The 70,028-nt window shown below is 41.6% G+C and overlaps 1 protein-coding gene and 1 long non-coding RNA gene across 3 annotated transcripts; one reads left to right on the top strand and one right to left on the bottom strand.

Annotated features, from left to right (window-relative positions):
• Window positions 1-28,934: 28,934 nt before the first annotated feature.
• On the bottom strand, window positions 28,935-33,934 carry LOC148686236 (uncharacterized). Its single transcript, XR_015949305.1, has 3 exons — window positions 33,683-33,934; window positions 33,071-33,165; window positions 28,935-29,057 (listed from the first exon to the last, which is right to left on the bottom strand). It is a non-coding gene; the product is annotated as an uncharacterized LOC148686236 (long non-coding RNA).
• Window positions 33,935-34,242: 308 nt separating this feature from the next.
• Window positions 34,243-67,675, top strand: ATG5 (autophagy related 5). 2 transcript variants are annotated; one of them, XM_035109305.3, is made up of 8 exons: window positions 34,243-34,306; window positions 36,937-37,099; window positions 38,013-38,140; window positions 49,048-49,126; window positions 50,501-50,663; window positions 53,468-53,562; window positions 61,100-61,217; window positions 64,098-67,675. In XM_035109305.3, the coding sequence occupies exons 2-8, from the start codon at window positions 36,992-36,994 to the stop codon at window positions 64,232-64,234; spliced, it is 828 nt and encodes a 275-aa protein (XP_034965196.1). In that variant the 5' UTR covers window positions 34,243-34,306; window positions 36,937-36,991; the 3' UTR covers window positions 64,235-67,675. The 2 variants fall into 2 exon arrangements, with proteins under 2 accessions (XP_034965196.1, XP_034965197.1); XM_035109306.3 differs by having other exon boundaries at window positions 34,243-34,567.
• The last annotated feature ends 2,353 nt before the right edge of the window (window positions 67,676-70,028 follow it).

Here is a 70,028-nt window from a genome sequence, read left to right as displayed (position 1 = left end):
AGTAAACTCAATTACACTATGTACACTATGGCTTGATCCTGAGTTGCTCTTCTATAAACTGTTCCAGTGGAGGCTCCATTGGGTGGGGCAGGGCAGGAAAAAGTGGTAAATTTCACTTATTATTCCGTTTTCACTTATTCCATGTAAAGGAGTAATTTGTGTGGGGAGAGGGACAAAGGGGCAATTGGAGAATTCACAGTATTTCAGTAATTATTGGTTTAATAGTATATCTCTACTTGACAAAAAGATCAAACCTATCCATTCTGAAGGAAATCAGCCCTGAGTGCTCACTGGAAGGACAGATCGTGAAGCTGAGGCTCCGAGTCCAATACTTTGGCCACCTCATGAGAAGAGAAGACTCCCTGGAAAGACCCTGATGTTGGGAAAGATTGAGGGCACAAGGAGAAGGGGATGACAGAGGATGAGATGGTTGGACAGTGTTCTCGAAGCTACCAACCTGAGTCTGACCAAACTGTGGGAGGCAGTGGAAGACAGGAGTGCCTGGCGTGCTATGGTCCATGGGGTCACGAAGAGTCAGACACGACTAAATGACTAAACAACAACAACAACAATAACAACAACTTGACATATCAGCCTTCAGGTACTTCCTAACAGGGCAAGTCTGCAAATCATTTAAGGCAGCTTGACTGAAGTGAAATGAAGCTTGTTGTGAGTGTTATAAGAGTTAAAAGGGGTCCTTCTCCAGCCCTTACTGGCTAGTAAAATGACAGAGACTAGACCAGAATTCTAGTGAAAAGCAAGGCGGCTAGTTAAGCCTGATCTTTATAAAAGCTGTTGCAACAGGGTGCTCCCCACACATACACAGGAAGGGGGGAGAGAGAGACCCAGAACAAAAGTGTGCAAGCTCTTATATAGAAATTTTTAATTGCCCACCCTGGAGTCCAAGACCGCCCCCAGAAACATCATAGATACATCACAGAAAAGGCAGTCTACAACAGAAATCTGAGTGTGTTGTTTTTATCCTGCCTGGCAAGTTACCTGTTAATGGTCATTTGACTGGATTACCAGGGGAGCCTGGCCAGTCTTTTGTAATGATAAATACTTAGTTCCCGAGCCAGGTCACAGGTTCACACCCTATTCATATCTTAAATGTGCCCTTAAGACAGGATTTGTGAGGAAAGAGACAACGGGGAGGTTTCCCACTTTGACCTTGCAGAGAAATATTTGAGGTCAATTTGGTCAGGATTTTTTTTCTGTGAAGTTTCAGACATGTGGTTTATATATACCCTGTTTCTCCGAAAATAAGACATAGCCATAAAATAAGCCGTAACAGGATTTTTAAGCATTCAAGGAATATAAGCCATACCCGAAAAATAAGACATAGTGATAGGCGCAGCAGCAATGCTGGCTGCAGCAGCAGGAGGAGGGGGGAAAATAAGACATCCCCTGAAAATAAGTCATAGTGTGTTTTTTTGAGGAAAAATAAATATAAGACGGTGTCTTATTTTCGGAGAAACAGGTACAGTTATGAACATTTATCTTTTACAGGTATATATAATATGATCTTTAAATTCTTATAACACGAGTCACCTTGAGGAAGCTCTGGCTGGAAAGGCCTCAAAATAAATATTAATCTGAGAGGTCGCGACCTTGGTGCCCTCCAGATGTTGTGGACTAAAATCCCATCAGCCCCAGCCAACATGACCGATGATCAGGGATGATTGACACCATGTTGACTATCCTTGGTCAGACTGAACACACATAGCCCTAAGTATTTGGGGGAGTTGAAACATGACACTACACTTCTCAATATGCACTGACGTAAACTTGGAGCATAGTGATTGTCATTTCTGATGTTGCACTTGAAATGACAGTCAGTAATCACCACCCTTGGCATCAATTTCCTAGTACAGCAAGTCTTGGGATTAACTATGATGGTAAGGCTCTACCAACTTTTTGTTCTGAAACTGTCAGAACAATGAAGAAACTAGATGAATAATCCAAAATAAGCAATTTGAAATTGTATTCTTCCTGTGATGGATGCCTTTTTAAAGCAGTGGTCCTCAAAACATTTTGAGCTCAGAGCCCCCCTTCTGAGCTTAACACTTTCTTCTCATGCCTCTCCAAATATTATCATTACAGGAAGAATCAAACAGAAGAGTTCTCCTTAAGACCATCTCTTTAAGTGGTCTTAACTTTAGAAAGTTAGGTGTGCTATGGTCCATGGGGTCACAAAGAGTCGGACACGACTAAATGACTAAACAACAACAAAACTTTAGAAAAACAAAGAGCAAAGCAGCAGCTTGTTCTAAATTCTTTTCTTCCCAAATTATATTAGGATGATTGGGCAAAAAAGATGAGCAAGGGTCCATTGTCAGAGGGCAGTCAATGTATCCTGGTCTTAAATGATGAGAGATGAAGACTATGCCAGTCCCAGGATCCTATTCCACCCTGGAACTTCATGCCTCAGAAGAAGGGTGTCCTAACTGTTTGAGAAATGTTGTAAACCCCATGTTAATCTTGCTTCCATTGCTTTATCCAGTCCACTCTACACAGTATTCTCCTCAGTCCACAATCCTCTTTCTATAGTGTAGTAGTTGACTGTAACAATATGTTCTGGATTATAGGGTTGCCATATTTCAAAAAGTAAAAACCAGGACACCCCAAAAGTGAGCTTTTTTAAAAAAAGTAAAACCCCAAAGTTCTCGAGCTTTCCGCAAGTATGGCAGCCCTAGGACTGCAGCTTTGCTGTCTTTATGGTATTTATTGCTCAGCAGGAAAGTCTGCACAGCCTTCTAGGTGTGGCTGGAAGCACTAGCTACTGTAGCTTCCTTTCAAAATAAAAATCCTGTTATGCTACTAAAAATTTAGCATACTAGATTGTTCTGGCTAACTGTCAAGCAAGCTGGTTAATCTAGACATATTGCATAAGTTAAAGTATTTATCATTTTTACAAGGTGAAAAACCTAGCATATTGAGATTCTTACACAAGAGGGAGAAGTACAGATAGATCCAAATTAATACATAGATTTGACTTAAGAAACTGGTCACACCTTTTCAATGAGTTTTATGAGCCTATATAATCTGTGTGACTGCATTTGTGGGTATCCAGCGGTAATGTCTGTGAGTAACATTTGAATCTGTTGGGTTAGTAATTCATTTCAGGGTTGCACTAGCACTATATACCTTTACTGCTGTGTGATATCCATGATAATCATTGGAAGCATTCAGTATTTCAATTGCTTGTTAATACTAGTTCTGCCAAAAAAATTAGTAAGCGTTATCTGGAGAACCAGGGAATGATTCAGTGTCTTCGTCAAATAGAAAACAGTTTCAGTCAGATAGCACTTTATTCCGTTTTTCTGATGTTTCCCGACCTATTTCCATGTTTTAAATGGTCTTCTTGTTGTTGTTTAGTCGTTTAGTCGTGTCTGACTCTTCGTGACCCCATGGACCATAGCACGCCAGGCACTCCTGTCTTCCACTGCCTCCCGCAGTTTGGTCAAACTCATGTTGGTAGCTTCGCGAACACTGCCCAACCATCTCGTCCTCTGTTGTCCCCTTCTCCTTGTGCCCTCAATCTTTCCCAACATCAGGGTCTTTCCAGGGAGTCTTCTCATGAGGTGGCCAAAGTATTGGAGCCTCAGCTTTAGGATCTGCCCTTCTAGTGAGCACTCAGGACTGATTTCCTTCAGAATGGATAGGTTTTATCTTCTTGCAGTCTCCTCCAGCACCACAATTCAAAAGCATCAATTATTTGGAGATCAGCCTTCTTTATGGTCCATCTCTCACTTCCATACATCACTACTGGGAAAACCATAGCTTTAACTATACAGACCTTTGGCGGCAAGGTGATGTCTCTGTTTTTAAGATACTGTCTAAGTTTGTCATTGCTTTTCTCCCAAAAAGCAGGCGTCTTTTAATTTCGTGACTGCTGTCACCATCTGCAGTAATCATGGAACCCAAGAAAGTAAAATCTCTCACTGCCTCCATTTCTTCCCCTTCTATTTGCCAGGAGGTGATGGGACCAGTGGCCATGATCTTAGGTTTTTTGATGTTGTGCTTCAGACCATATTTTGCGTTCTCCTCTTTCACTCTCATTAAAAGGTTCTTTAATTCCTCCTCACTCTCTGCCATCAAGGTTGTGTCATCTGCATATCTGAGGTTGTTGATATTTCTTCCGGCAATCTTAATTCTGTCTTGGGATTCATCCAGTACAGCCTTTCACATGAGGAATTCTGCATATAAGTTAAATAAGCAGGGAGGCAATATACAGCCTTGTCGTAGTCCTTTCCCAATTTTGAACCAATTAGTTCCATATCCAGTTCTAACTGTAGCTTCTTGTCCCACATAGAGATTTCTCAGGAGACAGATGAGGTGATCAGGCACTCCCATTTCTTTAAGAACTTGCCATAGTTTGCTGTGATCGACACAGTCAAATGCTTTTGCGTAGTCAATGAAGCAGATGTTTTTCTGGAACTCTCTAGCTTTCTCCATAATCCAGCACATGTTTGCAATTTGGTCTCTGGTTCCTCTGCCCCTTCAAAATCCAGCTTGCACTTCTGGGAGTTCTTGGTCCACATATTGTTTAAGCCTGCCTTGTAGCCTTGCTAGCGTGTGAAATGAGAGCAATTGTGGGTTGGTTGGAGCATTCTTTGGCACTGCCCCTCTTTGGGATTGGGTGTAGACTGATATTCAATCCTCTGGCCACAGCTGAGTCTTCCAAACTTGCTGGCATATTGAATGTAGCACCTTAACAGCATCATCTTTTAAAATTTTAAATGATCTAACACAACATAAAAGCCACTTCTGGAAATCTAGTGGAAGCTTAGCACTCGTTTCTGTGTTAATTGCTCCCAGAAAAAAAAATCCATTTGCAACCCCATTTACCCAAAAATCCACAGGAGGTTTGTGCTGTAACTTCCCCACCTGGAACTTCATGCCTCAGAAATTCCAGGTGGGGAAATTACATGGATCATGCCATGTGATTAAGTTTGGGGTGGCATTCCAGCATATTTCTTTTCCACCGGTTTCATGGTGAATAGTGGGGAAACAGAAGCATGCATGCACATTAAGGGTGGTGATGTCCATTGATTCCTGCTGTTGTGCCACACTTGAGCTATTGGTGTGAATGAAATTTAGTGTAACAGAATGGTATATCAATCAAACAGCCACAGATTCGTAATGCAAAAGGTAATGCAGTGAAAAGGAAACTGAGACAGAAGTGCTTTCATTATAACCTGGAAAATAATTCAATAATCCCCACATCTGAATGTACCCAGAATCTGGCAAACTGTCATTTTGACATGCAGCATTTCCTATGTTGCTTTACTCATGGAAACATGGTGAAGGATTTTTCACTTTCATGAGTACAGTGGAAATCGGGTGGACCAGAAGTAGTAAAATAACAGCAGAACTCGTATTTGGATATTGCAAAAGTAAGGTACTCAACCCAGAGAAACTATGAAGAGAATCAGCATGCAATGTCTGTCAAAACACTAGCAATACCTTCAAAAAATGTATGGATAGTCAAGAGAGACATATCTTCACTCAAGCTATGTGCAATCATATACTGACTTCTGAACATTCTTCAAATAGTTAACAGGGCCTAAGATCCACCAGAAAATACCGCTGAGCTCACAATACTGAGTGGGGGTATAGTAATAGAGGAAGTATTCTCCTTTATATAGTTTTGTTGCAAATAAATCATTATAGAAGTTATGGTTCAGAATATTCCATTCCATTTTCCCCACCCACAATAGATAAATAACAACTTGTGGCCATTGAGCATGCTCAGTCCTTATTGGACTATTTTTGAGAGGATTTTTCTTAAATACAGTGGTACCTTGGTTTATGAACACAATTGGTTCCGGAAGTCTGTTCATAAACTGAAGCGTTCATAAACTGAAGCGAATTTTCCCATTGAAAGTAATGGAAAGTGGATTAATCTGTTCCAGACGGTCCACGGAGTACTTAAACTGAAGCGTTCATAAACTGAAGCGAACTTTCCCATTGAAAGTAATGGAAAGTGAATTAATCCGTTCCAGACGGGTCCGCGGAGTACTTAAACTGAAGCGTTCATAAACTGAAGCGAACTTTCCCATTGAAAGTAATGGAAAGTGAATTAATCCGTTCCAGACGGGTCCGTGGAGTACTCAACCTGATGCGTACTTAACCCGAAGCATGGGTGTAATTGGTTCCGGAAGTCTGTTCATAAACTGAAGCGTTCATAAACTGAAGCAAACTTTCCCATTGAAAGTAATCCGTTCCAGATGGGTCCACGGCGTTCGTAAACCGAAAATTCGTAAACCGAGGTGTTCGTAAACCGAGGTTCCACTGTAGATGTGTAGACATGTGGACACCCCCTCCTTGTTTCTCAGTAGCCCTGTTTTAATTATATAGCCATCACAACTCAGCACCGTTGATTGCCATTAGCATGTTCAAGTGGTACTTGCAACAAAATGTTGCAGAGTGGAATTCTCCCTGTTCAGAATTCCAGCCACACCATTCCTTTCCCCCTCTCACCTAGTTTTTTGTCCTCCAACAGTCACTTTTTGAGATTCCTCCTTAAAATTTTGCTGTTCTCTCAAATCTTCTTACACTTCCTCCTTGTACATACCGTGTTTCTCATATTATAAGTCATGTCTTATATTAATTTTTTCCTCAAAAAACACGACATGGCTTATTTTTGAGGGATGTCTTATTTTTTAAAAAGTGCACGCGGGCGCTGTTTGCCGGGCTTGTCAAGCCCAGCAAACAGCGCCCGCCGATCTTCGGTGACAGGCGGGGGTGGGCGGAGAGCGGAGAGCGGAGAACGATCTCCGCTTCCCCCCCACCCCCGCCTGTCACACAGCACAGGTCGGCGGGCGCTGTTTGCCGGGCTTGTCAAGCCCAGCTAGGAGCGCCCGCCGATCTTCGGTGACAGGCGGGGATGGGGGGAGAGCGGAGAACGATCTCCGCTTCTCCCCCACCCCCGCCTGTCACACAGCACAGGGCCGAAGATCGGCGGGCGCTGTTTGCCGGGCTTGTCAAGCCCAGCAAACAGCGCCCGCCGATCTTCGGTGACAGGCGGGGGTGGGGGGAGAGCGGAGCACGATCTCCGCTTCCCCCCCACCCCCGCCCGTCACACAGCACAGGGCCGAAGATCGGCGGGCGCTGTTTGCCGGGCTTGTCAAGCCCAGCAAGGAGCGCCCGCCGATCTTTGGTGACAGGCGGGGGTGGGGGGAGAGCGGAGAACGATCTCCGCTTCCCCCCCACCCCCGCTTGTCACACAGCACAGGGCCGAAGATCGGCGGGCGCTGTTTGCCGGGCTTGTCAAGCCCAGCAAGGAGCGCCCGCCGATCTTCGGTGACAGGCGGGGGTGGGGGGGAGAGCGGAGCACGATCTCCGCTTCCCCCCCACCCCCGCCTGTCACACAGCACAGGTCGGCGGGCGCTGTTTGCCGGGCTTGTCAAGCCCAGCTAGGAGCGCCCGCCGATCTTCGGTGACAGGCGGGGATGGGGGGAGAGCGGAGAACGATCTCCGCTTCTCCCCCACCCCCGCCTGTCACACAGCACAGGGCCGAAGATCGGCGGGCGCTGTTTGCCGGGCTTGTCAAGCCCAGCAAACAGCGCCCGCCGATCTTCGGTGACAGGCGGGGGTGGGGGGAGAGCGGAGCACGATCTCCGCTTCCCCCCCACCCCCGCCCGTCACACAGCACAGGGCCGAAGATCGGCGGGCGCTGTTTGCCGGGCTTGTCAAGCCCAGCAAGGAGCGCCCGCCGATCTTTGGTGACAGGCGGGGGTGGGGGGAGAGCGGAGAACGATCTCCGCTTCCCCCCCACCCCCGCTTGTCACACAGCACAGGGCCGAAGATCGGCGGGCGCTGTTTGCCGGGCTTGTCAAGCCCAGCAAGGAGCGCCCGCCGATCTTCGGTGACAGGCGGGGGTGGGGGGGAGAGCGGAGCACGATCTCCGCTTCCCCCCCACCCCCGCCTGTCACACAGCACAGGGCCGAAGATCGGCGGGCGCTGTTTGCCGGGCTTGTCAAGCCCAGCAAGGAGCGCCCGCCGATCTTCGGTGACAGGCGGGGGTGGGGGGAGAGCGGAGAACGATCTCCGCTTCCCCCCCCCACCCCCGCCTGTCACACAGCACAGGGTCGAAGATCGGCGGGCGCTGTTTGCCGGGCTTGTCAAGCCCAGGAAACAGCGCCCGCTGATCTTCGGTGACAGGCGGGGGTGGGGGGAGAGCGGAGCACGATCTCTGCTTCCCCCCCACCCCCGCCCGTCATACAGCACAGGGCCGAAGATCGGCGGGCGCTGTTTGCCGGGCTTGTCAAGCCCAGCAAGGAGCGCCCGCCGATCTTTGGTGACAGGCGGGGGTGGGGGGAGAGCGGAGAACGATCTCCGCTTCCCCCCCGCCTGTCACACAGGACAGGTCCGAAGATCGGCGGGCGCTGTTTGCCGGGCTTGTCAAGCCCAGCAAACAGCGCCCGCCGATCTTCGGTGACAGGCGGGGGTGGGGGGAGAGCGGAGCTTCCCCCCCACCCCCGCCTGTCACACAGGACAGGTCCAAAGATCGGCGGGCGCTGTTTGCCGGGCTTGTCAAGCCCAGCAAACAGCGCCCGCCGATCTTCGGTGACAGGCGGGGGTGGGGGGAGAGCGGAGCACGATCTCCGCTTCTCCCCCACCCCCGCCTGTCACACAGCACAGGGCCGAAGATCGGCGGGCGCTGTTTGCCGGGCTTGTCAAGCCCAGCAAGGAGCGCCCGCCGATCTTTGGTGACAGGCGGGGGTGGGGGGAGAGCGGAGAACGATCTCCGCTTCCCCCCACCCCTGCCTGTCACACAGCACAGGTCCGAAGATCGGCGGGCGCTGTTTCCCGGGCTTGTCAAGCCCAGCAAGGAGCGCCCGCCGATCTTCGGCTCTGTCCCCCGATGCGCTACGGCTCGGGGAAGCAGGCAGGGAGCTCCTGCTGGGTCCCGCGCCTTCGCCTCTCGCTCGGTCGGGGCTTTGCGATAGTGCTTATTTTCGGGGTATGTCTTATTTTTCACCAACCCTTAGAAATCCTGTCATGGCTTATTTTTTGGGGATGCCTTAAAATATGAGAAACACGGTACACATTTGGCTAAATGGGCATCAGCACTTACCTCATAAAGATTGGGATAAGTATGGTGTTTGTGGAGGGCTGGATCCTCCTAAATTCCTTGCTTTAGTAAATTTAGTATATTTAGTATTAAGGGAAGATGCCAGACACTGAATCTAGCACACCAAACCAGTTTTCTATGCTCAGTAAGTCACTTGAGACAAGGTGGGCCATTAACAAGAGGCAAAGAGAGCATAGTACTGGGCCATTAAGAATTATTGGCAATGCAAATATTGCCAGCCAGCAGAGGGGAGGAGCTCCCCCCCTCCCAGTGAGTAGCAGGGACAAAGGCCAATGGCAGCAGACAAAGGCCAGGTTTACAGTTTCGACTTTGAATGACATAGGCTGAGGGAGGTCCTTGGAGTCGGTTAGCAGTGAGAAGGATAAGGAGGGGCAGAACTGGGAATGTGAGCTGGCAATAACAGGCTTTGCAATCTCACCATCTAGGTGCAGGTTGTATATACATATGTGTATATTAAACCATATATCATAAAGACACCACGGTCTCCACTGTGCCTGATTTCTGAAGGAAACACGAATCCTAGGTAAGCACCTGGAACCCCTGGAATCTCACATCGCTTGGAGCTAGGGGTGGTGTGTAACAACATATATTCTAGAGGCCATGTGTTCCGAAACAGCACCTTCTGATGTGGAGCTCTTTCCTTTATTCCATGATTCTTTTATCACAGGTGGGGAAATGTACTCTGAACCCATTCTGCGGTTATATTAATCTGTTCATATATAGCAAGGGTGGGGGAAACTCCAGCCAGTGGGTGAATCATGGACTGCCAGGCTTTCCTATTTGGCCCATGAGGCCATTTTTGGCAAACAATGTCTATCCGCCCTACACCTAACAACATATAGGTAATGTCGGGGCTTGGCTCAAAGGGCGAGATTTTGTCAAGTGTGCTTGAGCAGCCAACTCACTCTCAGGTACATTTGAAGTGCTGCACAAATCAAGGAGCTGGCAGAATCCCCTCCCCTCGCATCAGCTGATGTGAGAGAAGAGTGATCCTACTTGGTCCGGGTGCGTGAGAAAATTCCCTGCAGGGAGCTCTCTTGTGCACCCAAAGCCAGCACTAAGGAGGATCACCCTGCAATGGCTGGTGCAAGGGGAGAGAGACCCTGCTAGGTCCAGAGCTCCTTAAAGGAAGGCCTCTCACATGCTTGAACCCAATGGTAAGGAGAATCACTAACCCAATGCCTCCAGCATTGGCTGATGTGAAGGAAGAGTGATGCTCCTTGGTTCAGGTATGTTTTTTCCACTTTGTTTCAGGGATTTGAAGTGAAGCAGCTCCTGAAACAAGGGGGGAAATCCTTGCTTTTAACATCACCTTGCTGCCTGTTTTTGTTGACACATTTCTTGAGTTGCACACATGAATGAAGCAATAGTTATCTGAGTATTAAGAAGGTAATTATTAATTGTCATTAGACAAATAATGCGGAGCTCTAGAACTGTTGCAGGAACTAAGCCACTTAAATGTACAGTAGCATGCATCACTCATTATTTTTTACAGCATTCCTAGTATTGTTTCCTATTATGATTACCATAACATCTCCTATAATGCCTTTAAAAGTAATCGTAATGGAATTCACCTGGAAAAACTAGACTGTAAGAAGGTTGATCACAAAATGTAAGTGATAGATTTTTGGAACTGACATACAGAAGGAAAGAGAAAAAAGGAAGAGGCAAAGAGCTGAAGGTTGGGAGGCATCTTGAAATGCTGTGGCTCATCAAGTGCTAATTGTAGTGTGGGAATGGCATGGCAAGGAAAGGATGCCGTGCGCCAGATGGGGAGGTCTCCAGGACTGCAATTAGCTCATGGGCCAGCAGTTGCCCACCTCTGATTTGCTATCTATAGTTGGAAGGGACCACATCAGTCATCTAGTCCAAACCCCTGCAATTCAGGATTCTTTTGCCCAATGTGGGGCTCAAACCCATGACCTTGAGATTAAGAGTCTCATGCTCTACTGCCTGAGCTACCCCAGTATCAATTACTGTAATGGCAAATGAAGTGAAGCAGGTAATAGTGACATGTAAACTGAGGAAATCACCTTTTGTACCTTGCTGGGCTTAAATTAATGGGCATTTTCCAATAAAACCAGATGTTTTAAAGGAGACCATAAGGTTTGAAGACTTTTAATCCATAATTCTAATTTTTGTTTTTGTTTTGTATTTTGATGCCGTGAGATCTTCAGATAAAGGGCGGTATACAAATTTAATTAAATAATAACAATACTGATGATGTAAGAATTTGTTCTGTTGTGGAGCATGATATGAGACAGGATAAATTACAAATAGAAATCACATGTAGTTATTATTTGTAGTGGGTGGGTTACAAAAATAAAACAAAGTAAGTACAGTACATTTTATTACAATCATAAAATAAACCACAAAGACACCCCTTTAAAGGACTCATACATGCTGTCGTCCTTACAGGCAAAACTTTCAATTCCACCCTCATGTCATTTATATTGCTACATTCAGAACAGTAGCAATACAGGTGCACTGTGTTTTTCTAAGCTAATGCCAGGGTAGAGTAGTGAGAACTGAAGCATTGTGCTGGCATAAAAATTATATTGGATCAAGAAAATTAAAATGAAGCCTTCCCATAAACACCTGCCTCTTCACCCACAGATCCCTTGTTTCACTCCTTAGAATTAGTGTAATCCACCCCTCCTACACTTCATTCATAATTATTCTTTTTCTGACACCTCAAAACCACCATAATCCTACTATGGCTTTTCCTAGACCTGAAATATTTCTTCTCTATTACACAGTACAGTGGTGCCTCGCTAGACGAAAATAATTCGTTCCATGGGTCTTTTCTTATAGCGAAAAATTCGTCTAGCGAATCCCATAGGAATGCATTGAATTTTTTTTGAAATTTTTGCCCATAGGAACGCATTAATTGAATTTCAATGCATTCCTATGGGAAACCGCGATTTGCTAGACGAATTTTTCGTTAAATGCATTCGTCTAGCGAGGTAACCTCCGCTCGAAAATTCCTTTCGTTAAGCGGAAATTTCGTTAAGCAGGGCATTTGTTAAGCGAGGCACCACTGTACTTGCATTCCTCCCCCCCCACCCGAATTCTTGACCCACAGAATTAGGCCCTGTACATTTATTTATTGGGTGCAGTTGTCTGTCAGGGGTGCCATTTGGCAAAGGAGACACTTATTTGTGCCCTTTGTGTTTTAAGACCATTGTAATGCTCCGAAAAAGCATCTATAATCCTGACCAACTCAGAGGCTCTTCATGGTGAATTACTATTGTGTCATATAATTAAAAGGACTTATGTACAAAGTATACCTTCTCCACCGAATGAGCTATCCCTCGTGGACATGATTATCAAAGCCACAAACCTCCCTGCTTTTTTAAAAGAATGGAGTGACTCTGACCTATTTTGCTCACACTGTTGTATTTATTGCGAGGTATAAACAAATAGATTTAAAGTTCCCTTAAAAACACATGGGTGGCACTGTGGGTTAAACCACAGAGCCTAGGGCTTGCCGATCAGAAGGTTGGCGGTTCGAATCCCTGCGACAGGGTGAGCTCCCATTGCTCGGTCCCTGCTCCTGCCAACCTAGCAGTTTGAAAGCACGTCAAAGTGCAAGTAGATAAATAGGTACCGCTACAGCGGGAAGGTAAACAGCAGTTCCGTGTGCTGCTCTGGTTTGCCAGAAGCGGCTTTGTCATGCTGGCCACATGACCTGGAAGCTGCACGCCAGCTCCCTTGGCCAATAACGCAAGATGATCGCCACAACCCCAGAGTCGGTCACGATGGACCTAATGGTCAGGGGTCCCTTTACCTTTACCTAAAAACATACAACTTATTTTCAGTTTCTCTTAAATATATATGACTAGACCTTTAAACCAAGCTGTGAATTTTGCTAACCACCAATTTTCCAACAGCATGTAGGAATTGGAAAATCTGTTCATTTTGATTTCTTTTGATTTCCCTGCAAATCTCAAGTTCTCCACATTTTAGCAACAGTTTGTGACTTTTTTAAAAAGAAAAATTGGCATGAAAATTCCTCAGCATTTTACTGTGTACTTCTTCAAATACAGACATGTTTAATGCACTTTTGCCTAATACTGTATACATATTTTGCAAGCAACAATAGTTTTGTATGTTATTTTCACAAACATATACTGTACCTTGTAATGCACACTTTCCCTTAATAGATGCATTTTTGTACACATTTGGTTGGAGAACTGCATCACAAAATTTGGAGACGTGGATCATTGCATTTCTGTCTGTGTATTGTTTCTCTCCCATCCCTTAGTCAGCATAGCAGGAATGACCAATTACTCATAGAATGGCATCTTCTGTCTGATACCAGAAGGAATGGGACAGTCTCTGGTCCAAATTCTCCAGGCAAAAATCTGCCATACTAATACAAATTTATTCCTTGTACAAATCCAGTGATTTTTTCATTAATTAATCAATCAACCAACCAACCAACCAATCAATTAATACACATATGGAGTGTAAATTTAACCTATGAAGTAGAAGCAAAGTAGCCAAGATTTCAATTCATCCCATTTTTTCTAGAGATAGAAAGTGTACAAATCCAAAAGACACTTACTATGTTGGTGTCGTTAACACATTGTTAATGCATTGAAAGACTGGAAGGAGCTTTGTAGAAATAAGTGGCACTTTAAGAGTGCTAGATATAATGAACATTTAATTGTTCATAATGTAAGCTAATAAGCTTGAAGCCTGATAATAAAGAAAATTGCTTTGAATCAGGATATTATTAGGTGGGATAGATGAGAAAAGAGCTTTGCAAATTGATCCTGAAATGACTAACCAACATGGATGTGTAAGGTATGACATCCTGTAATTAAAAAGGAACTTAATAATTACCATTGACAAGGCCCTTCTATGGAATACTGGCTCCAAGTTCAGTGAGGCACATTGTATCCAATGGGGAACAGATCAATTGTAGAATTGGAAGGAACCTGAAGGGTCATCTAGTCCAGTGTTTCCCAACCCTGGATCTCCAGCTCTTTTTGGACTACAACTCCCATGATCCCTAGCTAGCAAGATCAGTGGTCAGGGATGATGGGAATTGTAGTCTTGAAACAGCTGGAGACCAAAGGTTGGGAAGCACTGATCTAGTCCAATCCCCTGCAATGCAGGAATAATTAGAAAGAAGAATAGAATTACTGTATTGGATAAAATGATTTTTCTTTTCAGCAAAGAGCTTTACTTTTGGATGGCTCTAAAACTGAAGAGGAGGGTTAAAGTTTAAAAGATCAGTTTAGGGCTTATCCACACTTACCTTTTGCCCTGTACTTTCCAGGCACACACCTGCACTTTAAAGCTCTGTGTCTGACTTGGCCCAGAGCTTTCCCCATGAAAACTCACACTTTAAAGCTCAAGTGCAACAAACAGCAATTTGGGTTTTCTGCTCCAATTCAGTGGTAAAGAGCAGGTTATCGCAGGGAAAGCTCAGGAGCAAAAGAGCTTTAAAGCATGGACCATGCATGGAGGAAATGAAGTGTGGATAAGCCCTTAATAACAATTCAGAACTGATTAAATAGTTTAAAACGGGGTGGCCAACTCCCAAGAGACTGTGATCTACTCGGAGAGTTAAAAACTGGCAGTGACCCCTTTTGGGGGGTTCAGGTCAAAGTTGTTGAGCTTTTCTTAGGAAGAAAAAGCCCTGTTTTGGGGGTTCAGGTTAAATTGTTGAGCTTTTTTAGGGAGGAGTCAAGCCCTGTTTTGGGGGGTTGCAGGGCTTTTTTATAGGGGAACCAAAGTTGTTTAGCTTCTTTGGGGGGAGCCAGTGATCTACCACAGATGTCCAGTGATCTACCGGTAGATCATGATCTACCTGTTGGACGTGCCTGGAACGTTAAAATATAAGTTTATGGATGTGTAGCCTCAGTACAAGTAGCCTACAAATGGTGAACTTAGGTTGGCTCTCAAGAGTTGTAAATGCCCTTGTTCTACTGTTGTCAGCAGGGACAAATAGCAGACACTCCTATAAGACACCAGAAACACTGTCCCATGTCAGATCCCAAGGTGCAAGTCTCCTCCAAGACTGTTTGCAAGCACACCATATTGCTCTGTCACACACTCCTACCTTACACCAGCCTCTTCCTTGGCTCTCTATATGGCCATGTCACCTCTTCTAACCTTTGATTATCTCTCATACACTCAGTAAAGGTTTCCTGGTACCCAAGGGGGGAGGGTTAGGGTGAGAAGATGTTGCAAACAGGATGGGGAGTATCCATGGGTCACATCCAGTCAACAGGCTACCAGTATCACAGCCCTGCAGTACAATATCTGATTCTGTTACTTTTCCACTTATATCCTATTACTATTCCAACCTGTATTATCCAAATAGATCTAGCAATTTTGACATCAGAACACAGTATAATTTGTTAGGCTTTATCTTATTACTTTTATATGGAAAGATAGTTGTGGTTCATATGAATCCAGGAATTTTATTTCCTGCTCTAAGTTCTCACAGCCGAGGTGAGCTTCTTTCATTTCTTATACGGTAAGTAATTCAACTCTGCCTGTTCAGAATTTTAAAGACTCCCTGCTAACACTCAACCTTCCATCCCACCACAAACCTGGAATGAATTGAAGCCATACACACAAGGAAGAGTTGCTTTATTTATTTTGTAAGCTCGGGCCACTCACTCACATCAATTTATCTTTTCCACCTGCCCTTCCTCAAAGACTTCAACGTAGCATATACGGGCTAATCCCATTTCATCCTCACAAAATCTCTGAATCTCTCTTGACAAGTAGATTACCTTCCCTATCGGGGAAGAAGGGGAGGAGACAAATTAGTCATGATAGAAATATAATGAGATAAAAATAATAGAAGGAAAAAGCCAACCAACAAGTTCCTCCTTCCCCAGGTGTGTGACTTCAATCCACTTTAGTTTTGTTTTTTAGCTGTTGACATGGAGCCTTCAGAATTCTAAACCAGTAGAGCTGGTAAAAATAATAATATACAGCCCAGATCATAAGAGTTCTTCCTTCTTTCTACAACAATGAAAATGGTGAATAGAGAGGGCAATTTCCCAATGGCATTTGCTCATGATGAGACTTTAGGTTTCCGTCCTATACCCAAGTTACCTACTAAGTTTCATTGAACTCAGTGGGACTTTCTTCTGAGTCAGCACTTATAGAATAGTGCTGCTACTGGCTGGAAAGGACTCATTTACTCAGGTTGGAAATCAAACATCTGCTGGCAGAATGAGGCTTTATTGCCTCTTGCTGCAATTTTCTTCACCTTCAAAAAGCCGTTTCTGAAAAGTGGAAAACCCTCCAGCCAGAATAATATGTGATTTGCAGCTGAGAAGAAATCCACAGAAATCAGGGGGACACCCTCCACACCTTACAAAGTAGGCCTTTTGGACCCAACGCTGTATTTGAGGATCAGAAATTAATCATTTTGAGAGGCTTGGTTGGCTTAATTTTGTACTCCATTGATGTAGTTTGGATCATGTGGTTTTGGTCAATTTGAAATGTAGACAGTTTGCCTATTCTATATTAGGGGCACTTTGTAGTAGTAGTAGTAATAGGTTAATGCAGGAAAATATCTACATTGGGTCAAAAGACTTGACTTCTTGATGTTTGGATTTCCCCTGGCCCTTTGACACTAAAAAGACTTACACAAATAATGAATGAGCTGTTATTCTAGTATAAACTATCTAGTATAGACTAGTATCACTTAATTTAATCATACAGATGACAGAGTAACCCAAAATAACTGTGGCAGGCCACCACTAGAGTACTGGCCATGATAATTACTATTGTCAATGCAAATCTTTTACAAGCCGATTACATATGTTAGAATGCCAAGCTCCTTTACATATGCATATGTTTTTGCCTATGGCATTATCACACCGCTAATATACCATAATTCAATCTTTAGTGTTATGCAATAAAATAGAAATAACTTTTTTTTCTTTTTTGGTAAAGGCTTCAGAGAAATACATAATGAGTACTCCTGCTAATAGAACTGTAATTAAGATCCTTTGGAAACAATGGTTAATATATAATTTCAACCTGACATAATGGCATACAAGATCTCCATATCTTCTTTATACGCCACTGTACTACTTTGAATATTACTGCAATTATATCAGTAAGATGCTGCCATACAGATCTTCTGGACTTGTGTCAACAATCCTGGGGAAAAGGGAATCGGGTTGCAGTTGAATCGTCCCACGCTCCCAATATTAATGGCACACACCAGTCACTGAGTTGCATGATGACAAAGCTGTCCACATTAGGCATGCATAGATGGAGCCAAAACACACACAGCTATGTCAGGAGCGAGACAGCAGTATATCACACGGTACAGGTTGGAATTAACTATTAGCAAAAACACAATCTGCACAGGAATGTCAGACTGGCACAGTAGGGGGGCCAGTGGTTTATGGGTTTTGGTGTCACCTGTTTGGCGGGAGCCAAGTCAGGGGGAAGTGGAAGGGTCAGAGCAGTCAAAGACAGAGGTGGGGGCACAAAACCTGTCAGAAGTGGAGGAAGAGGCTGCTCAGGTGAGAGACAGGGCAGCTGAATCCCCACCACCCCATGCCCCACTGTCCCAGAAGGGGCTTGAAGAGGGAAGCACAGTGACAGATTCCATGCAGAAGTTTCAGGGATTAATTGTTAAACCACTCTGAGAATTGTAGGTCTGTGAGGGGTGTAGGGGGGGTCTCCTATTTAATTGATTGATTGATTGACTGATTCATATCCTGTAGTTCTTCCCAAAGAAGCCCAGGGTGGCAGGCACCCTAACAACTCTCAGCACCCTTAACAAACTACAGTTCCAAGATTCGTTGGGGGAAGCCATGTTAAAATGGTATCATAATGCTTTAAATGTACAGTCTGGATGTGACTGCAGACCGTCAGTAACCACTCTTTTGAATGACAAACCCACAAAGTTGCAACTTATTTGGGCTGTATAATAAACACGCCAGCACTCCTCCTGAAGATGGAAGAACTGAACAATATCCATCTTGCAGGAGGGACCTTTTGCTAGGGCAACATGAAGAAGGGGGAACTACAAGAAGCAAAAGGGAAGCAACAACCTCACTTCGACAACAGCAAAAGTTAGCAGATGACTTGATAAAGCATTGGGATGGAAAACAGGCAAATCAGGTTTTGGTCCTGTCAAGAGAATATCAGGATTAAGGGCAATCCCACTTTATATCAGATGCAGGGAACAAGACAGGCATGGCTAGAACACACATAGTCAAAGGAAGCTCCCTATATCTGTCCATGTAGCCACAGCAGCCTTTGACATTCTTCAAGCTGGAGCTAGGGAGAGCACAAATGGACCATCAGAGTCCTGGCATCCTCAACATGAGGTCTTTCCTCCAGCAAATCTAATTAAACCATTTTGTAGGATTCCTAACCACCAGGGAGAAGTCCAGCCTGCTCTGTTTTAAAGTGTAAGCTTATTAAGAATAAAGAACAATGCAAGCATTATATAGACAAAACTGGAAAAATGTCACAGGCACCACAGAATACCCATTTCACAGAATAAAAGCTCATGCCCCATAAAAAGGGGAAACACCTATACATCCACTAAAAACTAATTAAAAAGACAAAAAAAGAAGGTATATTCCCCACCCAAACCAACAGATTACTAAGAAACCCCAACATGGTAGCATTTGATTTCAAGAAATGTTTTTGTCCAAATGCTGAGAACAAAAAGCAACACAAATTTAGTCAAAGACATGCAAGTAGACAATAAGGGATGCTAAAAAAAGAATATGTGAAGTACATTGCTAAAAACAAAGACCAACAACCAAACAATAATTTATCATTAAAAATCATTAAAATCAGAAGTTGGACCTTTGGAAACAAAGGAGCGCTAAAAGAGGATAAAGCAAGGTGCATGATTTATTTGCACAATAGCAGCGTACTGTATAATATTGTACATGGTGCAGAGAAAGTGGGTAGAGCAAAGCTTTTCTCCCTCTCTCATAATACCAGAATACTGCAGAAACAATTGTGTCACTCACATTTCACTTCATTTCAAGCTGCTGACTCGGAAATAATTCTTTTCACATTACAGATGCATGCTTCCTTCCTTCCCAAACTGCAGACTTTGGTTTTATGTTATCTTGTTTTCTAATAAGTACTGAGGTTGAGAAAGTACGTCCATAGACACAAAAGCTTTTATTACTTAAATGTGGTATGTTGTGACGTGGGGTTCATGATTTCAGTAAGCGTTAGAGCTCTCTAACAGTACGCTGGAGACAGTTTCTCTAGTGATTCTTCTTTATTAAGGCAAACAAGACTGAAGACTGAGAAGAGGAAAGCTACATTTATAGGGACGGGGAACTTGCTTAAAAGGGATACATTTTGGAGGGAACAATCTCAAGCAATCACAGTGCTGCCTTTTGGTGGAAACCAATAAGACTGAGGATCCAAATACAGCAGTTTAAATGAACCAATAGTAGCTGTTCCTTCTGGAACCGAAAGGCAGTTACTTTACCCTAATGCTAATACAGACAATAGTAATACAGATATAATATCCTTTGAATCAATACCCAACACCGTACATGTTCTGGGAGCAATTTTATTCCCCCCTTCCAAATGTTAATGTCGTCCGTCCCCGTCCCCCGTGTGTGTGTGATGGCATCAGCCCCTGCGTTATGCTGATGGGGAGGGGCTAACCTCCAGCCAAACAAGTGGGAAGGTTTGACAGCAGCCCTCCTACGGGCAGTAGCTGGCCTAGCAGTCCAAATCAGAGTTGAGCCAACCCAGGATCTGCTGGATTTTTTCCTGGCTCATTTGTCAGGTGAAGAGGCCAAGCCAGGCTCCTCTGCTGCACCAGCCTGCAGCTGACAATCACCATAGCTGCCAAGTTTTCCCTTTTCTCGTGAGGAAGCCTATTCAGCATAATGGAATTTCCCTTAAAAAAAGGGATAACTTGGCAGCTATGGACAATCACCCAGAGGGGAAAACATTCCAAGAAAACCACTCCACTTTCCAGCCTGACCAGGAGAAGTTAGTAGGGCTTTAGATGCAGTGGTGGCTCTGCCTCTCCAATCATCCTCTGGGCAGGGTTTGGATTGCTCTGCCCACACAAGAAAAACCAGAAAGTATAGCACAAATGCTGTAGCCAGTCAGTCTTCATTAGCCTTGTCAGTATCATCTGTGGGTTGTGTTAAAAACCACCTGTGCTGACATAGCAAAGGACCTTCAGCACCCAATTCTGCATAAGACCTGCTGCAATGGAGCTCCCTGCCCCACATCACCAGAAATAATACTCCTACAACAAATCACATGGGCTTCAGTGCCAGCCTGAAGACTGTCAGCTGACAGGCACCACATGCCAACTGGAACCTATTGTGCTCTATAAATCCATAACATTCAAGCCAGCTTCTGAGTCTGAGCAATTTGCTTTGCTGAGTAGCTGACCTGTCCAGTACCTGATCAGCACCCTGCTCTAAACTGTGCACAGACCTGGAACACTTGTTGCAACCTCTAGGCTTGGTTGTGTGTATTATGTATGCATTTGTGTACGTATTTCCTTATTCCTCTACCTAAGATAAGGAAGTGGAAAGTGACAAAATATGACGAAATGTTGTTGTATTTATTTTTATTTCTTATATTGATATACCATCCCTCATTCAAAGATCTCAGGGCAGTTCACAAGATAAAAGCACAGAATAAAAGCACAAATAAATAGAACAAAAACAAAACAAAACAAAAAACCCTCTTCCCACCAACACATTCAAAAGACCATAAAATATTAATCAGCCAAAGGCCTGGTTGAAGAGGAATGTTTTCAGCTGGTGCCTAAAGATCTATAATGTAGGCACCTCTCTCCCTGAGGAGAGAAAAGGCACATTCTCATGTTGCTACCCTCCGGACCTATTGTGAAGGAGGCACACAAAGAAGGGCCTCAGATGATGATCAGAGCCCAGAGTTGGTTTATAAGGGGTCTTTTAATGTTCCCAGTAAGGAGAGATTCAAAGACAGACAATCTCTGTACTTAAATCAAGTAAAGTTCAAACATTATCTAAGAAGCATTCACCGTCGTAAAGTACGAACCAGGAGCCTCAGTGACAAAGAGCTGTTTTATCTTTTAATATTAAGTAAGAGACAGCTATTAAATGAACAAATTAATCTTTCCTTTCAATTAGTCATACTTTGATGTTTGGAATCCAGTGTTCATACAATTATACTGGATTTAGTTGCATATAGCAGTAATAGTAAGAGTTTCATGTGGTTACCAGGCTCCCTTGTAACTTTCCACACCCAGTAAATTCACTGAAACGATATGCAGGAAGATTATCTGCATTCAACATTTGAATTTCTTCTCAGAAAGGTAATGAAATGTGAAATATACTTGGAGTTGAGAGTGAATTTCATGCTCTTTATTCAGCTCGTAGTAGCAAAGGAGAAGAAGAGAAGAATGGCTCTTTTCCAAAACACCTGCTTATATACGGTACATTATTTACACAATGGGCCTTGCGTGACTGGCTACTTCAGGGCTGCACCTGTAGGCCAATCAGGTTGCTGATTCACTTCCACCTAGAGCTGGATCAGACTGCTGCATTTTGGATCCTATTGTTCTAGGATTCAGCTCAGTACATAACAAAAGGAGAAAATCAAAATATGCTGTGTGGCTGTATAAAAAAGGAGCAGCAACAACATTAAATATAGGCTTCATTGCTATGGTCCAGTAAACTGTGATGGAATGACTTCTCACGCACCTTGCTTATTTACAAAATGTTATCCAAGTATCTGTTGTAAAATTTGCTAACTTCAAAAAGACCTTGGGCAGAATCTGAGATAACATTCTGAAAGCAAGCTTAGTGCCTCATTTGTAATACTTCTAAAATGACATGTAGAATGGAAACTGCAGTTTTGGAAAGAAAAAGCACCTGCGTATTAGAAATGTGATATTATTACTGAGCTGCCAACTGGGTCTGATAATTTATGTTTTGAAATTGGAGACCATTAAGAAGACCCTGACAGCCATTACAAGCAAAGGATGTGAAAAGAGGATGCAAGACTAGATGGGCCTTTAGCCTGGTCCAGCAGGGCTCTTCTTACCTGTAGCTTGTTCTTATGACCATTATCTCCTGGCTTGCTTTCCTAGCACAAAGAAACAACTCATATTGTTGTAAACCACTTTGAGGGTTTTTTTTAAACAATCAAGTGGTATATAAATTTTATGAAAGAAATAAAATTGCCCGCTTACCTTCAAGCACCTTTTTTTACTATTCGGTTGTCACTGCTTGAAGTCTGTCCAGGTAACAGCAGACAAAAGACAGACAAGCTGTGACAGTTGCTTTGAAGTCAAACCAATCTGAGCAGTACACACACACACACACAAGCTTGCCACAGATGAGTCAGTATCCAGGCTGCGGCATCTTCATCTAACTAAACTGACCATAATTTATAATGGCTTTGCTAAGCCACATTCCTCAGAATGCAATGGGAACAAGGAAAAAATGCTGCAGTTTCTGCGACTGCCATACCTCCCAACACTGGATTGAGGGAAATCAGAACACAACTTCAATAGACGCTAACCACCCCCCCCCTGCTCTGGCCCTGTCCCATTTCACAGACACCGCCCGACCTGCTCATCTCCCTCCCTCTCACCTTTGCCCGCCTCCTCCACCTCCATCACTGCCTTTGCCACTGTGGCCTCCGTCCGCCGCCACCACAGCTACCGCTGTCGCCGTAACCATAGCTGTGGCCTCGACCTCTGCGCATGGCCTCTGCCTCCACCTCCAACATACTTCCAGAATCTGGCACCACTTTCTCCAGAGATCTCAAAAACCTACATAATTCCATCAGTCTCTGAGAGAAGATCAGGTCAACACAGGCTGTGGCTCATAGCGATTTGTCTTTTTACCACATATTGATCTGACCATCATACGGAAAAGATACTAATACCCACATCCAAGGGAAGACCCATTTCCTGGCTGAATATTAAATCCAAGATGTGACCTGAATCCATGCATTAGATGAATCTATGACAGTTTCTGTAGAGAGCGTGGATGTAGATTGTAGTGGATAAGGGTGTGAACTGTGAGCAGAGAAGTCTGTGGTTCAAACCTCATCTGAGCCATGAGCTCACTACCGTAGCTGGTCTTAGTCAAGTTTCTATTTGCTTAGCTTGAGCCTGCCTTCGGTAACTTGGGGATAATCGTATTGGGCAACCACACAGAGCTGGTGTAAAAATAGAAGTAGTAATGCATATAATGTCCTCTGAAACATAAATACAGAGCATGATTATACTGATATAGACTTTTGTGGGTGGGATTATTACCTGTCTGAATTGCATTGTGAGCCTATTTTGTGGATTACATGATGAATGTTGTTGGGTTCAACTTAGTATGTGTGGATGGCCATCTGTCGTGTGTGATCTGGTTGAGATTCCTGCATTGCAGGGGGTTGGGTTGGATGACCCTCGAGGTCCCTTCCAACTCTACAATTCTATGAGTAAGAATATTTAGGAAGATGCCAATTGGTGTTCCAAATTTTAGCTAGTTAAACATCTGTGACAAACCCTGGAATCGGATAACACCATTTCCTTCATGTTTTTCTGCAGTTACATTCAAGAAGACCTTGAAGTACAGACTGTACTGGCTGTCAGGGTTAAAAGGAAAGTCACTCCTGGGAAAAGCCACTGTTGCATTCCATACTTTGATATGCCAATATGAGGATCAGAACAGGAAGCCAAGGGTTAACAACATAGGATCAGCAGAGACTTCTGGCATCAGTTCAAGCATGAAGTATGTTGAGCAACATTCAATGAATCAAACCAAGGTACTCATGCGATTTCTAAAAGCAGGCATTGTGACGTCATTCTTTAAAGGTGGGTGGAGTATCTTTTTTAAAAAAACCTATTTGGGGCATGAAAAAGATGTGGAAAAACAGGAAATGTGAACCCATTCTGCTTCCCGCCTACTACTCATTTGCCTATCCAGTGTGTGAAACTGCATTTTTCCATCATCATCATCATCACAACTTAACAATATAATAAACAAGAAAATAATAATTAAAAGTAAAAAAAAATAACAACCATTGGACACAAGCCTCCACTCTGTCCTTTGCTGCTTGTACCATCATGTTATGACTCAGACTTCAGAGGCAGTGAGTGGGTTTGACATCCTAAGCCCAGTTCACACCACCTGTAAACAAGTCATCATGTGCACAGAAGACTCTGAATAGATGTAGTAGAAGCCAACTCCAGCAGCTCCCAGCTGCCTAATCAGCAGCATCTATTTCTTCATATTTCTCCTTCTCTCAAGGAGGGTGAAAAGCAGGGCTGGTAGTTCAGAAGGTGTTCAGCCTGGAGAGAGTCCTGAGGGCAAGTCAGAGGCTTGGAGGGCTGAATTCCCCCTCCCTCCCCCAGCCCCGAGGTTCTCAATCCCTGCCACAGAAGTTAGCAGATGGTCTCTCTTTCCAGTGTCTTGCAATCTATTAACTCAGAGAGGTGAAGACAGTTTCTATCTGTCAACCTGGAGAGCCATAAGACAAATGGATTCAGACAGGAATCTCCTGAGCTAGATATGTCAGCAGAAACTCAGGTGCTTCATTATGTTCCAATGTTCTTACATGCTTTCATATAAAAACTATAATTGAGCTATGAGAAAAAGGGTTGCAAATCTGTCAAAGATAGGTGATTTGCAGCATAACACCATTGAATCTGGAATTTTTAAAGAAAAACAACATACAATTTAATAGTGATTTCTTCATTGCTGTCATTAGGAAATAAGTTGTCATTAGGAAAGATCTATATTAAGTATGTGTTGAAATACACACTTTCCACCAGACTGACGGTCAATTGAATATTTTGTCTTTTACCAGTGCATTAAAATTACATGAAAGGGAAGAAGCATACTAACACAGCAAATATTTTGGGCCAAAGGGTGTTAGGTGTGGCTGAATGAAAGTCAGTTGAAAAACACTAGCAATTTTTGTTTTTACTATTGCAGTAAAACAGGTTTTACTGTATCTGAAGCAAGCTTCGACTGAAGACTGTTATGGAATCATCTGGCCATATAAATGTTACCCAAATTAGAGCAGCAAGTTACCACTGCTGGAGCAGCATGGGATACTTTTCAGTGAGACGTGAGAAATACTTGCTCTTATCCATAACATTCATTTGTTAAGGGATTAATAAATGATAGACTTATCCTGCATACCCACTACAGTATACTTTTAAAGCACATTCAAAACACATCGTCATTTGTTAAGGGCTTCTGGAAATTGTAACTCTGTCTGTAGTGAGGTGTAAACTACAATACCCAGAATTCTTTGAGGGAGTAAATGTGCTTTGAATGTGCTTTAATGGAAGAGTGTGTGCACAGGCCTAGGCTGCAATCCTAACCCCACTTATCTGGGAACAAGGCCCATGAGTTCAATAGAACTTGCTTCTGTGTAGACACAACTAGCATTGCAACTGGATCACAGACGAGCATAAACGTAGTGATTCAGAAGCAAACCCCTCTGAGTTCAGTACCACTTACTTTTAACAGGGAATATTGGGACTATCAATCATTTAAAATGAAAGCAATCTGTTATAGTTTATCAGCAAGAGTATAAATATATGTATGGATCTATGTAATTAAGACTGCGTCAGGAGGAGGTTTGCCAGGCCCTTACACAGAGATCCTGACTTGTCCTTTTAAATGCTTTGAGGCAGTGGGTGAGTTTGCACCTGTTGTGCTCCTCATTCCATTCCCCCACCTGTTCACCCAACCCTTTCCATCTCACACTCTGCCTGCAAACCAGCAAGGTGCTTTTGGGAGTGACTGGATCTGTGCATATATTACCAAGAGGAATTTACAGTGGGTGCATAAGCACTTAAAAGAGACAGTCATCTGGACAAGAAACCAATGATTCTGATCTGAAAAGGCAAACCGGCACATTAATCCATATGTTACAATTTTAGCAACTCAGGGTATGGCAACAATAAATGGGGTTCTTTAGGGCAAGCCAATCATCATCAATATTTTGCAATGGAGACCTATCAAAAGTCAGCAAATTCATATTAAATGAGGAAAAACTGTGTGAAAATACATGAATGCTACATGCAAAATGATTTGAACCAAAGAGAGACACTAAAGGTAGGTGTACACCATCTAAAATACATAGAGATAGAGTTACAATTTTGGGGTATATGTGTGGATATTGAATACGATAACCAGATGAAAAAGAGGGCAGGACTCTGGCACCTTTAATAATTGTGAAGATATGAGGATTTCATCAACATTTAGTTTAAGCTACAATATATTAAAACTTTTTTTGCTGTGGAAATGGTGGTGGGGAAAGCATGATAGGGTATATATATATATAATACATTTTTTGGAACAAATATGTGAACCAAACCACAGCCATGCTTTGAAATTCATAATTATTCAATTTTGCAATGGCATTCTCCAACCAAACACTGTTTACAAAAACGAATATATTGGGAAACGCTATTAAAGTGAATGCATTCCTGGAAATATCATACAAAAGTGCATTGCAATAGGGAGAATTGCTTGCATAAATGGAAAACCAGAATACAAAAAGGTGTTCATTGGGAGATGTTTTCCGCAACTGCAGCACTGATTTGTTTGTTTATAACTTTTAAAATAGCATGGACATGTAGGATCAGTTCCAGCTTCAAATATTTGATATTAACATTCGTTCCTAACTCATAAAAAATGCAGCACTTAAGCAACAATACTGCAATGTTTCTGCAACTGTGTCATAATTTGAAATGACTCTCAACAGAAGCACAAGCTCCTTAAATTTTTTTTGAACTGGGAATTTTGCCTGTGAGTTTATCTAAGAATGCATTTTGCTTTATAAGATTCACTTGGCAGTGGAACCTAGGGAAGGGTCCTAGGAACAACCTCCATCGAGGGCTGACTGTTCACACCTATCCCAGTATGCTGATTTTTCACCCAAGTAGAGATGCCCAGGTACAGGGAAAAGAAATTGCTGCATGTTCCTCCCTCTACTGGAAAGCAAGCCTTGCTGCATTGAAGACTGTTCCATCAACCTTGCCATCTGAAAAGACAATTCTTTCATCCTAGGGAACTGCTTGGCAGGAAACGAAAAATACAGAATACATTTCCCAAGCAACTTATTTTAAAATAGTTCCAGAAAAACTAACACCACTCCTAAAACCAGTGGTTTGGGGGAATATAACTTGCCCCAAAAGCTTGCTTTTAGTGGTGGGTGTTTTAAGTTGGAACCACTTTTCAAGTTCTTCTAAGATCCAATCATGTTTACAAGGCTCTTTCTTTCTCCTTTCTATGCACTTGGAGTTAGACTTTCATCACTAAATCATTTAATAAGTAACTCAAACATGAGTTTAAAACATAGTTTATAATAAAAACAACACCATGAAACTTCTGTGTGGGCTTTTCTTTGAAGATAGAGCTCTGTGTTTTTTCAAAGTATTATTATTGGGTGTTTCCAAACTGTTTGTCTAACATACCAATGCATTCAGGTTACACAATTAAAAGTGGATTTGGTGCTTTGGCTCAACAAACCCTCTTACATTAAAACAACAACAACAACTGACTCTTGCAGCAAGGAAAGTGACAGGCAGTAGCTGATAGCTAGTCAGCAGTACTCCCTACTCCCTTGACCTCCTGACAACTGAGTCACTGCTAACCAGAAAGGCAGTGAGGAGGTCAGTGTGGTGAAAACACACCAACAGGAGCAGCAGGCTGGCTCCGTCAGTGCATTTGCACCATGCCAATCTCTACCACCTCATTCCTCTCCTTCCCAATAAGACAGGAGGTCATGTTAGTGCCACTGCCCGGCCACGCTGTCCATTATTGGTGACAGAAAAATGCACTGGAAATTGTGGGGTCATAGTTTGACACAAGGCTGTGTATCCCTCAGAATGAATGCTCAGTAACAGCTGATGTCACAATTTCCTCACTATCATTGGCATGGATGTTAAATAAACAGGTCATCTGGAAGTGACCATGGTAATTAAACTTCAAGAGAGCAATACTATGTATGATTTCTAAAGTGTCCCAATACATTCAACAGGACTTACATTCTAGTAAATGTGTTCAGGTTTGCAACCTTGCTGGAGTATCTATAGTAAAATTTCACTAGCAGTTTCAGACTGAGTCAGACATGGGCTAGTACTTTCATTCTCATTCCCACCAACAAAGAAATTGTGGATTAAGCTATACTAAGCATGCAGATCCTGTGACTCTCCAGATACTGGTAGACTCCAGCTCCCATCAGTCCCGGCCAGCATGGCTAATTGTCAGGCATGGTGGCAGATGTAATTCCACATGATATTGAATTTTAAATTGTAATCTGCTCTGGGTGAAGGGTGGATAATAAATTGAAACAACAACATCTGGTTCCTCACTATTGATCTGAACATGACACTGTGTTGAATGTCTAAGCAAGTGGGGGGCCATTAATGAACCTTTGATGCAGGAGAAATAGGGGGGAGATAAAAAGCAGAAGTTATTTAATATGAATATGTTTTTACATACCAAAGAACTGCTTGATTCAACACAGTAACATTTATTTTTAATAGTCACAGAACTTGGTCTACTAGTTTTTACAATGTGGGTGGACATTTGGAAGTGACAGAAACACCCTGACACCTGGTGGTGACAAGGTATGGTTGCAACAGTGTAATATTTTAAGAGGAAATCTGGAAGGGTCTTTCTAATGGGCATTCATGATGCATTGTGCTCATGATGGTATTGCAGCAGCCACACATAAAATAGAATCATAGAGTTGGAAGAGACCACAAGGGCCATCCAGTCCAACCCCCTGCCAAGCAGGAAACACCATCAAAGCATTCCTGACAGATGGCTGTCAAGCCTTCGCTTAAAGACCTCCAAAGAAGGAGACTCTACCACACTCCTTGGGAGCAAATTCCACTGTCGAAGAGCTCTTACTGTCAGGAAGTTCTTCCTAATGTTTAGGTAGAATCTTCTTTCTTGTAGTTTGAATCCATTGCTCCGTGTCCGCTTCTCTGGAGCAGCAGAAAACAACCTTTCACCCTCTTCTATATGACATCCTTTTATATATTTGAACATGGCTATCATATCACCCCTTAACCTGCTCTTCTCCAGGCTAAACATACCCAGCTCCCTAAGCCGTTCCTCATAAGGCATTGTTTCCAGGCCTTTGACCATTTTGGTTGCCCTCTTCTGGACACGTTCCAGCTTATAATAATAATAATATAATTTATTATTTATACCCCACCCATCTGGCTGGGTTTCCCCAGCCACTTTGGGCGGCTTCCAACAGAAATATTAGAACACTAGTTTCTTAAAGAGTAAAAGCTTCCCTAAACAGGGCTGCCTTCAGATGTCCTCTAAAAGTCTGGTAGTTATTTTTCTTTTTGACATCTGGTGGGAGGGCGTTCCACAGGGCGGGTGCCATTACCAAGAAGGCCCTCTGCCTGGTTCTCGCAGTGAGGGAACTGCCAGAAGGCCCTCGGCACTTTACCTCAGTGTCTGGGCAGAGCGATGGAGGTAGAGAAGCTCCTTCAGGTATACTGGACCGAGGCCGAGCTTGTCAGTATCCTTCTTGAACTGTGGTGCCCAGAATTGGACACATTATTCCAAGTGAGGTCTGACCAGAGCAGAATACAGTGGTACTATGACTTCCCTTGATCTAGATGTTATACAGTGGTACCTCTACTTACGAATGTAATGCGTTCCGAACGCACATTCGTAAGTTGAAAAAAATTGTAAGTTGAATCCCATAGGAATGCATTAAGAGAAAAAAATACGTGAGTCAAAGCTTCAAAATGACCTTAACAGATTAGACAACTGGGCCAAAACAAACAAGATGAATTTTAACAGGGAGAAATGTAAAGTACTACTTGGGCAAAAAAAATGAAAGGCACAAATACAGGATGGGTGACACCTGGCTTGAGAGCAGTACATGTGAAAAGGATCTAGGAGTCTTGGTAGACCACAAACCTGACATGAGAACAGTGTGATGCAGCAGCTAAAAAAGCCAATGCAATTCTGGGCTGCATCAATAGGAGTACAGTGGCACCTCTACTTACGAATAACTCTACTTACGAATGTTTCTACATTCGTAATTTTAATGCACTGGTAAAAGATAAATAGGAACCGCTACAGCGGGAAGGTAAACGGCGTTTCCATGTGCTGCTCTGGTTTGCCAGAAGCGGCTTTGTCATGCTGGCCACATGACCCGGAAGCTATACGCCGGCTCCCTCGGCCAATAATGCGAGATGAGCGCGCAACCCCAGAGTCGGTCACGACTGGACCTAATGGTCAGGGGTCCCTTTACCTTTACCTAACGTTCTAGCACAGGCATCCCGAAACTGCGGCCCTCCAGATGTTTTGGCCTACAACTCCCATGATCCCTAGCTAACAGGAGCAGTGGTCAGGGATAATGGGAATTGTAGTCCAAAACATCTGGAGGGCCGAAGTTTGGGGATGCCTGTTCTAGCAGAAAAAAATGCAACATAATACACCAGTCACAATTAGTTTCTCTAAGCCAGGCATGTCCAACAAGTAGATCATGATCTACCAGTAGATCATTGGACGTCTGTGGTAGATCACTGACGGATCACTGGCTCCCCCCAAAGAAGCTCAACAACTTTGGCTCCCCTTTAAAAAAGCTCAACATTTTTGCCTTGCACCCCCTAAAAATGTGGCTTTCCTCCTCCCTAAAAGAAGCTCAACAACTTTGACCTGCACCCCCCCCAATAGGGGGTAGATCACCGCCAGTTTTTAACTCTGTGAGTAGGTCTGTCTCTTGGGAGTTGGCCACCCCTGCTCTAAGCCAAGGTAAATACAATACATAAAAGGTTTTAAGTTATTACAACTATAACTTATTTTCTGTGTTTATACTTTCATGGATATGAAACAATGAGCATTTGTCCTGATTTGCTTGCTAGGTGTTTATACCCCCTCTTGTCAATTGACACTTTCCTAACTGCATAAAATGTGCTTCTTTTTTATAAGTAGATTTGTTGCGCTAGGTGACAGAACAGTTTAATCCACTTTAATTGCACAAGCTTAAATTACCTGGTATGCACTGACAGTCACTCGGGATGAGCCTCTTTCCTCATGTTGTGATGGATAACATGCTAAGTGAAGCGCTGGGTGGTGCTAGCTCAACCATGGCTTTGCTGAGTCTGCTGTAGCATGACTGAACACTAATTTAAAAAGACCAAAAGAGGTGCTCTGGTGACTGGTGTCAGCCTCAGCACACCCATACCGGGTGCTAATCCTGCACCTGTTTTCTGACATGCTGCTGCTCGTCACCATCTGCCACAGGCTCCAGCCTGTTTGGGGCTCTTGTAGGCTGCTGCCCTCCTTGTCAGGTGTGGCAAAGTTTGCATTGTTTATTTGCTTTGCTAGTTAATTTTGATTTGGCCAGATTCAGCAAAGAGGTGTGGAACACTTTAATCTAGATTACTTCTGTCTTCAAAATACAACTTTCTGTGTTATTAGCTCCGTGGTGAGGAATATGTGTTCTGAATACTCAGAGGCTATAATTTGAGGAGAAAGGAACAGAAAGATTTTGTCTTACTTACTTCAGGCCTTGTACATATCAGGGAGGCAGTCAACCAAACATACAGATCTACACAACCAATAAGGGCATAGGATAACTCATCAAACATCACATCTCTCTGATTGGTTGCTAAGCAACACTTCCACCTCTCTCTAGGCATTCAAGTATTGGACTTTAGCACTTAAAGAATTAACGTTCAAGCTACAAACTGAATGATCCCTCCTGTACCAACACTTTGACACTCTCTCCCTCTTCCCCCCTGCTTGGCCCTTTTTCTGCACTCTCTTTTTCTTTCCCTTCTCTTCAAATAGCTAATCTATATGCACAATTGATTTTCCTTCAATGGAACACTCAAGTTCTAAAATGAGGAGCCATGGGACTTCTTTGGAAGCCAGAGCCATGACCTGAGAGCCTTTCATCTCATCCCATTTGTGGTGACTTGGTGTGATGATGCACTGGTGAGAAAAATCTGTGCCTGCTCAAATACACTATTTTCTAATTACATGCTGCCTAGGACCTGAACCTCAGCACTGAGAGTAAGTTCTCTGGGACCAAGCCCTAGTTGGAGTGTAGCTCAAGGGCATCAAGGCAATCTCAACCTGAACCTGGAATGCACCTGAGCACCAATGCTGGAGCCATTTATAGCTGTTTCCACTTCGAGCACCTTTCTACACTGCATCTCATCTTTGCTTCTAATAAGCAGTGTTATGCATTGTGGCGACTGATTTAGCATGAGGATGGAAGAGTGTGGTAGCTGGGTGCTGATGGATAGGTGGCCCTCTCTTTTGGTGGAACATAGGACTTTGCAACTATGATTTTCAGCGTTGTGCAGTACAAAATAGGCCTGCCTCAAGGTTCAAATTGTATAAGCACTTGTCACAATATCTATTCATTTCAATGGGATGCAATAGCTTGGATTCCAAGATAACTTAATTTTCCTCATGGAATGAAAATTTCTTGTCACATCCTCCTAGCTGAAGCTTCCTGAAAAGTCTGTCTGCAAAGTAAGGAGACCCACCCACCCAACCTGCCAGACAGGCATTTGGGGGGGGGAGGTTAAATTTTCACTGAATACCTAGCTCTTAATTTCATGTTGTTGCTGTCCACAGATATAGACACACTGGATACATAAACTAATGGGTCATTTCCAGCCTCATTTTGACATTGACTTCTATGCTGCAATCCTACCTAATCTTCAGTTTGAAGATCTAAAGCAACTTCTGGTCTCTGCTGTGGCATACTGTTATGTTCAGTGCATCCCCATCTTTTAGATGCCTCCCTTTTATTTACTCGGCCTACCTGCTATAGTATAAATGAGCTTATGCCTCGTTTATTGTATTTGGAACCAGTCTGTCCAGTTTTCAAATGAAATCAGTTCCACCCAAGCTTCACAGAACCTCACCTTGAGTTTATAATTATATATGGCATGTTCAAAGGAATGCAAATATATTTCTATTGGAATCACATATGGGTAAAAGTACATACTTGTTCCTGCAAAAATGCTGGAGGTGACATTCTTCCAAGGGTCTTTTTATCTCCTCCGAAGATCTATTAGATTGGCTCTCCAAGCTTTGGAGTATCTGTGGACATGAATTATGCTTTCAAACAATACTAATACAACTGTTAGCCTGGCATGGTATAGAAGTCAATGAAAAATCATGTCAATGAAAAATCTAAATTAAATAAAGAGAATCTGGCTGTGTCAACTAATTTTATCTATTGAAGTAAAGTATTCCTACTCAACTGGCTTGTGCTCAACAAGTGGCTATTTAGCACTCCCAATGTAGGCAAGAAGAAGGGAGGTTTTGGCTGTGGCAGGAAGGCAATTATTTTTATATGAATGAACACTTTGTTTGAACTTACTGAAACCTTGCACAGCGTCTATTGGCCCAATTTAAGAATGGCCAAATAATAGAGAGTTGAGATTGGTCCCTTCCAATTCTACAATCCTATGACTTTATGATTGTGTGCAGAAGTTTAAGGATTTCCCCCTTGAAAAACACTTTTCACCTGTATGCATCCAGCCCATCATCAAATGTACCACCCACTACAGATCACCCTCAGTGCATGTGGCTCTCAACACACACGGTTGCCCACCTTTGTGTTAAAAGTTACACAGGCTGTGGAGAGTTTGGAGTTGGCGCCAACACTAGCAGCAGGCTTAGCAGAAGCAATCCTGTATTTATACTAAACAGTGGTTCTATATAAAAGCCGCCATCTCATTGGCAATGCGGAGCCCTTCATTCTCTTGGAATCTACCGCCCCCTGCAGGGAGAACTCGGCAAAAGCAAGTGGCCCATCCGACGCGCGCCTCTGCGTGACGCCATTTGCCGAAGCTTTAAGAGAAGAGCCGTTGGCTCATCGTCACTTCCGGTTCGCCAAGCAGCTGAAAGCGGCGAGAGCGTCGGGCTGCCCTAAAACTTTACGTTCTTCCGCCCTCCCTCCCGCCGGCCAAACCTCTGCTTCCTCTCGTCGCAGAAAGACCAAGAGAGAAAGGCGAAGGGAGCAGAGGCGAGAGGACGGAGTGGGCCGTGCCTGAGCCTCTTGAGTCCCGGCCTTAGCGCGAGCGGAGCACTTGGGGGGGGGGGCAGGAGGAGGAGAAGGAGGAGACCGGCTCTCCAGCTGCTCAGTGGGCGGAGCCGAGCCTGCGCAGTGTTGACTTGTGCGCGAGCGAGCTTCGCACTCGGGGTGGCCCGGCCAAGGAAAGAAACAAACTGTCAGGTAACGGCATCTTCCGTTGTCCCCTCCCCCACCAGGGAGGAATGAGGGGGCGGGGCGGGGCAGCGTAGAAAGGAGTTGGCTGTTGGGGAAGCTTGTTTGTTGGGTGATACGACGCGGCACTCCGAGAGCGGAGACCGGACGGGGCAGGAGAGGCTGCCCTCCCCGCCCTTGTGACCCCTTCCTCTGCCTGAGGGGGGGGCATCATATGGGGCAGAGATTTATTCCTCCACACACCTCGTAAACCTCTTCACACGTACACACGTGAGTCTGCGTGTATGTAGAGTGTTCTCATCTCAAGGCACCCGATAGCGCCGAGGGCAGGCTTGGGAGGATCCATTTCACCACCAGAAACCATATATTCCTTACAGCGCGGGAAAGGGCAGCCTCTCCTTAGGACCTACTTACGAGTTTTCAGTAGGCATTTCCTTGGTCCTTGTGAGAAAGGGGTGCTGGGCGAGGTGGGCCGCTAGCCTGATCCAGCAGGACAGGGGGCATAGTTCTTCATTGCGCCACAAGGTTTGTATGCGGAAGCTTGCAGGTCGAGTCCCCAGGTAGGACTCCTCTGTCTGGAACCCCCAGAGAAGCCTGTACAGTCAGCATGTACAGTACTGAACTAGGAGGACCAATGTTCAGACTCTGTTCTGTAAATACATAAGGAACATGAAATCAGTCAGGCAATAAGACCTTTAGGCATACCAAGGTGCACAGAATAAGCACAAGCCACTGTTTTATCTGTCTCCACTGCAGTGGATGTTGAATTGGACATATCTGAGGCATTGTTTTGGGGAAGGTTTTCTGTAAGAAGCTGTCAGTTTTGTTTATTAAAGAATTTGTATTCTGCTCTTCTGTGTTTCCCATGCATAATACTAAAATATAAAATAATCAAATGGTGATAAAAGCAACTGTTAAAATACTGTAAATCTAAAAACTTAGCAGGATAAAAACAAAGTTTCTGCCTGGTGCCAAAAGGACAGCAGTGTAATTGTCAGGTGAGCCTTGGAAAGTAATTACAGTATGTGAATCTGATGTTGCCACTAAGAAGATACCCTCCCTGTTTGCTACTCACTATTGAGCATTTGAAATCCTTTATCAGAGAGGTTTTTTCTCAATACAACTGGTCCTAGTTAATTCAAAATACAGCTGCTAGGCTACTAACTAGTTTGTCAGTAGTTAAAGACAGTCCCATATACAATACATTACAGCAATCAAACAGTTGTAACAAAGGATAATGTTTTAGAGCAGGCTTCCTCAACCTCAGCCCTCCAGATGTTTTTGGCCTACAACTCCCATGATCCCTAGCTAGCAGGACCAGTGGTCAAGGATGCTGGGAATTGTAATCTCAAAACATCTGGAGGGTCAAGGTTGAGGAAGCCTGTTTTAGAGCTAAACTACAATTAAGTTAACAAGTCACTGAGAGATGGCATTCAGTTAAGATGTGAAATTGTGGTGAATATATGTATCATTAAAATCCACCTATTTGCCAGAGTTTTGGAGAATAGGCATGTCTCACCAATTTCTAGGAATGGAATTATGATATTAGAGGTGTGTCTTAGGTAAATTGGTAGAGATATTAAGACTAATGTGGTTAAACACAGAACAAGGTTGAAACAATATGGCTTCTTCAAAGGGAAGTTATTTGCAAACTTTGATATCAAGAATATTATTAAACACATAGATAAGGGTTATATAGTAAATGCCATATACCTGAACTTCCAACAAGCTTGTGTCAAAGTCTATTACCAAAGGCTCATGAGTACGCTTCACTATCAGTAATTGAAAGTTTATTGATGTAACTTGCAAGCCACTCTCCATTGAAAACTGACTTGATTGTATTACACCTATAGGAATAACTTTCAAAACATCTCTCATTGTTAATACATATTCACTATGGCCTATGCCAGTGATTCAAGAAAAAAAAACTTATCATGATTTTAAAAACAAAACTAATAGTTCATAAGAATCAAATTCAGCAGGAAGTCCCATAGAGTTCAGTGGAGCTTATTCCCAAGTAAGTGGGTATAGAATTGCAGCCTAAGGAGGATGTAATCTATCAAAATGGACATAGATTTTTTTTAAAAAAAAATACAAGTAGGCAGTCCCTAAATAGGTTTGCCATGTGATTGTTTCTCCTACTCTTGTTATATTGGTTGTTGTTTAGAAATAGAATTTGTAGGGAGGCAAATTGTTTCTGTACCCCAATTGGCTCTCCCACCTTAATTGCCCTTCTGAAACTGCTGTTTCTCCCCAAAGGTTCCATTTGCTGTAATACTACCTTTGAGGGCAAATATCAGCATTGAAGGGCAGAATTTTCAGTAGCAAAGTGATGTGGAGGATCAAAACCCATCCCTGCCTGTGCACTATGATCCTAATCTGGATCAAGTCCCTCACAGCTCCTACTTCTGAACAACAGCAAAAGAACCTAGGAGAAAAAAATTCTCACATTTATTAAGCATTTTTGTATTTTGGGACGGGTGTTTAATGTACTGGGGTACAAAATTTTGTCTAGCTTCAGCCAGCCATTTCTCTGTAGATTAAAAGAAACGCCCTTGTTATCATGTGTTGTGGAAGTACACTAAAGGGATAATATGATTCATGTGCATCTAAAAGCTGACTATTTTTATATTTTGTAGTGGTTTTTCTGGGGGAATAATTTAGCCTACATGTGCTTCTGTACTTCTTGGAAGAATGACAGATGACAAAGATGTACTTAGAGATGTTTGGTTTGGGCGAATACCAACTTGTTTTACCCTATATCAGGATGAGATTACTGAAAGGGAAGCTGAACCTTATTATGTAAGTATTATAAACGCATGCAGAACCATCATATTTTGATGTTTACTATTTGACTATACTTGAGGAACATACCGTGTTTTATCATCTCCTTGAATAAATGGTATACTAATACTTCCCCCATTATGTAGACCTTCTTGGTGCTGGAAAAATGATAGAAAGAGGAGATAATGTTTGTTAAACAAAGAACTGTTAAGGGAACTTCTTCTAGCTTTTCCATTACAGAAAATTCTTTGTGACTGGATGAATTTCCATGCTGTTATTAATTTTGTAAAGTTATTTGGATGGTTTGGAAATCTTAACATTTGAATTTACAACCCTCCTGCCCATTAAAAAAAATATTGCTTTTCCATGTGTTTGAGGAATTCTAGCCTAGATGCTGCTATGCCATAATCTGCTGTTGCTACATTAGATTGATTCTGTTCCCAAGAAATAGCAACAGCCTGAAAACACAAGGGTGAAGTATTTCCCCAAAGACTTCCAAATAGTAGGAAAACAAAGTCCTAAGCATCCTGTTTAGAAGAAACTTCACTCTTTAAGCAAAGTGTGTGCTTTAATTTTCTTGAGGGTTGATTGTCACTGCAGGTAGTTTTCTCCTGTTTGGGTGCAGTCCCATTTGTCCATATGAGGAATATGTTTATTATGCTAAAATACCATTTCTCTATGAGACCCGAGATTCTCTCTGAAGCCTTTAAATGGAACTTGTGAAGAAGCTGTGTTTTGTGGAATATACCTTGACCACTTTTCAAACTGCAGTCATTAGCACACTTACTTGAATAAAAGTCCCTTTGAACATGGTAGAACATAACTTGCATATCAACAGTCCAATACTATTTATGTTGTAACTACTGCTCATGTGATTGAAAACTAAGTGTGATTCTTTTCATGAAGATGTGCTGTGTACCTTTTCTTTCAGCTGCTTTTACCCAGAATAAGTTACCTGACACTGGTAACGGACAAAGTGAAAAAACATTTTCAGAAGGTTATGAGACAAGAGGATATTGTAGAAATATGGTTCGAATATGAAGGCACACCACTAAAATGGTGAGTTATTTAACTTTTTGAGTATTTTAGAGTGTTAGCATCTATATTTCCTGACTGCATATTGTTTTAGGGAAGCCTAAGCAAATTGGAATTGCCCTATCAAAATCTAAGATTGTGGGCAACCTTTTTTAAAAAAAGATATTAATTCCTCAGTGACGTCAATATATCAAATACCATTCTCTTTTGCACAATCAGGATTAAAGTGCTTCCCCCCTTGCTTTCTCAGTGCATGCACAGAATTCCAATTGTCATTCTGTCTCTGCAAGTACAAAAATGATGGTGATCTCTTAGTTTCAGATGTGTCCAACATGAAACATGGTCTCAGAGAATTGCATAAGCTTGAGAACTAGGTTTCTCCTTTCCATTAAATCAACTTGCAGTTTACAGGTGTAGAACTGCTATGGCCTTGTGCAGACATAATTCGCTCACTGCTGAACTCAGGAGTGAACTGTGAGGATTAAAAGCTCCATTAAAAGCCTTACCCCAATTTTATTTTATAAAAATTTTTAAATAGCTGTATTGGTTTTTCTAATGACACCCCACTTTACAGAAATCCCAGGGTATACAGTGAACATACAGCATAAGAATACACAGCAGTCTACAATACTAAAGAGGCAACAGATTCTGTCCACTATATGTCTGCACAGCCTTGAGAAGACTGATAATGCATTTAAGTCTGTTTGTTAGAACTGTTGCAAACAACGTATAGTTGCAAGCAATGTTCAGTGGTACCTTGGAAATCAAATAGAATCCGTTCTGGAAGTTCGTTTGACTTCCAAAATGTTCAGAAACCAAGGCGCGGCTTCCGATTGACTGCAGGAGGCTCCTTCAGCCAATCGGAAGTCGTGTAAGCTGTGTCGGACATTCTGGTTCCAAAGAATGTTTGGAAACTGGAATGCTCACTTCCGGGTTTGTGGCGTTCGGGAGCCAAAACGTTAAACACGCAAGGTCTTCGGGATCCAAGGTACGACTGTATAGTCACTATTAACAGAAAGTTAGGTCTAGACAAGTCCATCTTCAACAGGCCCTTATTAGCTTTCAATAATACAATACAGTAATTAGGGTTAAGTGTTGGTGGAGATGTTAATGGCAAAGTCAAGGGTTCCTGCATATCGTAAGATTCGAAACTGTCCTACCGGTAGTTACACAAATGCTTGCATAGTCATAAGCAGCTTGTTAAATCCCACCCCAGTTTACATTCTTCTCAAATACAGATCTGTTACCCACCTTAATTACATTTGAGGCTTTCTTACAGTGACATCAATTATAAATAAGCAATACAATTTGTTGTCCCTAATTAGGATTTTTAAACTAGAAGATACTGATAATAGTTGGTGCACATAATGGGTTCCAATGTGCCCAGGCTTTTGAGTGAGGTTTGTTGTGTTACTTTCGTGAATATGTGATTGTTAATGATGTCTTTTAAAATCATGACCATAAGTTTAAACATCAGAATTCTGCTAACTAAAATACAGTACTTGAAAATAATCATTGATTGGTTTCTCTTTAAAATGGACAAAGCCTTAACCTACAGGTGTGTTAATAACTCTTGATAATAAGAATTCAAAACTTCACTCAATAGTTCTGTGATATTTGAACCCTTTTAAGGTAAACGGCGTTTCCGTGCGCTGCTCTGGTTCACCAGAAGCAGCTTTGTCATGCTGGCCACATGACCCGGAAGCTGTTTGTGGACAAACGCCAGCTCCCTCGGCCTATAGAGCGAGATGAGCGCCGCAACCCCAGAGTCGGACATGACTGGACCTGATGGTCAGGGGCCCTTTACCTTTACCTTTAAGTTTGATCATACATGGTGTTTACAAAGCAATGGCATAGCATTCAAGCGGAAGTTCTTAAATTAATATTTGTTCATAAATCTGTTTTTGAATTTTAAAAAGTTGGAAAATTTTAAAATTAATTATGATAGTGTTTTTAGTTAAGTGTCACTTTTCAAGTTTTTGAATCCTCAAGCAGATGTTCTGCAACTGCACACCACATGCATGTTAGAGATGCCTATTTTTATTTTTGCATTAGGAACTTCCATGCTTGAGGAAATCAAGATTAAACATCTTCCATAACAAACTGTTATTCTCAGCAACTCATGAAGACTTTGTGGTTGCTTGACACCCTCTTTTCCTTTTGCCTTAGGGAGAAAGTTTATTACATTTTTCTTCCTCTTGGCTCAAATTCTAGTTTAGGCATATCTGGCTCGTAAAGCACATTCTTTAAAAGCTAAAAGACACTATTCAGTGTTCCATTTTACATTTAATATCATGAAGTGCCTGCAAACCAACAATGATATGGCTTACTTATCTTTATCCTTCCTTCCCTATGTCTCAGCACCTACATATGGCTTGAAGGCTAAAATTAAAAACTGATGGCTCAATGATCCTGTAATAGTTTTTTATATGTCTTGTACAAAATAAAAACCATTTAACCATTTTCTTCAAAGCCCAGTTTTCAAAATAAAACACTGACATGGTCAGTGAGGGCCATTTGGTATCTGAGAGGGTGCGGAAAAGAGGAGCACGTTTGGCTTTGTTTGCAACAGTGTTCCTAGGCTGTGCCATTTATTCCTATGGGTAATGAACCACCCATATGGGACGAAGTAGAGCCATTAGGATTATCCCCACCCCCCAATCTAGTATAAGAGAACTCTCACCACTTGAATGAGCCTTAAGAAAAGCCCTTTCCCTGGAAAATGCAAAATCTTGTTTTAGAGGCACTGTTTGGCACCTGGGTTGGATATAGATATATCAAAGAAGCGTTTCAGTTTAAAGCATTGTAGATTTAAGCAGGGAAAGCAGGTAGAGAAAAATGGGGTTCCATGGCGCCATCTAGTGGCACAATGTTATATCACACATACAACTTTACCAGTCTAGCTGAGTCCATAGATAAAACATATGAAATGAAGAGTGATATCATTACAATTAATGGTGTGATTATAGTTCTTAAGGGCTTATCTGCAATATTTAAAGCCAGGAATATTATCAATTGTGTTAATTTCAGTATCCTGAAGACATGGGAATTAAAATCCCGGTGTTTAAAAACCACAAAAGTCTTGTAACATGTTTTGAAAGACTAACATATATTATGGCATTTTTGCTTTAAGCTGTACAAAATCAGTTATTCCTTGAGAAGCTGAAAGAGGGCTTGCTTGGAGGTTGTTTTGCTAACTTTGATTAATGCTGCTACTTTTCTGGAATTTGAAAATATGTACAGTGAGATCCTCTAATGTATGCATGCCCACTCAAGGTAATTCCTATTGAATTCAGTGTGTCTTACAGATAATTAGATATAGGATTTCAGCCAAAGTGACATGCATAGCTGTCAAGTTCTCCCTTTTTTAAGGGAAATTCCCTTATGCTGAATAGGCTTCCTCGCGAGAAAAGGGAAAAATTGACAGCTATGGTGACATGCTACTTCCCAGGCTCCTAAAGATTTTTTTTAACACTGTGATGAAAGAGCAGCTAGTAGAAATCATGGGTATAATTTCTGTATCTAGTGGCCTCAGTAGTTCACTTAAAAGTTACTGCATAATGCTTACCGTACCTATCCAGCAGATGGTGCTAAGTAACTACATATTGCAGCTTCACACATATCTTGTTTTGTCCTGTCCTTCCATTTGTAGATAATAAAACAAGTAAAAACTATGAACTGTTTTACTAGCCTGCAGTCATTAAAGGGGACTTATGCACTAAAATTAATATTGACACCCAGCATTGGAATCGAATTCTAACCTGCATTTTGTTACAGTTAACTGTCAGCCACGACTTTAGACATTTACTTTAACCCCTTGTAACTGGCTTGTGTGAGAGAATCATGGTTCTATTGATGGACTATGTATGGAGTCTGACAGTGTTTGGAAAGATTAGATGAAGTTTGTACTCTTGTGATAGTCTCGAAATCCTCTACAATCTCTATGAAACATCTGACAAAACACATGCTTACTGACAGAATTATATTATTGCAGAGTTGCAAGTGAGTGTGAAATTTTCTCAACACTATCATATAAATATTATATTGCCTTATAATATTGTACAACTATTTACCCTTTCTTTGCAGGGGGCAATTACTCATCATGGGCTGCTCAGACTTATGTTGTAGCATTTGCTGAGATACTTGTAAGCAGAAATGTTAAATGATTGAAGAGACTGTTACTATAGAAAGCATTTCAAATAGTATGTGGTTCATACTTTCAGAGAGCCCCTGTCCCCACTTTGAAACTACTTAGTACTTTCAGTTTCTGTCAGCAACAGCCTTGAAAATTGACAAGAGCTACCAAACTGTCAGAACATGAGTTTAGACATGTGTTGGGATTTTTATCTGACCAGTTTCTGAATATATTAAGGAAAAATAAATCATCTGTAAAGTGGGCCTTTTCAGAAGAGTGGCCATGTTAATGTGATGCAGCAGAAGTAACCTGAGAAATAGGTCAGGCCGGACCTAAACGATTTGGGCACAAGCCTTTATAGACTAGATTTGTAGACTTCATCAGATGCATGGTGTAATCCTCAGGCACCACTTATATGTACACATGGGTATAAAGGTGAAAATGCAGGAAAACTGCAATGGTATTCAGACAGTACAGTCTTACTGCATAAATGTATGCAGAATTAGAATGGTAAAATTTCACAACAGTAATCAGTGATAGCACATCACCTTGCTATTAACTTGGATTAAGAACACTGCAAATCCAGATGTAGGTGTTTTGGTTTGTGAACTTTGCCTTGGAAGCAGAACATGTTTCGCTTCCTGTTGAGGGTGTTCCATTTGTAAATTGAGCCCCCTGCTGCTGTGGGAAAGCACACCTTGGTTTAAGAACTCTTTGGTTTAAGAATGGACTTCCGGAACGGATTAAGTTCGTAATGATATAGGCAAAAATCTGCCTTTATTCCCTTATTGGGTTCTCCATCGGTTGGAGAATATAACAGAGGCCAACCAGAGAAGTTTGAGAAGCAAAGCCTTTATTTTCGCTGTTGCAACAGGGTCCTTCCTCTCACACAGGAGAACAAGGAAGGAACACCAAACAGAGGTGTCTTGCCCTTAAAAAGAAATTTGAAATTGGTTTCAGCCCACCCCCCAGAAGCATCATCCATATGTCACAGAAGGGGTGTAGCCCAAGACCCCCCTCCCTAGATTCATCATAGGTACATCATGAAAGGGGAAGTCTGGTGGTAGTAATCTGAGCATCCTGGACCCTGCCCCCAAAACCTAATCAACAAAAAAGAGATATTTACATTTCCCTGTTTCCCAGCCAAGTTAATCACACCCTTTTGTCTGGCACCCAGGTATCAGGATGCCAGGAATTATCACTTTAATTCCTGAGACAATGAGAAGGTTCCCCCCTCCCTTCTTCTTCCTTGCAGAGGAACACCTGGTCAGAGAGAGAGTCAAAATGGTGTCAGAAAGGCCTGTCTTCCTGTCCTGCTTCAGTCATGTGCCTGTACTGTACATTCATGTACATGTTTTATGAACAATTATTATATATATATAGATATGACCTCAAAATTCTTATAACAGTAAACCAAGGTACCACTGTAGGAGAAAGCCATTGTCTCTGTTTAGAATTGAATTTCTTGATTCAGCAGTTTCACACTTGAGTTTTCTTTAAAGTTCCTTTGTTAAAGGTTGGCACCTTAAGGTCAATAACAGGGCATTCTGCTAAATTGAAATGTTCTACTGGTTTTTGGTTAATCCCTTTGATGTACTGTATCATATTGGAAGATGAATGGGTGAATGACACCTTGGTGTTGTTGGCTGATATTATTAGGTCCTGAAATACTGTTGTTTGAGTAGATATGGGAACATTCAGCATCTGGGTTTGTTGCAGAGTATGGTCTTTTAGGGTTCCCTGGAGTTCCTTGTGAAGAGCTGTTTAGGCTAGGGGCTGTCTGTAAGAAAGTACTGGCCTATCATTCAAGGCTTTGAGAAAAAAGCATTACAGTGGTGCCTCGCAAGACGAATTTAATTTGTCCCATGAGTCGCTTCATATAGCGAAAAATTCGTTTTGCGAAGCGGCTCCCATAGGAATGCATTGAAGTCCGGTTTCCCATAGGGTGCCTTGCAAGACGAATAAAAAAAAATCATCTTGCAAGGCACCCTATGGGATGAAAAAAAAATCGTCTTGCGAAGCACGCCATAGGAAACTTTGTCTTGCGAGTCTCCATTGAAATCACAAAACACATTCGTCTTGCGAAAAATTCGTCTTGTGAGGCATATGTCTTGTGAGGTACCACTGTATTGCCAAGCATGAGCTATAGTTCTTTGATATATTGGAGTGATTTCAACTAGAAGCTGGAAGCGGTGACAAGTGGTATGTCACTTTCTCTTCTACGCCTGCCCTATAGTAGATGATTCCTAGATGCTGGTCTAGTCTTTATCTGTGTTTTCATTTCTTTGGGTGTTCAGTTCTTTGAGTGGATACTGTATCCTAAAAATCCTTAAACAGGTCAGAATAGAAACAGCTGAATCACAGGGACCTGGCTATAGATAGTGGATTTTGTAATGTGTTCTATCTGAAAGTGAGATGCATGTAGCATAGCTGCCAAGTTTTCCCTTTTCTCGTGAGAAAGCCTATTCAGCATAAGGGAATTTCCCTTAAAAAAGGGAGAACTTGGCAGCTATGATGTAGATATGTGATATCTGTAGGTTTTAGAAACATGGTGGTGCTTACATGTCACCATGTAGTGCACAGTAGTGTCCAGAAAGTGAATGTACTGTATGGATTGTTCTAGGCTCAGGTGAAGGTGTGGTGAAAGTTGTTGATCTGAAGACTGACTAATTTAGAAAGAGACCCTGTTTCAACAAGGCCTTAAAATTAGAGGGATTATTAATTCGTGTATGTAGAGGAGTCTAGCTTTTGCTAAAAATGTATGTGTGGTTGTTTTCTATAAATCTGTATTTATAAATCCAGCATTACTACCTGCATAACTGAAAACTTGTAAGGGGACTTGCTGTGATTTGAGTGGTAGCAATATTTTCAGAAGATTAAGGAAATGAAGAGTACAAATGAGAAGAACTCTAGGTAGTGGCTTTAATCAGCCTACTGCTGATCTATTTTTCTCTTACATTGGCTCATGGAAGTCTGAGTCCAATAAGACAGAAACAACCAAATTAGTACAGTACTGGTTGTGTTTTACCAAAAATCAGCAGAGCAGATTTGTGGAGTGATTTCTGACTAAATGATGCTGAAAAGCTAATGGTGAGTTTGTTTCCACCATGGCTGGAGTAGTAATACTCTGTTTTCCTGACTATTCATAGCTGATTCGGCATTACAGCACTCATCTGTATCTGGTAGCAATTTAATAGTGAAACACAAATATCTTCCAATTACCTGATTATAATAGCTGAGAGAGCTTGATGCTCCTGCTTCAAAAGTCCTGAAGTTTTATTGAGTAGTAAAATATGTTAACCTAGCTGCTCAATACAGTGGAAACCATTTCTATAAAATACTGTACATACATTGGCATTGCTACAGAAATGGAAAAAAATGCTCACACAAGCCAAGTAGCATAAGGGGACTTGCAAGATGGCCCAGCCAGAGGCGCAGCCATAACTGCTACTTACCGGTAGACACAGGCCCCACTGTGGTATATGGACAGTTCTCTGCTACAGGGGAGTTGTACATGACATAGGCTAGATGGAACTACATTAGAGGCTGCCATGGCTGTTGCTTCCACTGATTTTTCTTGCACCCCTGTCCAGCCAGATTTCTTTTCACTGGAGAAATACGCTGTTTCTGAGGTGGAGGAGCATCCATGTGCACACGCTTGCATATATAATTCCCTTTGTGAAATGGAGTCATGTGGACACCTTTCAAATCCTCTCTTATCTCACACATCTCCCTTTTATCTTGCTGAATAGATGCTGTTAGTAAATTTAAATGTCTGTTATTCTAACAGATTGTATTAGGAAAGCAGGGGTGATCATTCAGTGATTCCAAAGTATTTAATTTATGTTTCCTGTAAGCATGATGTCATAATTAACTCTGATTGCTTTGTTCCTGTGTCATTCCCACGTCAGCTAGCCAATAGGGAGTGGTTCATGCTCAGGGCTGGTTGGTCTTTCCTTCCAGTTAAAACAGGTATTTGTCTATTAAGAGGATTTGAAATGGTGTTTAGATGATGTAGAGTTATTTGCATGCCAGAGATACAAGCACAACTTCTTTTGCGGTGCTAGAATACTTAAGAAGTTATGGGCTGATGTTTTCCTTCTTTGTTCTTGGTGAGGTGAGATATGCCTGATGACTTTTTTATTATTATGAAAGATGGAATGAATTTAGGACAAGAGTCTTAGTGCTCACTTGGCTAGAACCAGATGTGTAAGAAGTTTCATGTTTATTGTCTTAGTTATGAACATTTTTCCTTCCTGGTTTCTGAGTTTTGTACCAGGTAAACTTCTTATAAGTTTGTGCCTGGGGATTAATTTCCACTCACCCAACATATGCCACTGCTTGGACCATACAGGTTAGAATCATCCCTAAAGATGAAGGTTCATTAATGTAAGAGTTTTTGACATAGTATAACAAGGAGTTCTTGACTCCTTAAGAAAATTTTCTTTAACGTTTTTCTGTGACCTATTTAATGATGGTGTATGGGGGTAGTAGCCTCCAAGTGTTGTTTTTCTAAAGGTCTGAACAGTTGCTAGATGCTACCCCTCTGCCTATATTCCGCTGAAGCCTCTTGTAAGCAGCTGCCTGCACCACATGACTGGTATGCAGCAAAACAAGTAACAGGCAATTCTTGCTATTATTCCCCAGCCAACACTTTTTTAAAAAGCCACTCAGGTATCTCTGCCTGTTCCAAATTGTTCAGGCAGCAAAAGAAACAAGCAGAACAGGAAACGGTTGGATCCTTCACATCTTCCCCTAATTGTATTTCCATACTAGAAAAGACTGGACCTGTTGAATTTCTGCCTGTCATATAGCTGTTAAAGGCACAAGAGCCTTCAATGCTACCCCTAACCCAAAGCCTAGGTTGCCATCCTGTACCCAGCTGTAAGAGTAAGCCCTGTTAAATACAAACAGTCTTCTAATACTTAGACTTGAGTGTATGAGTGTCTGGTCTTTAGCACCTGCACAGCATGAGATATGGCTAAGCGTTTGTAAAGCCTTCACATTTGCTTTTTTTGGAGGAGGGAGGGGAATCTTTAACATCCACCCACACTTATTGTGTCATAGTATTTGCAGAAAAAAACTACCTGATTTCAGAAGACCCCACCATAGAAAAAATGCATCCTGGTTGTTAGAGGGATAGGAAGGTCAAGCTACAGAGAAGTAGGTAAACTGCACTAAAAGGAGAGGGAAAACAGCAATTCTTTAGGACGGCAGGGATTCCTACCTAATAGTAGGTATCGAAAGGTCGGTGGTTCGAATCCCCACAACAGGGTGAGCTCCTGTTGTTCAGTCCCAGCTCCTGCCCGCCTGTTGTTGTTGTTTAGTTGATTAGTCGTGTCCGACTCTTCGTGATCCCATGGACCATAGCACGCCAGGCACTCCTGTCTTGCACTGCCTCCCGCAGTTTGGTCAAACTCATGTTCGTAGCTTCGAGAACACTTGCCAACCATCTCGTCCTCTGTCGTCACCTTCTCCTAGTGCCCTCCATCTTTCCCAACATCAGGGTCTTTTCCAGGGAGTCTTCTCTTCTCATGAGGTGGCCAAAGTATTGGAGCCTCAGCTTCACGATCTCTTCCTTCCAGTGAGCACTCAGGGCTGATTTCCTTCAGAATGGATAGGTTTGTCCATGGGACTCTCAAGAGTCTCCTCCAGCACCATAATTCAAAAGCATCAATTCTTCGGCGATCAGCCTTCTTTATGGTCCAGCTCTCACTTCCATACATCGCTACTGGGAAAACCATAGCTTTAACTATACGGACCTTTGTAGGCAAGGTGATGTCTCTGCTTTTTAAGATGCTGTCTAGGTTTGCCATTGCTTTTCTCCCAAGAAGCAGGCGTCTTTTAATTTCGTGGCTGCTGTCACCACCTGCAGTGATCAAGGAGCCCGCCTAGCAGTTCAAAAACATGTCAAAGTGCAAGTAGATAAATAGGTTCTGCTCCTGCAGGGAGGTAAATGGCATTTCCGTGCGCTGCTCTGGTTCACCAGAAGCGGCTTTGTCATGCTGGCCACATGACCCGGAAGCTTTCTACGGACAAACGCCAACTCCCTCGGCCTATAGAGCGAGATGAGCACACAACCCCAGAGTCGTCCACGACTTGACCTAACGGTCAGGGGTACCTTTACCTTTTAGTGACCAAAAAACTCACTTATCAGTCACAGCTCTTAACTTCAATAGTTTACTGAAAACACTTCACAGGTGGGAGCAGCCAGCCTGGCGCAATTCACGGAAATTGATTAGAAGGGTGCATGTACATTTTGCCAAGGTGTTATTCCTAAAAGGGCTTAAAGACTTGCCTTTAAAAAAAATGCCATCTCAGAGTCTTGAACTTCTGAGCTATCTAGTGAAGGCCTTCATGTGTGTTGGGTTGGCAACACTTGCTCCAAAGAAAGTTATGCCACCCTATCTTTTGCACCATGATTGTATGTAGGACTGATTCACAGCATATTTTTTATTTTGCATCAAATTTTCAGGTAATGTTCTATCCACTTAAGAGTGCCCTTTCAGATAGACAAATTATAAAATTATATAGCACATAATCAGCATGTATTTTATCTTAAACTTTGCTATAGTACTACAGTATTGCTATTGTCATGCACAATGGCTTCAACAAAGTTCTGTGATGAATGTAAAGAGGTTTGCTGAGAAATGGCTTTTGTATTCAACAGACTTCTTTTGAAGGTTTGGGGAAAGTGCTTGCTTTTTAATTTTTTATAGAAACAATCTTTTTTAATACAAATTTTCAAGTATGAAATGGTCATTTATTCGGTTTTAATGTTCTCTTTTGTTACTAGGCATTATCCTATTGGTTTGCTTTTTGACCTTCATGCTTCAAATACAGCCCTTCCATGGAGCATAACAGTACATTTTAAGGTATGTTTATGGTGCATCTTTTGAGTTGTTCAACACTTCAAAAGCAGAAGCAGCTCATGTAATTATAATTTCTTCTATGCTTGAGTGAAGGGGAAAGGGAAAGGGAAAGCACTAGCAGACAGCAAGTGAGGATTGCTGATTTTGCACCTGTTGCTGACATTTGTCTTTTAGGCGATTGCATTCTTACTCTGCCAATTTTTACTGTATTTTAATCCTGTCTGTTTGTGGGTTTGTTTATGTTGACTTGGTTTAATGCTCTTCAGCAGTGGTTCCCCATTAGCTAAGTACTGTGGGGGCTCTGTTTACAAAAGCCAAGCCATGGACCCCCTGCTTTTGAAAACTGTGATACCTCTATGGTCATTTTTGTTATGTGAATGGTGCCACACACTCCCTAAGTGGGTTATGTGGTCCCCCCTGGAGTCCATGGACCATCAATTGGGAGCCACAGCTATACAGTTCTAAATGTAAAGATCAAATTGTTGTAAACCACCTTGAGGACCTTTTATGGCAAAAAGATGGTATATAAATGTATACAAGATTGCCTGTCAAGAATTTCCTACCACTTTGTCCCTATTTTCTTTCACATTTTGGCTTATATCCATACCTGCTCTTCCATGTACAAAAGGCCTCTTTCCATTTGTGGTTAGGGACTGTAATCCGGTAGAGGCCCCCACTACAGGAAGGCTTTTGCCACTTCCCCCTATATCTCACCCCACACCCAGCATTACCTTCAACAGCATTCTGGAATGGCCTAGCTGCTGCTTACAGGAACTCTGGATCCAATCCCATGAATTTTGTTTAGGTTCACTGTAAATGCAGAATGGGTTCTAATCTGGAAGCCTTTCAAGCAGCCTCTCACATGCTGACCATTGTGTCTGCATAGAGTAAGCAAGCCAGAGCCATGATCCACAGTAGCTCAGAATTTGGCTTTCGGGGGCGGGGGGCTATATGTATTAGAACACAACTTTTATTTCTTTATAAATGCCTTCCGTATAAGATACCAGGTAGGTCTCTGAGTAGTTTCTGAGCTATGTGGAGAATTTCTACTAAAGGCTAAAACCAAAATAATCCTAATTCTACTGATTCAAAAGCTAGTCTATGTCTGCCTGCCTAGTTTGAGGATTGTTTGATGTTATTACACAGGGTGCAGAATGGAGAAGAGAAATCTCGTAAAGCTATTGCTTTCCTTTAACTATATTAGGAGTTGGAGCACCATACATTTCCTAGTGCAAAGCAGCTTTAGTTGCACAGTTAAAGTTCTTTTAAACCCTTGGGAATTACTCACCATGGTTCGTCTTGGTTGTTGCTCTAAAATAAAAGCTGAATTGATAAACTGCTTGCCTTTGAATGATCATAATTTTGTACTTCTTTTAGAACTTTCCAGAAAAAGATCTTTTACACTGTCCCTCAAAGGATGCAATTGAAGCACACTTCATGGCTAGTATAAAAGAAGCAGATGCCTTGAAACATAAGAGTCAAGTTATCAATGAGATGCAAAAAAAGGATCATAAGCAACTTTGGATGGGATTACAGAATGGTAAATACCATTTCGAAGTGAAGCAATTAAGTCTTTGGCTCAGCTTGCATACAACTCACTATGAGGAGTTGTTGTATGCTTGAGCTGAAATAATGTGGTATAGAGAAATATTTCTCTTAACATTTAGTTTCATTTTCACAGATTCTTGATTTGTTAGAAATCAGGGATCATTGTTTTATCACAAACTGATTAGCTAAAACAGGCCACATTAATAAGTCATGGTTTGAATTTGGCTTGTTCTGAAGCAGGCAGAGTTGTATGCCAAGCCTGAGTCTGTAAAAGTGCAGCTAAAGAGGAAAGGTTCTTTTCCCAATTGCATGGGAAAAGAGGAGAGGAGGATGTAGCATGAGAGCCCAAAGGTTTTCTGAAACTCATTCCAGCTCATGCATGTAGCAGTAAACCATGCTTTGTCATTGTGTGCAAGTGCAGTATTTATTTTAGCACACTGAGTTCAAGGATTTTTTAAATGATAGCTTGTTGTCATTTTTCTTTTTTGAGTGGCTAATGATAAATGCTTATCTTAAGATAATTATATCTGAATGTAAATCTGATACTTAAAATGTCAAGTGTTTAAAAAATGAGATGTTGATATAGCTAGTGTTATACAACTGAGAAGCTTTACCTTTTGGATCTGCTAGAGTTTAGTTGATGGTTGTACGGCTAAATGTTATTTTCTAGCCCTTTTGTTTTCAGTATTAGTGCTGTATGATATTTAAATACTATATAACCTTTTTCATGTTATTGGATGTTGACACAGTTCCTCTTTGTTCAAGTGTTCAGATGTGTGATCTATTTCATGGAGGGTGGTAAAAGAAAATTGTAAACTTTCCATCACAGCAGCCACACATGGCAATCCAGATGTGAGAAAATCCCTTCCAGTAGCACCTTAAAGACCAACTGAGTTTGTCATTGGTATGAGCTTTCATGTGCATGCACACTTCTTCAGATATTCTTCAGGTGCTACTGGGAGGAATTTTTTATTTTATTTCGATTACGGCAGACCAGCACGGCTACCTATCTGTAACTAGATGTGAGAAGTTAACTTACCTCATTTGATCCTGTTGATTAGGAACCCTTCTTAAGGAAGGGTTTTTGGAGTACATAATACAGTGGTACCTCGACTTACGAAGACGATCCGTTCCGCGGCCGTCTTTGTAAGTTGAGGTTTTCCGATGTCGAAGTGCCGCTATGGCGCATCGTGAAGCGTGATTTTGCACTTCTGTGCATGCGCCGACCGTGCGCACCGCTCTGTGCAGGTGTAGAACGCGTGCGCCGGGCGCGCGGGGCAAAAGGACTTCCGGGGGTTATCAACTTCGGAAGTCAAAACCTTCGGAAGTCGAAGCGTTCGGATGTCGAGGTATGACTGTAATAGCTTTGCAGAAGCCTAATTAATCACATAGGATTGGGCATTATCATGGAAAGTATTCAAAGCACTTAAAGGCAGAAAAATAGAAATGGGAACTTTTACAGTTTTGTTTGTGTTCTTTAATCAGTTTATCAAAGATTCTCTTCACTTACACTTCAACTTCAAATTTTAAGCTTATTTTGGCTTGTTTGGGACAACGCTGTGGTAATTCCAATACAAGAGGTTGCTTAGAAATGTTGGTTGTACAGGTTTCACTGTGTGTCATTGGAAACTGCACCTGTGGAACCCAACAGATAATGTTTTGAAAGCTTTCAAATTCTAATTTTATATTTCAGGCCTTAGTAAAAGAGAAATAAGAAGAACTTATGAAACCAAGACAACTTTTTAAAATACATGCTGTATCTTTCAGTATTGCTTTCATTATGGCTTTCATTATTGATGGGATGATTTTAAACCTCTTTCTGAAACAAAATTCATGACCACAAAAAGAAAAGAGAGTAGCAGTTGTGATAACTGCCTCATAGTTAATGATACATCTGCAAGTTGCTTTTTCTATGAAACATGCATTTGTCGTCCTGCCCATAACAACTTTGGGTTTAACTTATAGTTGATTTAATAGTTTGATTCAATAAAGCTGCTGCAAGTATCATTCGATACAATGCCATATGCTACTGTTCAAACAGGGTGGAGTGGAGTGGGGTGGGATGTCAAGAGTACCATGTGGGCTGACAGTTTGAATCCAGGACTGTAGCCATGGCAGAAGCAGGACCCTCTTGAAGTGTAATGCTGGAAGCCCCTCCATTGTAGGCTCAGGTTGTATATATGAGTAAATAATTCATTTACCCTAAAGGCCCCACAGTCTCCAATGTGCCTCATTTCCAAAGGAAGTACAAGCCCTGTGTAAGCCCCTGGACCCCAAAATCTTGTACCGCATGAGATTGAGATGGCATGTAATATTATAATCACAGAATCACAGATTTATAGTGTTGGAAGGGACCACAGGGGTCATCTAGTACAACTCCCTGCAATTCTGAAATCTTTCACCCAACGTGGGACTTGAACCCACAACCCTGAGATTAAGAGTCTCATGCTTTACTGACTGAGCTATCCCTCAGGGCTCAGTTCAGCTTGTAAATGAAGAAGCATATAAGAAAAAAACACTAGTATAAAATCACGCCCAGGAATTGCTTAAGAGAAATGGCGTCTGGGAGGGTTTTTGCTGAATCGGGCAAAATGTCCAGGAAAACAGACATATGGCAAGTAGGGGGATGTTTTTTAAAATCACTTTTGAGAGAATGGCAACCCTAGTGTTTGGATACTTCCATTTTATTTCTTTTCTGTATTTCTGTAGGCAACTTGCAACAGTAAAAAATAATATAAATGTTATTATGCCCTATAAAAACATCGCATAAGTATATTGTTTTCATTTTTTCCCCAGACAAATTTGATCAATTTTGGGCTATAAACCGAAAACTCATGGAGTACCCTCCAGAAGATAGTGGATTTCGCTACATCCCATTTAGAATATATCAGGTAAATGATAATTTTAAAAAATCATTTTTCACATACATGTTGCATAGTCTTTTCTATTTTAGAAAAGCTGACCAGTTCTTATATTTGTTGAGATCTTTTGCTGTGGGAAGAAGGAAGAGGCAAACATGAATAAATGGTATTAAACAGGGCATAACTTTTGTTTAAGGATCTGCCATGCATGCTTTTCTATTAAGACCATTTGAAGGTGTGGGTAACTCTAACCCCTACCTTTGAGCTGTTCAGGCAGACAGACTGACATAGATGCCAGTTGTGATATGACCCTAGTACCCAATCTTAAGCCTGGGTTATACCTGGTCAGAGGTAGCCCATTCCCATTGCAGGGAAAGGCAGGTGTAAAGTGGCTACTCCATTGCCCCAGTTAGCTGTTACAACTGCTGCATCCTGCTATCACCATTGTTTCACCTGATGAGGTGCCATGTCAGCACTCGTCTCTTGTGCAGCTAGTTTGCCTGATCTGTCTGAGTAGACATCTGGCTTTTATGTGCTTTGTTCCACATCTCAGTCACACAAGACTCTGGGCATACATAGCCCTGTTGCTTTCTTGCAACTCAGCAATCTTCCCTTACCCTTTGCCACAGTGGTGAGAAGTGTTGTTATTACCATGTAATAACAACTTCAGGATTTAGTTCAAATTCGGTAATTTTATTGTGTTTCTTTCCTCCTGTTTCGGAAAGTTATAGAACAGTAGCATGAATGGGGTTTGTTTAGGGAATGCAATGTAATAAGGTTAATAACAATAACAATCTAATATTGACCTCCCTTCTCTCCCCAAATTAATCCAGCTTCTGCAGCACTATTAAGTTTAATAGGGCTCCTGATCCTCTGGAGCAGGCACCCCCAAATTGCGGCCCTCCAGATGTTTTGGCCTACAACTCCCATGATCCCTAGCTAACAGGACCAGTGCTCAGGGATTATGGAAATTGTAGTCCAAAACATCTGGAGGGCTGAAGTTTGGGGATGCCTGCTCTGGAGAGACTTTTTTTCAGAGTGGTAGCAAGCGATCATAGGAAGAGGAGGGGTCAGGAAACTTTCCTTCTGTGGGCTTCCTTAAGTTAACTTCCTGTTATTTTTTACCTATGTTATTTAAACTGTATTAAGGATGTATTCTTGGTTTTAGATACTGATTTATGTCGAAATTGTTTTCTATTCGGTTGTGTATTTTTTGATGTGGTTTATGTATTGTTTGTGACTTTTGTAATTGTGCTATTGCTGTATTGTTGTGATATTCGACTGGAAGCCGCCCAGAGTGGCTGGGGAGACTCAGCCAGATGGGCGGGGTACAAATAAAAAAATATTATTATTATTATTTATTATTATTATTATTATTATTATTACAACCCAGGCCATAGTCTCCAGCAAGAATCTGTAGCTGCCTAATGTAATTGTACTTTAACCAACTTAATTTTTCCTATGCTGATTAATGTTTTTCCATTCAAGAAGGAAGAAAAGCCAGAACTATGTAGCTGCCTGCATAAGCTTTGCTATGCCATGCCAAGGCAGTTGCAGTTTTCTATAAACACTTGTAATTTGTGTTAGTTATTGAAGGAATACTGTACAAGAAATTTGAATAAACTGCAAGTAAAATTAAGGTTTTTTGGGTGGCATCTTGAAAAAGGTGGGTAAGAGATTCGTAAGCAGTCTGTGTGGGATACTCAGTCTAAACATTTGCCATAATTTATCCACAATTCTTGAAATAATGCTGCTCTTAATCATGTAGGAGATCAGAAAGTTACATTTACTCCTTACAGCATATCCTGCCAAATGAAAGGATTTGAGGAAGACATGGGTTGTTGCCCACATATGATTAGGAAAATTGTCCTTAAACTATTTGTGACCAAAATCTTTTCAGCATTATATTGTCTAGACAAAATTGTAATAAACATTACTGTATAAAAATAAATAAGTCCGAACTTCATTCCAGATGTGTGTGTAATTCTAATGGCTGCCCTTAATTCAACCACAGTCTTTGAGACATTCATATTATTTAGGTTAAGTATCACTGACATTACTTTGATACTGTTGTAGACATAATGATAACATTTGAGGAAATAACAGACCATGACAACTAAAGGTTTCCGCTATGGGTGTGCTACGTGTATATTTGTTTCAAATTCCTTAAGAACTATATAATTATTAGCTTTCAGCAAATCATACTTTAAAGTGTGTGTGTTGTATGCAATTTAGTATTTGCAGATGACATAAAATCTGATTATTTCCAATTGTTGGCAAATATTATAGCTGAAATAGTTGAAAATATAAACACATTGTTAAGCTGAAGGGTTCAGTGCCACAAGATATGTCAATTGCCACCAACTTAGTGATGTTAAAAGGTGATTGGACAAATCTATCTATCTATCTATCTATAAATATAAACTGGGCATGTGGGTGTGTTTCTACTTTTCACCAAAACCGCTTGACCGATTGAGGTGAAATTTTGACACATCACATGCGAATGTCCGAAGGCTATAGGAAAGTTTGCTAAGACAGATGTGTCACCTACGCCAGGTAAAAACCCCGTGTTTCAGAACTCACAAATCGTACAAAAGTGCATGCTGGGAGCACAGGAGAGGTTGCAAACCAGCACCCTCTAGCAACGGCTACACTGGTACCTAGGAAAGCTTCCCTCTCCACAGCATTTCTGCTCGGCTTTGCAGACTAGGCTGCTTTGCAGACTAGGCCGAGTGGAGGTGGGGACTTGCCTGGGTGGGGGATGGAGGCGGGATAGGTCATGGGTCGGGACAGGGTGGGCCCAATCACAGGGATGAGCCGGGGGTGGGGGGAGGAGGGGGCAGGATAGGTAATGGGTCGGAACAGGGTGGGGGGAGTCACAGGGATGCGCCTGTGTAAACATAACATACGTAAAACAGGGGGACTCTGAAGGTGAGGGGAGTCTGAAGGGGGACTCTGAGGCTCCATTTAATGGACTGAGCCACAACAACGCGTGGCAGGGCCAGCTAGTAGATGATAAAAGTATGTTGTTGTTGTTTAGTCGTTTAGTCGTGTCCGACTCTTCGTGACCCCACAGACCATAGCACGCCAGGCACTCCTGTCTTGCACTGCCTCCCGCAGTTTGGTCAAACTCATGTTCGTAGCTTCGAGAACACTGTCCAACCATCTTGTCCTCTGTCGTCCCCTTCTCCTAGTGCCCTCAATCTTTCCCAACATCAGGGTCTTTTCCAAGGATTCTTCTCTTCTCATGAGGTGGCCAAAGTAAAAGTATATCAATGGCTATATTCTATCTCCAGGAATCATCTAAATGCCTCAGCTGGACAGTGAGCACTCAGAGTGCTGAATACAGTAGAAAAGGGATTAGGGGAGGTGAAAGACACAGTATAGTTACAATATATGTGTGTTTTCAGAATATGTCTTGGTATGAACCCATGTGTATGTAAATCCTCTTTACCTGGATTTCTGGTAGCAGGGTTCTTTTTTGAGGGGTGGGGGTTGCATTAAGATGTGAAGCTTTTGTTATTTGGGATTAGTTGGGCCTCTGTAGCACTTGAAAGTGATTGTGTCTTGTATTTCAAATTGTAGCAATAAAGATTATGGAGTTATATCTTACAGAAACGTATATTGACAAAACTGTTTGTAACATCTCAGCTGAGCAGCCAGCCTCTAGCAGTCATTGCAACTATGGAAAATGTTTGAATAATTTTTTTTAAGCAAACAAACAAAACATAACACCCTTACCCCTCCCTATCAACTTTTATAGGCTCTTTTTGGAGTTGGAGAGATAATTAGGCAACACATTTGGTGTGGGATGTCATGGTTCCACTTCATCACCTCAGTCATTTTCACCATAGTGCTGACGTTGCTACAGTGGTGGCATGATTGGTGTGAGAAGATGGAGCTCTGTACCTTCTTGCTGCCCTCCAACCAATCTTTCATCTCCGCAATGAGTTCTTGGGGTATATCAATCTCATCTTCATCAATGTGACAGTGGGCTTGATGCCCTTCAGTGTGCGAGAGCGAGAAGATAGACCCATACACCCCTCTATTTGATGACATGAACTTGAGCATGCCAAGCAGGTACTGACTGCAGGAATTCACAGTATGAATGGGTAGAACATTTATTAACATAACAAAAATAAAAATTATTTCCCCTTTTAATTTAAAATAAACTTTTTGGGAATTCTTTTTGGTTAAATTATGAAATACTTCTGTTAAATTTATTCTTTGGAGTCTTTTTTTGGAGGGGGGGGTGCATGCTGATATATCCAAAGAAGGACTACAGTTCTTATACTGTTAAGCTGTTGACATATGGAAATCATAATATGGTTACAGTGTGGGTTCAACATGTAAAGTAATTTGCAGTGGTTTAAATACAATTAGAGAACCTATTCTTTTATGTAGATGTAAAGACTAGTAAGTCTGTTGGCTTTCTTGAATTATAATTTGTGGGTTGTGCTTTTTATGTTATGATTACATCCTGTATAAACTGCTGGCTTAACTGGATTTTAAACAATGTAAGCCAATGTCCTTACCAAGAAGACTTGGTAATATTTAGTCAAAGATACCTGTGGACAAAGCTACAGGTAACTTGTAACTTGTGCATGTTTAACTTATGCGGTTTCAACTTTACATAGTTGAAGACCGGCCGGTTGAAATCACGCAGATTACATGCACAGAAAGCATAGAGTTCAACAGCTCTTTTTGTGCAGGGTTTCCAGGCACAGAAAGAGAATTTAAGTGCCCTGCCTTGATTACCAGGCTCTGGGAGGCTCTCAGGAGACCACAAATCATCCTGCGAAATTTTGTCCCAGAGCCCAGTAAGCAAGGCCGAGCACTTAAAAGTGGGAGGTGAGACCTATTTGGCGCATCAGCTCTGGAAGGTAAGATTGCTCACATGGGAACTGCTCCAAGGGGATGGATTGACTACACACCTTTTTGCATATACACACCACCCCCAGAATGTAAGTTGTGAGTGACCAGTATTATATAATTATGCATATTAGTTTAAGATAACTCTGCCGTGTTTAACTACTACATCTCTCCCAGTTTTTAATTCTAGCTGAGACATAAGTACAAAGTAGTTAAAGTTCTTATGGTAAAATTCAATTCATTTATTGCCCCACCTCACACATGAAGTTTGATGTGGTACATGGCTGACCCAGATGTAATGCTAAACCATAGAAAGGTCTTATGAGAATGAGCCACAGGTGGGCCTTGCGGTTGCTCCCTCTGGGATCACTACAAAGAGAAGTTTAGAACCTTTAATTTCTGCTCCTGATTAACCCCCAGTAGCTGTGTTATCAAAACCAGCAAACTGTAGTTTAAGAAGCTGGCTTGTTTCAACAAACTGTAGTTGATACTAACCACAGTTTAGGGTTTGGACATAATGCTGAACTGTGATTAGTTGGAAATGGAGGCTTCCAGGCTACTTACAGCTTTGCTGGTGGAGCCAGAGTGCAAGCCTGAGGTTACCCTGTGCTCATCGTTGTAATGTTAAAAAGCAAGGTTTAGCATTGCTTGAGAACCATTCCATAGATTTATATACAGCAGTTACTCTTTGCAAACTAGAGTAAACTTAAGAGTAGATGACACCTTTCCTCTGATCGCCACCTTTATCTTCCTTTCCTATTGCCTAGTCCAACATATATCAGCATTAAAATGTCAACTACCGTGTTTCTCCAAAAATAAGCCATACCCCGAAAATAAGCCATAGTGATAGGCAGTTTAACCTTGTAGGTTAAACTGTACCATACGTAATATTAAAAAAAGACATCCCCTGAAAATAAGCCACCGTGTTTTTTTTGAGGAAAAATAAATATAAGACGGTGTCTTATTTTTGGAGAAACACGGTACTACTACTGTCTGTAAAATTCCTTTTTATAAAGTATCAAAGAAAGTAATATAAATTGAGTTTTATAGATTCTTGTAACCTGCAGAGCCAATTTGTTTGCAGTATTTCAGTGAGCCTACTGTGTTTCCCCTTTTTTAATACGTAGTCTTAAAGTAAGCCATGGCAGGGTTTTTAATCATTTGAGAAATGTAAGACATACCCCGAAAATAAGCCATACTTCCGCGATGTGCGGAGCAAGACCACCGAGCGCCCCAGCCAGCGAGCGGGACCCAGCACGCTGGCTGCAACAGGAGGAGGAAGCCTGCCGGGTCGGGTCGGTGCCCGGAAGCGGCGACGGCTGCTGCAACGCCGATAAAGCGTGAAGCAGCGCCGCACGGAGCACCAAGGGCACGAGTGGCAGGAGGAAAGAGAGAGGGGCTCGTTGCTTGCGGAGAGAGAAGCGTGGGCTTGTTGCAGGTTTACCTCACAGCTGAGGGGGCAGCAGGGGCCCAGCACCTTCCCACCCGTCCCCGGAGCCCAGCCTGCAGGCTGCTCCCCTCAGGAAATGCGGCTCTTCCCGTCCCCGAGGAGAACTGCCGGCCGTAGAGCGCCTCTCTGTCGCCCGAGGCTCTCGAAAGGCCGTCTCAGAAGTGGGCAGCTCCCTTATGCCATCTCCGTATCCCGCCGGCGGCGTTACTCAACCCGTTCGGCAGGACTGCCCCTGCCCCCACCTCTTTGCAGAGTTTGTGCAGCTTGCGCGGCTCTGCCTAACTTTTGCGCGGTGGGCAGGCGGGCGTCCTCCCATCGGCGCGGCGAGCTTTGCAGAATCGGGTGCTGCAACTCGGAAGCCGGCCAGGCGAAGCTTAGCTGCCAATCAAAAGGGCAGGGTGTACGCAAGATGTTCTCCTTAGTTGCTTGGACCAGTTTGGTGATGGTGATAATGATGCCCTTTGTTGAATTGGTAGAATTGTGGAGTTAGAAGGGACCCTCGGGGGTCATCTAGTCCAACCCCCTACAATGCAGAAATCTCAGCTACGTCATACATGGCAGGTGGCCATCCAGCCTCTGCTTAAAAGCCTCCAAGGAAGGAGAGCCCTTGACTCAGGATGGGTAGGAGGGGAAAGGGAGAGAATAGAAGAGGCAGAAAACGGAAAGGACCATAACAAAGTGGCAGAGCACCCTGTGCTCTGTATGCAGAAGGATCCCAGGTTTAACCCCCAGGTACCCCCAAGTTTGAAATCCTGGAGAGCTGCTGCCAGCCTGGTTGACAGCAATAATGGTAGAGGACACACGTTGCATGACAAAAGAATATTTTTTTAAATAAAAAATTCCCAGTTTCAATTGCTGCCATTGCTTGCTATGTATTATGTATTGTATTTAAATAATCACCTTATTTTCTTGTTTCATTTAATGGATGTTATGTACATCATGTTGTGCATTATGTTACAGTATTATGTTGTAAAACCTGGATAGCTCAGTTGGCTAGAGTGTGGTGCTGATAATGTGCGTGGAAGAGAGTGCCGAGCATCTTGAGCCAGTGGGACCCAGTTGTACCGGCACTTTAAAAAAAAGGACACCCCCTGAAAATAAGCCACCGTGTTTTTTTTTTTGAGGGGGAAAAAAGTTATAAGACGGTGTCTTAAAAAAGGGGAAACACGGTATTTTATCCATTATGCTGACATAAGATTGTTACATATAGATGATTATTTGTTACTTTTTTACTGTTACTTCCAGACCACAACTGAGCGACCTTTTATACAGAAGTTGTTTCGTCCTGTTGCTGTAGATGGACAGTTTCATACACTGGGAGATCTCCTAAAAGAAGTTTGCCCTGCTGCAATTAATCCTGAAGGTATTAACTGAAAATATGATAAATCTTGTACTTTGTAGGCTCCAGGGAAAATTATTTTTGATCAGCTGCTATTTAAATTATTATCTGGATTGCTGTGTAGGAAAATCAAGTAATGCTTTACTAGCAGAGTTAAAGTTGTCTCAGCCTTGAAATATAACTGAGTTACAAAAGTTAATCGAAAGATAATTATACTGAAAATATTATACAAAATGTAGATATAGCAACCATGTATTTTTGAATCTGCAATAGTGCACCATGTGTAAGAAAAAGAGTAGGGTTGCTTGAACTTAATCCTAGGCATGTTGGGCAGTACTGAGTATCTTGGCTCGGTAACCCTTAACTGTTGTAGAGTTGGGTTAATTTAGAATTAAGTTTGAACATTTTGAAAATTAGGACAATAGGTTAGCACCATCATTGGCTACTAAAATGATGCAGTCTAAGATTTGCATGCTAAGTATATCTACTGTCTGATTTTAAAGAAAGGTGCATCAGAAAACCTATTTTTCAATAATATACTTACTCTGATAAATCTGCCCACTACTAGTGACAGTGGCAGACCTAAGTAATACTCTCTCTTTGGACCTATCATTTATCAGTTGGGCAATTTCTTGGATCAGATAATAGATATATGCAGAGTGTCATACAGTGTGAAGCACTTCTAGATGGTGATGTTGGCTTCATTTCCACCTACCCACTCTTCATGTTGTCAGAATAGGACACTGCATGGGTATGATGCCATCATTTCAGCCTGAAGTGTATTCTGTAGCAATGTTACTGTGTACGTATTGCCACTATTTCTATCAGAATATTCCCTGTGCCTTGTGCTCACAACTTAAATCATTTTATTCTGCCTAAATTCATTAAATATTTAAGTAGACCAGGCATGCATTGTAGGTGCTATGATTTTATTCATTTCTCACAGATAGAAGCCCGGAAGAAGTTTAAAGTATTAAGCTTTGTATTTTTCTTATAAACAGCACTCCCCTTCTGTTTGTGATCATGGGATAAAAGCTCTCTAAGCTTGTATATGTACTTTTTTACTGCTACATCATGTAGTGTGCTCTTAAGATTGAGATCTCATTCCCCAGGAAGCATTTTCTACCTAAGATTAATTGCCCTTTTAAAGTCAGTGTTTGATGGATTCCTTTTGGCTGGCTATATCCTGACTCAGTTTAACCCTCTTTGACCTGACCCCACCGACTATTACCACAGTGTCTGAGGCAGAAATCCTTCAGCATGATGTATGCAGTGCAAACCCCGGGCATGTGGTTCTTTACAGCTTGGATTCAATTAGCTGGATTTCTACTGATACATACAAATAAAAAGTGTGCTGTTAGAGCTATTCATGTTTTCATAATTTGGGGGGGAGGGGCTGGGAGGGGGAACAGCAACAAACCCCTTTTCTGTTAGTGGATGGCTCTGCTGGATCCGAGGCCCTTCCATGATCACAAAGGAACCAGTTGGATTGTATTCTATATTTACCCACATCCAACTAGTCCAACTAGTGGACTCTGCCCACTAGGATTTCCACCTTTGTTTCTGTCTTAAGATGTTCCACTCAGGCCTATTCTAATTGCTTTTGTTAGTGGAGGTATGTAATGTAAAGAATAGGGCTTTCTTGGTGGTAGTGCCCCAGCTTTTGAAAGCCCTCACTAAAGCAGTATACCCAGTGTCTACTTTAGTCTTTTCAGTGCTAGGTTAAGACATTTTTATTTACCAATGTATTTTAATTTGAATAATTGCTCATTCTTCTAATTATCTCACAGTGTGCTTTGTAATTTTTAATTCTTTTATTTGTTATTTCTTCTGTATTATTATAAGTTTGTTTGTTTGTTTGTTTATACCCCGCCTTTTTCCCTGTCAGGGACTAAAGGTGGCCTACCGATAAAATAGAAACGGCTAAAAACATAGGAGTTGCATCATTTAAAAACAATTAAATATTCATAAAATTAAAACTATATATAAATATTCAAAATCTATTAAAATATTCAGAGTATTACAATAAAAAGAGCATGGCACTAGCCCTTTCATTAAAAGCAGTCAGTTCCCAAAAGTGCTGGAATAAGAAGGTATTCAGCTGCCAGCAGAAGGGCAACAAGGAGGGAGCCAGTTCTAACCTCTCTAAGGAGGGAGTTCCAAAGTTTGGGAGCAGCTACCAAGAAGTTCATTGTAATATTTTATTATCTATCTGGGATCTTTTAAAATGAAGGCCTATATAGAAATGTTTTAAATAACCCACTCTCACTGTGCCTTGTGAATTATTATTATTTAATTGTGATTAATGTGCACTTACTTTGTAGTTCCACTCAAAACCTAAGTAAACATTCATTTCACTGTGTGTACTTTTGAGTAACACTTAGTTGAATACATGCAGTAGGTTGTATCCAATGGTTCCTATGCATGAATGGAGAGACCCTTGTTTGTACAGTGGGGCTTCCTTTCCCCCCTGCTGTGTAGCCCACCCCCACCCACCAGCAGATTTTGGAGGTGGAGTGTGAAGGCAGCAGGGTGAGGAGAAGAAAAGTCCCGGTGAGAGAGCAGAAGCTTGCTCATATGACATGATTTCATCCAATTTACATGGTGGGAAGAACAGAAAATCTATTTTATAGCGTATTAAAATCATAACCGTTGCAAAATAAAAAGACAATGGTGTGTGAATCATTTTATGATTCATATAGCAGAATATTTCCTTTTTTAGAATTAACTTTACATTTATCTTGAGGGGTCATTCAGTTAATTATGAAGTATCAAGATGATAATCAAAACTACAAATCACGGATTCTGCAGAATTTCACTATGTAATGAAACCAAATGCACTTTGCTTCAAGCATGTGTTTGCCTGTGAATGTTTGATAAGTGATCTGTCTGTTTCAAAATTAGATGGTGAAAAGAAGAACCAAGTGGTGATTCATGGCATAGAACCGATGTTGGAAACGCCAGTACAGTGGCTAAGTGAACATATGAGTTATCCTGATAATTTTCTTCACATCAGTGTTATCCCACAACCTGCAGATTGAAGTGTCAACTGGTATGCATGAGGATCAGCCTTTGATTGGAGCAACAAAGTCAACTTCAAGTTCTGTCAGGCTTGATGAGGGTGACATGACCAAAAACTTTTGCTGCTGCAAGCCAAACAGGAAGAAAGATCCATCATGTGATAAGAGGAATTGGACAGGCTATATTTTGCATCACCCGTGTTTTCTCCACTGCTGTCATTTAACTTCAGCTGTGACATGAGAAACTTTATAAGGCTGCTGTAAGACTTCTGTTTTCTTGTTAAAAATTGAAGCTGAAAGCATGGGGAATAAGTGGAAATAAGTGCCACTTTGTATTTCTTAATAATAAATAAACAGGGGTATTTTCTAATGTTGCAAAGGCTTGTCTTTACAGTAAAAACACTGTTTTATTCTAGAGAAGTATGCAAACAGTTGTATAAATAATCACTTGCAGGAACCCATTATAAAAATATGAAACTAAGCTAAAGTCCTTACTTTGGAGTAATGTCTCTTAAATTTTATACTAGGAGGTTGATTTTTTAAAATAATCATCACTATGTTTTGTATTTCACAAATTACATTCTGATCATATTACTTGAAATGAAGTCTTGGTGACTGCAGTATATGACTAAGTTTCAAGTAATATGTGATTGGACTCTGTTACATAATTTATATGGAGATGGCCACTGAATATATTGAAATGTATGCCTTATTCAAGCAAGTTCTAAGTCAGAAAATAGTATAAGATAGCTTTATTAGAATATATTCTTTAAAAAACAAATATATTGACTCTTGTGAACAGCAGCATGCTCCATGTGAAAATCTCCCTCATGCCAGATTATCTGCACAGATTGGAGGATTTAGGGGGGTGGGTCTTAAATTTTGTCTCAAACTCCCAAAGAATGATTGAAGCAAAACCTCAACTGCTGGATGCAGTGTTGTGCCACTTCCTAGCACTACTATTCTGCTTTGTGGCAGCTCCAGCAAAGTAGTTCTGTGAAATTGTCATAAAACAAGAGAAAATGATACTGTGATACTAGACTTCCTCTGCATAAGTTAAAAGTTGATAATGCAGAGTTGACTCTAGAGGATGAAAGGATCTGGCATTTTTTGCCAAGACGGGGCTGCTGTCTAATTCTTAAGGTTGAAGGAAGCATAAGAAAAGTTTTGCTCCGTGAATTCTGCCCTCTCGCTGGCTAAGGAAGGTTTCTTCACCAAGGATTCCAGCTGGAGCCCATGCAGGGGGGAAATGGAAAGGCCTTGGAATGAAGAATAGAATTTAATAAAACCAAAAATAAAGAAATACAAAGGAAAATGGGTAGATGAACTGATGTATTTTACAAGAAGGAAAACTAAGACTACAAAGGAGGATTCTGCTTAACACTAATCTGGAACAATCTAACAGGAAATATGGGGTTATTTTACAATCTAAATCATTTTTAAAAGTATGCCTGTAAAGCATCTTTACAAAATGCTGAAAAGACCGGAGTTTCCTTCACACTGTTTTACCTTGCACTTGTCCCAGCATCCTTAAGATGTGATACTCTTAGGTAGGTAGGAATAAATTTTTGGTATAAAGCAAGGCTAGGAAACCTGTGGCCCTCCGTATAGTAATGGATCTCAGCTTCCGTCAGCCCCAGCTAGCATGACCCATGGTCAGGTATAATGGGAGTTAGTCCAACAACACTCAAAGGGCCATAGGTTCCTCAACTCTGTCAATAGTGGTCTAATATGTCTAATCTCCTTTAGTAAAATAAGCAACAATCAGTGAAATCTAGTTTGGTGTTACTCTGCTGAGAGAAGGATTTGCTGGCGGGGGAATGGGGAAGGAGACAGTTTGTGGCAGTGCCTCCTCCCATGTCTGTCCTGGTGAACCCCTAAGCCTTCAGGACAAATTTGGTGATGACAGGGAACTACAAAGCTGAGAATCAATAATAAAGGCCTCTCTTCCTGTTCTACTGGTGGATGCCTTTGTCAGCAAAGTGACACCAATTTGATTCCACTCAATAAGTTGCATTTTTGGCAATGCCAATTTTATACTAAGCTCTTACATAACTGTTTTGCCCTGCTCTGGACCAGCCTTCTAAACATGTCTTTTTCCCCTGAGGTCTTTAAGCTGTAACTTGAGTGTACAAAGCTTTCAATGAAATAATGACAACTAAACTTTCCCTTTTTTGTACCAATGTTACTTCTTTTTTAACCCTTTCAATGGCAAATATTAAGAATCAGTATTTTGTCAAATAAAATTTCAGTTCAACAGTTCTGTAAAAATGAGTTCATAATTGATTAAATGGAATGGATTGGAATGGAAATATGCAGCCTGTTGAATCCAATCAAATGTTTATAGGCTGATTTACTCATTTATAATAATTAACATTTAAGATAATTGAACGAAATAGTTGCTGGGCATAAAACAACTGTTTTGATGTGGAATGCTTTGATGAGTAGGGTGGGCTCCCTGCTTCAGAAAATTATTCTTCAGCATATGCAGGGTATCTAAAACAGTGGATGGGTGTGTGGAGCTTGTGTACATATGGCTGTAGCCTCCCTTGTGTAGTTACTTTGCACTGATTTTGAATGCCTGAAGAAGAAGCTTGTGTCTATTAGGCAGATACTCCTGGAAACCAAACTTGTCTGTATAAGCTAACACCAGAAAGGCAATTCTAGTCCTTAATTCATACACCACACCAAACCATTGTTTTTACTAATCATAGTTCAGGTATTAAACAATGATTTGAGTGTTAAACACACAATTGTCACACCATGGTTATAAGCTGTTCATTTGCTCTTAAATTTCTATTTGCTTAGCATTATTTTCATTCTACAGAATCTTCTGGAGTTGTAGTAATTGATGAGACTTGGTTTGTGAATTCAGGCATCACACCAAACTAGCTAGCCCCCAAGAACTGTTTGCAAATCTACTTAAAACATAGTTTTTGATTCATGGTTTGCTTCCCAATTTCAAATGCTAACTTGTACAAAGAGAAATGTAGCTCAGCTTCCTCAGCCATGGTGGGATGTGATGCCTGAATTTAATCAAGCTTGAGTCTAAATATTCTAATAAAGCAGGAATGCAAAAAAGCAGTACTGTAGCTCACTTTTTCTGGCTATATCGTAGTGCCAGCTATTCACTAAATTAGAAGTAAGAAATAGGAGTTTACACCCCTTCTGCTTCGGTGTCATACCAAGGGCGATTTATTTGTTCCCAGTAGCCATTCAGGGAAGATTCTCCCATGTAGTCTTGTTTGCATCTTTATGTATCTAGTGTAAGCTTGAGATGGCATATATTTAGTTGGCCTGCTCCAAGCTACATCTGTATATAGGAAAATGCTCTGCACCTGATGGCGCAACCAATGGATGGCTGGTAGCTGAATTCACGTGTGCACAATCTCATGATTTAAGAATGCTTTGGAGAATAACCTCTGTTTTAATGAGATTAAAAGTGTGTGTCTACTTCCATCATTTGCCTTAAGGTGTATTGAACTAGTGAAATTTGACTCTTTTAGGTTGGCATCTTGCTTAGCAGAAAATGGAACTGCCTATTCACCAGAACATGAATGGAACTTTATCCCAAAACCTGAGTCCTAGAGCATAGTTCTTGGAGTCCTCAGCATGATACTTTAAACCAGAGGAACCATAACTGATGTCACTTAATACAGTAGCTGATGACAAAAATCAAGTAGGCCAATGTTGTGGTTCAATTACAGCATCCAAGTGGTCACTTTCACAAGACCTTTAAACCCTACACTATACAACAGCAAAATGAAACTCGCATATACTTGTGACCACATCTCAAACGTGAGATGACAAAAGAGATGGGGAAATTCAAGCAGGTGCCAATTCTAATCTAGTGCGCATTTCACCTCTGCCATACATGTGATGCACTGGTAAAATAAGGAAAAGTTACTTGGACCACAGTCACTTCCCCACAGGTCCACAAGCACAGCCTCCTAACACAGGTCTTGAGCAGCAGCCCTACTTCTGTTGCCTGTTAAAAAAGTCTTGTGGAACTCAGAAAAATTGACAAAACAATCTTGTAACATGCCACGCAGCTGTAGGCAGGGCCTCCTGTTTAAAATGGACTTGGAGAAAAATCCTACTAAATGTGAACAAGTCCAGGAGACATCCTAAAGTATTTTTATTCTGTGAAACGCCCTGAGACCTCCGGGTATAGGGCGGTATATAAATTCAATAAATAATAATAATAAAGTAGTGCATAGGATTGTAGTCACGGAGTATAAAAACTGGGTGGTTTTGAACAACATGTTTTTTCTTCAAATGTATGGCGACTTTTATATTAAGTTTGACCAATACTCGCATTGTAAGACTTCTGACAGCCTTGTTTCAAATAAATAAATAAATAAATAAATAAATAAATGCTGTCTTGATGTTCCTAACGCAACAAAAATAAGGCCCTATAAATAATATGCTCTGTGCAATTAATGAAAGACTGCTATTGATAACGAAAAAGCAAAGCAGCTAGATTCACTGTACAAACAGGAAAATGTAAATACAATTCTGCTGCCATTGTAATAAAAAGTACTTCCCCTAGGCCTCAAGGTGATTGTTCCTCTGTATATACCATGAATAGAATACTACCGTATGTTTCTTCCAAGCATGTTTACTTCTGTGAATTGATTAAAATGTCAGACAGGTTTGTTCACTAGATGGAAATACTGAAATAGTTTCTCAGAAAGTAATTCTAAGATAATTTATTTGCATGAATTTATTTTATGGACTCCTTAACATCTTTTGCAAGTAATTGTAATGAGAAAGTTGTGTTTGAGCTACACATTATTTGAAATAAGGGGTTCAGAGCAAGACTTTGAAAAGCATACTGTTATCCCTAGGCCAATAGTCATAATCTGGCTGAGTTTGTTGCATTTTAGCACAAAAGAATAAGAAGGTTAAAATAAACACCCTGCTTCAGTTGTGCAGTCAGAGGCACTCTTGATTTGTGCCTGCCATTCCTGATGGGGCACGCAAGCAAGCTTGCCTATCTCTTACCTTAACTAAATTAAGGCTAGACACAATTTTCTAGTTATACAGAGTTCCCCTGCTCAGATAACTCTGTGGCTTTTCTTTTTTAAAAAATGAAAACCATCCCGAAACACAGTAGTGATTGGAGAATATAACAACCAAATAGCAAGTCATGTCTGCATCAGCTGCTGAACTCCTGCCCCAAGAATTTAATGGAAATTGCCCTAATGCCAAAAGGTGACTTTGCATGTTCTTCCCTTTCCCAATATTCTCCGGCATCAGGTACAGTATATCACCTTTCTACTGATGAAATGATTTCCATTTGATTGTTGATGAAAAATAGGGAAATACAATGTATCATTAAAGGCTAGCAATTCGTTTTAATCATTTGCCAGCACAGCTGAAAATAATTACTAATAAATAGGAAACACTGACTCTTAACTTCCCACGCTCTCCAAAATAGTTTGGTTTTCTATTTCTGAGAGCTTGCATCTGGATTTAGGTATCATTTAGATAATGTGCGCAGTGTTTGCAAAGGATGGTGGCACTAAAGCCTGCTTTAAACATGCGCAGATTCCTGTATCCCCATTTAGGAACATAAATTCGCTCTGCTTCATTTTGAATTCCCTTTCATTTTCTGTCTCCCTTTGAAACAAAAGGTGCAATGCCAGCTCATGTCCTAACTCAAAAGCAGTTGGCCTGTCAGAAGCACGCAGCGAGTGTTTTTGTGAAGAAAGGAATTCCCTTTTCTGCATTTTGTCTCTGGCATTTAATGTTATGACTAGACAGTATGAGGCAACTTTTCACAACTCGTAAATAGAGTAGATTTCAGAAA

The sequence above is a fragment of the Zootoca vivipara genome, chromosome 3, assembly GCF_965207765.1.
Source record: "Zootoca vivipara chromosome 3, rZooViv2.hap1.1, whole genome shotgun sequence".
In the NCBI taxonomy this organism is placed as follows: Eukaryota; Metazoa; Chordata; class Lepidosauria; order Squamata; family Lacertidae; genus Zootoca; species Zootoca vivipara.
The sequence above is the reverse complement of the archived record's forward strand: the minus strand, read 5'-3'. Positions and strand labels throughout refer to the sequence as shown.

Coding starts and splice junctions, on each gene's coding strand:
- ATG5 (XM_035109305.3), top strand. CDS start 36,992: ATGACAGATGACAAAGATGTACTTAGAGATGTTTGGTTTGGGCGAATA. Junction 49,127..50,500: donor GCATAACAGTACATTTTAAG/GTATGTTTATGG, acceptor TACTTCTTTTAG/AACTTTCCAGAAAAAGATCT. Junction 50,664..53,467: donor TTGGATGGGATTACAGAATG/GTAAATACCATT, acceptor TTTTTTCCCCAG/ACAAATTTGATCAATTTTGG.